The 72,089-nt window shown below is 39.4% G+C and overlaps 4 protein-coding genes and 1 non-coding gene across 5 annotated transcripts; 2 read left to right on the top strand and 3 right to left on the bottom strand.

The window, feature by feature from the left end:
* Nucleotides 1-32,517: 32,517 nt before the first annotated feature.
* LOC114386074 lies at nt 32,518-38,844 on the bottom strand (the record flags this gene model as incomplete). The annotated part of the gene is made up of 6 exons (XM_028346081.1): nt 32,518-32,553; nt 32,747-34,006; nt 34,328-34,384; nt 34,538-35,782; nt 38,083-38,089; nt 38,267-38,844. Coding segments are annotated over 6 exons (3,183 nt in total), but the record flags the coding sequence as incomplete, so codon positions are not given.
* On the bottom strand, nt 38,028-38,099 carry TRNAD-GUC. Its single transcript has one exon. It is a non-coding gene; the product is annotated as a tRNA-Asp (tRNA).
* A 15,372-nt stretch (nt 38,845-54,216) lies between the features above and the next one.
* LOC114387710 lies at nt 54,217-55,850 on the top strand. Its single transcript, XM_028347917.1, has 2 exons — nt 54,217-54,863; nt 55,667-55,850. Exons 1-2 carry the CDS (start codon nt 54,300-54,302, stop codon nt 55,712-55,714), a joined length of 612 nt encoding a protein of 203 aa, XP_028203718.1. The 5' UTR covers nt 54,217-54,299; the 3' UTR covers nt 55,715-55,850.
* An 833-nt stretch (nt 55,851-56,683) lies between these two features.
* Nucleotides 56,684-58,445, bottom strand: LOC114387722 (bidirectional sugar transporter SWEET2-like). Its single transcript, XM_028347928.1, has 5 exons — nt 58,245-58,445; nt 57,916-58,129; nt 57,476-57,634; nt 57,245-57,364; nt 56,684-57,126 (listed from the first exon to the last, which is right to left on the bottom strand). The coding sequence occupies exons 1-5, from the start codon at nt 58,253-58,255 to the stop codon at nt 57,013-57,015; spliced, it is 618 nt and encodes a 205-aa protein (XP_028203729.1). The 5' UTR covers nt 58,256-58,445; the 3' UTR covers nt 56,684-57,012.
* A 7,767-nt stretch (nt 58,446-66,212) lies between these two features.
* LOC114386073 lies at nt 66,213-67,708 on the top strand. Its single transcript, XM_028346080.1, has 2 exons — nt 66,213-67,440; nt 67,527-67,708. The coding sequence occupies exons 1-2, from the start codon at nt 66,213-66,215 to the stop codon at nt 67,706-67,708; spliced, it is 1,410 nt and encodes a 469-aa protein (XP_028201881.1).
* The last annotated feature ends 4,381 nt before the right edge of the window (nt 67,709-72,089 follow it).

Below are 72,089 nucleotides of genomic sequence, written 5' to 3'. Positions count from 1 at the left end.
CATCTCTATGAAATGTTGTTGAGTATTGGCGATCAAAATTGCCATTCCTTGGGTTATGGGGTTGAACCAAGCTCATGCTTTTACGAAAAGGTTCATCAAGTCAAGTTGATGTATGGAAGTAACCATCTTGCAAAATTGGGGCCAAAGATGGATTGAGTTACATCGTTGCTTCGTCTACTGCCAAACACATTTAGGACTGTTGATGTCCGTGTTACTTCCAGTTTCACCTTGACAAAGATGTCATGGACCATGTTGAAAATCTAAATGGATTCAACCCCATATCCTGCGTAAAAATTCGCCATACTTCAACTGTGCATCATTCGCATACATCCACGCTTTTCATTGGTTGCATTACTCATTGCATTCTTTCCTTGAAAAAAAATGAACTTAATCATTGTTATCAAAAAGAAAAAAACACGCTTTACGATGGCCTTACAGAACTCATGCTAGAGCTAGAGTAATGGGTGAAGCAGAGGAGGTGCAAGAGAAGATGAAGACCGACATGGAGGCCAGGAAAGAGCAAATGACCACAATGATGGAGGCCATGATGAGCTTGAAGAAAATAATGGAAGCCAATGTGGTTGCAATTGTTGCTACCAGCGTTGTTGCTAAGGTGAACCCGATGCCCCCATCTGGCCTCAACCAAATGAATCATCCAACCTCAACTATGGTAGGCAAAGATTTGGGAAGTACGAGCGGCCTCTATTATGTGCAAATTCAAAACAAGCACGCCTTCCCGCCATATGGCTTGCCTCCCAACTATACACCACCCATTGTGGCATACACTCCCAAGAAGGATGTCAATAACTCCGCTCCCATACTCATTGAAAGTCAACAACCTCAATCTGATCATGCACATGTCTCTCAACCCATGGGGGAGACACATGAAATGCCCCACCACAATCTAGCCGACTTCGAGCCTTGCCTCGGATATGCCACTGAAGGGCAGGCAGTTGGTGATACTGCCCTGCAAAACACATTGGAGGGCCCTCAGTATCACCCACAACCACACCCATTGCATTACACAGCGGGTGAAAACCCTCATGCTATGGCAGAAATGGGAAAGTTGGATCATCTAGAGGAAAGGCTCAGGGCCATTGAAGGAGGCGAAGATTATGCCTTTGCTAACCTAGAAGAGTTTTTCCTAGTACCCAATATCATCACCCCTCCCAAGTTCAAGGTGCCGGACTTTGACAAGTACAAGGAGACTACTTGCCCCAAAAACCATCCAAAGATGTATTGTCGGAAGATGGGGGCATACACAAAAGATGGGAAACTGCTGATACATTTCTTCCAAGAAAGTCTTGCTGGGATAGCTGTCACCTGGTATACTAACTTGGAACCTTCTCGAGTCTATTCTTGGAAGGACCTAATGGTTGCCTTTGTTAGGCAGTATCAGTACAATTCTGATATGGCTCCGGATAGGATGCAACTACAAAGCATATGCAAGAGGGGGCATGGATCTTTCAAAGAATACACCCAAAGGTAGAGGGATCTGGCAGCCCAAGTGGTTCCCTCAATAATGAAAAGGGAGATGATAACTATGATAGTAGACACATTACCAGTGGTCTACTATGAGAAGATGGTGAGCTACACACCTTCAAGCTTTATGGATTTGATCTTCACCGGCGAAAGGATCAAAGCGGGCCTAAAAAGAGGTAGATTTGACCATCCTGCTTTGATGAATGCAAAAACTGGGGCAAATGAAGAGGGTGAGAATGAAGGAGAAACCCATGCTGTGACTACCAGTCCTATACGACCAAGTTTCCCACTAACCCAACAATGTCATTACTCATCCAATAACAACCCTTCTCCTTACCCACCACCCAGTTATCCACAAAGGCCATCCCTAAATCAACCACAAAACCCTCCTACCACACAACCAATGCTAAACACCACCTTTAGCACGAACCAAAACACCAACCAAGGAAGGAATTTTGCAGCAAAAAGCCTATAGAATTCACCCCAATTCTGGTGTCCTATGCTAACTTGCTCCCTTATCTACTTGATACTGTAATGGTAGCCATAATCCCTGCTAGGTTTCCTCAACCTCCATTTTTCCGAGGATACGACTCGAATGTAACATGTGCATATCATGGAGGAGTTCTGAGACATTCCATTGAGCATTGTATGACCCTGAAGCATAAGGTGCAAGGTTTAATTGATGTGGGCTGGTTGAAATTTGAGGAGAATCACTTGTTGAATCCTAACATTGACAAGCGACACCACACATGGGGCAATTTTGAAAGCTGTTGTTAGATGTCTCTAATGACTCATCTGGATTTTCAAGTTTATGCCATTATTGTAAACCACAGTTACAATGCTAAATAAAATGGATAAATTTGACATCTTTGTCCCTCATCCTCTCGTAATTACGTCTTTGCTTCCACTGGAATATGGGTGCAAGCCGTTGGTTTGTTTGCTCAAGCGACCTGCGCTCCTGAGTGTTGACTTCCAAGACTGTTTAATCAGAGATTACTCGTGCTACACATTTGGTGAGGGTGCCGTAAACAACGAGTAAAGCAGAAAAGTCCAGAAAAGAAAAAGAAAAAAGCATTTGATTGACTGTGTCTTCAATATAGACATTCATGTGACCTCATTTTATCATTCCGGAAAGTTTGTCTTTTTAGAGAGAAGTGAGTTATCAAGAATGAGTCATTTTACTTAACCCGTCAACTGAAAAGAAATCCTTCAACTATTTCTCGTCCTTGAAAAATTCTTTTTGCGAGAATCAAACCACCTCTTTCATTCTTCCTTGCTACAAGGTTGTGAAAACAAGACAACGATGGTTACCTCAGAGCCCTACACTGGGGCAATGAAAGGCACCATGCATAAACATCAAGCGAACCTAGGGGCAGATTAGAAGTTCTCACCCAATAGGTTCCCTGCTACAAGGTCATGACGAAAGACAATGATTGGTACCTCAAAGCCTTACATTGGGGCAATGAGAGGCACCGTGCATGAGCCTCAAGCGAACTTAGGGGCAAATCAAAAGTTCTCACCCATCTATGTTTTTTTTTTAAAAAAGGGGGGAGACAAACCCTGGAATTTCAATGGATTGATTAAACATCAAAACGACTCCATTGCCGTCACTCCAAAATGGTCAAGTGACTAAATCAAACAGAACATACACTCCGAGGGAGTTCCCAGAGAGATTTGCAACAGATACGATAAGGTTGCATGAATTATCACCTCTTTCAAAAGGACAATCAATCTGTGTTTTCCAAAAAAATTAAATCAAAATCAAAATCACAAAATAAGGAAAGAATGTCATGAACATTGTACAACTTTCTATTGCATTGCATTGTTTCATATGAAGTTCGCATTTACCAAATTTCACGACAAAGGTTGCATGCATCTGCATCCTTAAAAATCATGTTAACTGCATAGATTTCCTACATCTAATGTCTAATCTTTTGAATTTGGGATGATCGGCCCTCTCAATGAGTCAATCTCTTGCTTTCCCATGAGGGTGGACCCTTGGGTACTAGTACCCTCACCTTCAGAGGGCTGCACGCCCTCGCCTTCGAAGGGCTGCTCGCCCTCGCCTTCGGAGGACTACACGTCCTTGCCATCAGAGGGCTGCACGCCCTCACCTTCAGAAGACTATACGTCCTCGCCTTCAGAGGACTACACATCCTTGCCATCAGAGGACTACAAGTCCTCACCATTAGAGGGCTACACGCTCTTGCCTTCAGAGGCTACACGTCCTCACCTTCATAGGGCTACACGCCCTCACCTTTAGAGGACTAGACTTCCTCGCCTTCAGAGGGCTGCACGCCCTCGCCTTCAGAGGACTAGACGTCCTCTCCTTCAGAGGACTAGACGTCCTCGCCTTCAGAGGGTTGCATGCCCTCGCCTTCATAGGGCTACACGGCCTCACCTTCAGAGGGCTACACGCCCTCGCCTTCAGAGGACTACATGTCCTCGCCATCAGAGGACTAGACGTCCTCGCCTTTAGAGGACTAGACGTCCTCGCCTTCAGAGGGCTGCATGTCCTCACCTTCGGAGGGCTACATGCCCTCACCTTCAGAGGACTACGCGTCCTCACCTTTAGAGGGCTACACGCCCTCGCCTTCAGAGGACTACACGTCCTCACCATAAGAGGACTACACGTCCTCGCCAACAGAGGCCTGCACGCCCTCACCTTCAGAGGACTACACGTCCTCACCTTCAGAGGACTACATGTCCTCACCTTCAGAGGACTACACGTCCTCGACTTTAGAGGACTACACGTCCTCACCTTCAAAGGACTACATGTCTTCACCTTCAGAGGGCCACACGCCCTCGCCTTCAGAGGACTGCACGTCCTCACCTTCAGAAAGCTACATGCCCTCACTTTTAGAGGACTACACGTCCTTACCTTCAGAGGGCTACATGCCCTCAACTTTAGAGGACTACACGCCCTCGCCTTCAAAGGACTACACGTCCTCACCTTTAGAGGGCTACATGCCCTCACCTTCAGAGGACTACACATCCTCATCTTCAGAGGGCTACATGCCCTCACCTATAGAGGACTACATGTCCTCACCTTCAGAGGGCTACACGCCCTCGCCTTTAGAGGACTAGACGTCCTCACCTTCAGAGGGCTACACGCCCTTGCCTTCAGAGGACTAGACGTCCTCACCTTTAGAGGGCTACACGCCCTCGCCTTCAGTGGACTACACGTTCTCACCTTAAGAGGACTACACGTCCTCACCTTTAGAGGACTATGCGCCCTCCCCTTCAGAGGACTACATGTCCTCGTCTTTAGAGGGCTACGCGTCCCCACTTTCAGTGGGCTCCACGTTCGCGTCTTAAGAGAATTTAAGGTCCTCTGCCCTTAAATGCTTAACCGAGACTTGCGCTCCCAATTAAGGGGCCAGTAGTTTCCTTTTATTAGTTCATGGGCCACCCACTGATATTGGAGGGCGACCAACTGTGCAAGCACAACTAGAGAGGGAGGCTATCACACAGCTACTATGCATACCGGGGCAAGATTTCACCTGTGCCACTGCAAAGAGACGAGTGCGGATCATGCGTACCAACATGACCACTCTTACACATATATAGATGACGTTGCTACTTAGCAACATTCTGCCCAGCGACCGCAATGCCGATCTCCCCCTGCGGAAGTATCAGTTGGTCTGTGCCGTTCCGACATAGGTAAGTATGCATGTGGCTAAACTGATTTCTGATGCCATCCACTATTTGCAAGGATCGTGCCCACAAGACACCCAGTGGACCCGGAGAAGTCCAACAGGGCCCTAGGGTTTCCAGCTCTGGTTACGGGCCTCTGTCAGTCCTACAGGGTGCCCGTTCCCCCCAGCAAGGTCACGCCATCATGACATAGGTAAGTATGCACATCTCTCAATTGATTTCTGATGTCATCTATTGTTTGTAGGGATCGTGCCTGCAAGACACCCAGCGGACCCGGAGAAGTCCAATAGGGTCCTGGGGTTTCCAGCTCTGATTACGAGCCTCTGTCAGTTTTACGGAGTGCCTGTCACCCCCAGCAAGGTCATCAAGCCCCCTATTAACTGGGCTTTCATCAAGAAGTACTGCGCCCCCAGGCAGGCGCAGGGCGAGACACCACAACAGCCTGGGGATGGCCGGCAACGAGCCATAAACGCACCGCCACCACCTCTAGAGCCCCTAAGCTCATCTACAAAAGCTGGAATGTTGCCTATGACCCGTGGTCGACCAGCAGGCGACCAAGTCCAAAGCCAAAGCAAAAGTACTAGGTCCGTGACCGACAAGTCATCACGCGTCCAGCTCAAGACGTTAAAGAAGCGCTACTAGGAGGCAACCTAGTACCTTTTAAATCTCTACTTGTTATTTGATCACCTTTGTTTCTCAAGTCATAGTAGGACACACCTAGTTGCTCATGATCCTAGGAATTTAAATAAAACAAGCACAAGCTCGGAAGGTAGTCATACCTCACAATATATATATATATATATGTGTGTGTGTGTGTGTGTGTGTGTGTGTGTGTGTGTGTGTGTGTGTGTGTGTGTGTGTGTGTGTGTGTTTAGGTAGCAAGATACCTTGGATATGCATGTATATAGCAAAAATACCTCACAATATATATATGTATGTTTAGGTAGTAAGGTACCTTGGATATGCATGTATATAGCAAAACTACCTCAAAAAATATATATGTATGTTTAGGTAGCAAGATACCTTGGATATGCAAGTATATAGCAAAAATACCTCACAAAATATATATATGTATGTTTGGGTAGCAAGATACCTCGGATATGCACGTATATAGCAAAAACACCTCACAAAAATATACACATGTTTAGGTAGCAAAATACCTCATGAAAAGAAAAAAAAGAGAAAAAAAAAGAAAAAATAAGTTGTCTAGCTGAAAGCCAACATGCTTTTGAAAAAAAACAACTTCCAGCTTTTCTTTGAAAAAGATTCACTGATCATAACCAGTTTTTTTTTAAAAAAAATGTGTATACACCTGAAGGGTGAATGCTGTGAAAATTTTCCCGAACACCCAAAATGGACTCGGATGAATGCATGAATTGATAAAAGAACTTGTTTTGGAAACATTGGGTTGACTTAAATAGGGAAAATGAATCCTGAGCCCTAGTGTCACATGACCATAAAAACTTGATGCTTGAGTGTCCACATGGGTGCATGCATGACCAGTTTTGCATAAAATTTCCTAATCATCATTGTTGCATGTGTATCATGGAAATAATGTGGGACATCCCCTTTATCCCTGAACCGCTGGCCAAACCCTGACATATATCATGTCCAGCCGTTCTACAAGCCTTGAGCCAAAATCCCAACTTACCATAAACCTTGACCCAGGGTGAGAATGTCAATCCTTGCCCTTGGAAGAAAACAAAAAAAGAAAATTCCTAATCAATGAGTGGGAGAAAGCGAAAAAGAAAGAAAATTCTCCATCAAAAGAGTGGGGGAAAGCAAAAAAAAAGAAAGAAAATTCCCAATCAAAGAGTGGGAGAAAGCAAAAAAGAAAGAATGTTCCCGATCAAGGATCGGAAGAAAAAGAAATATGCAGAAAGGTCTTTGGACCAAACAATATCTGAACAATACAGAATTGTCACCAAGTAAATGAGAAAAGAAAGGAAACCACGACCTAAAGTGGTCCTTTCCCTTTGATTGCCAACCAAAATCCTGTGCGTCGGCGACTTGTTCACCTCACACTAAACAAAAACAGAAAAGGAAAAGGCCAAGAAGACTCAAAGCCAAAATTCCCACAAAGAAACAAACCGTTCCCAAGAAAAAGTCCTATTGATCCATGATCACGCATGTAATCTTTGATTTGATAGGAAATGATTTGCGAAATCAAGTCATGACATATCTATGGTTCGGAATTAGGATAAAACACTTACTTGTGTGAGATTGATACACTTTGAGTGATTTTCTTCTATTTTTGTTGAACCCAGTGTTTCCTCTAAATGGTCGTTTAGAAACGAAATGCTAACATCCAAAATCTCATTTATGGTTATGAGAAAATTTCATTAGCATACTTTCCTTCCCCGATAGGCACATCGTTTTTCATCCAAAAAAACATATGTTGCTCTGATCAGTTGGAAGTTTTGTCTCTTTACTAAAGCATGTTCTCATTTTAGTGAAGAAAACACCGAGACTATTTTAGTCTCACAGCTATCAAGAACTACGTAGGTCTGAGTTCCTCATCGCAATTGAGGATACGTAGGAGCAAGAGCCTTGCTTTTGTCGGCCACCCCACAATCTCTGTCATATTGACCCTGAAGTCAGGTGACATGTGGAGATACCCAAGTGGTTATCCGTATAAACTTTCGTTCTGCTATCTGTAAGACTCAAACACCTGATAGCACGAAGAGACAAATTATGGTCATCTGCACCTTTGTTATCCAGAGGCGGCAGGCTCGATGACATGCAGGTGAACCTTATGGTCCCGCACATTTTGTCAACCAGAGGCAAGGGAGCCCGTTGACATGCAGAAACAAATTATGGTCATCTGCACTTTTGTCATCCAGAGGCGGCAGGCCCGATGACATGCGGGGGAATCATTTGGTCTTGCATTTTTATTCACCTTTTGTCATTCAGAGGCGGCGGGCCCGATGACATGCGTCTCGGAAGCGTCTCGGCTTGGATTTTCTTCACGGAAACAATTTTTCTCACTAATTTTAAGTGATTCTCAGATACCAGGAGGGTTGAACATTGTTGTTCTGCCCTCCTTCCCCTATTTATAGGGGAAAATAGGGAGGTGGTTGCCACCCAGCTCACCCAGGCAAGCTCAGCTCGCCTAGGCGAGCTAGATTGCTTCCACCAGAAGGCACCGCCTTCTGTTGGAAGATCTTGGAAGGCCCAAGTGGGTCTGATTGCTATTGTACCCTCCTGTTTACTAAATACACCCCCTCTACCCTTTTTGCTGATTCTTTTTCCGTAACGTTATGGAACTTTACGAATTACGTAACGAAACTTGTTTTCTTTCCGTAATGTCACGAAACCTTACGGATTACGCAATCATCCCTTCTTTGGCTTCCAGAATGTTACGGAACTTTACGGATTGCCTAATGATGGGTGTCAAGTACCTCAAAGTGGTCAAGCGAGGGTCGCATCCCAACAAACAGATGGTCCCCGGATGAAATTAGGGTATGACAGTTGCCCCTTTTTACTTGTCTTTTATTGGAGATAAAAGGGAAGTAAAGATAAGACACTAATTTTGTTCGAGCAAAACACCATTCAGCCGGTCAATCTCCCCGCCAGCGGTACCTGCAAAAAATTTGAGAATGAGCAGCACCGAACGACCAACATCATCCTGATACTGTCGAATTCGTTCCTCTTGGTTGACACAAGGCGCAAAATGACCATCATTTGTCTCTGCGTGCCATCGGACACAATCGCGCTTGGATGGAAAGGCGCAGAATGACCATAATTTGTCTCTGCGCGCCATCAGACACAATCGCCTCTGGATGGCAAAAAGGTGTGCGGAATGACCATAATTTGTCTCCACCCACCACTCTACTCACTGCCCCTGAATGACAAAGGGCGCAGAATGACCATAATTTGTCTGCGCGTTTATCACTCGACTCGCTGCTCCTGAATGACAAAGGGCGCAGAATGACCATAATTTGTCTCTGCGCGTTTATCACTCGACTGGATGCTCCTGAATGACAAAGGGCGCAAAATGACCATAATTTGTCTCTACGCGTTTATCACTCGACTCGCTGCTCCTAAATGACATAGGGTGCAGAATGACCATAATTTGTCTCTGCGCGTTTATCAGGCATCGTGTCTTATAGATAGCAAAAGCGTGTGGATGACCATAATTTGTCTCCGCATGTCATAGGGCACGATCGCCTCTGGATGACAAAAGGGCGCAGAATGACCATAATTTGTCTCTGCGTGCCATCGGACACGATCGAGCTTGGATGGAAAGGCGCATAATGATCATAATTTGTCTCTGCACGCTATCGGACACAATCGCCTTTGGATGGCAAAAAGGTGTGCGGAATGACCATAATTTGTCTCTGCATGTCATCGGGCTCGCCGCCTCTGGATGACAAAAGGGCGCAGAATGACCATAATTTGTCTATGCGTGCCATCAGACACGATCGAGCCTGGATGGAAAGGCCCAGAATGACCATAATTTATCTCTGCGCGCCATCGGACACAATTGCCTCTGGATGGCGAAAAGGTGTGCAAAATGACCATAATTTGTCTCCGCATGTCATTGGGCTTGCCGCCTCTGGATGACAAAAGGGCGCAGAAAGACCATAATTTGTCTCTGCGTGCCATCGGTCACGATTGTGTCTGAATGGCGAAAAGGTGTGCGGAATGACCATAATTTGTGTCCGCATGTCACATGACCTCAGGGTCAGTATGACAGAGATTATGGGGTGGTCGACAAAAGCGAGGCTCTTGCTCCTACATATCCTCAATGAGGAACTTAGACCTACGTAGTTCTGGATAACTTTGAGACTAAAATAGTCTCGGTGTTTTCTTCACTAAAATGCGAACATACTTTAGTAAAGAGACAAAACTTCCAACTGATCAGAGCAACATATGCTTTTTGGATGAAAAACAATGTGTCTACCGGGGAAGGAGAATATGCTGATGAAATTTTCTCATAACCATAAATGAGATTTTGGACGTTAGCATTTCGCTTCTAAATGACCATTTAGAAGAGACACTGGGTTCAACAAAAATAGAAGAAAATCACTCAAAGTGTATCAATCTCACACAGGTAAGTGTTTCAACCTAATTTCGAACCATAGATATGTCATGACTTGATTTTGCTAATCATTTCCTATCAAATCAAAGATTACATGCGTGATCATGGATCAATAGGACTTTTTCTTGGGAATGGTTTGTTTTTTTTTTTTTGTGGGAAATTTGGCTTTGAGTGTTCTTGGCCTTTTCCTTTTCTGTTTTTGTTTAGTGTGAGGTGAACAAGTCACCGGCGCATAGGATTTTGGTTGGCAATCAAAGGGAGAGGACACTTTAGGTCGTGGTTTCCTTTCTTTTCTTGTTTACTTGGTGACAATTTTGTATTGTTCAGATATTGTCTGGTCCAAAGACCTTTATGCATATCTCTTCTGTTTTTTTCCGATCTTTGATAAAAAATTTTCTTTCTTTTTGCTTTCTCTCAATCTTTGATTGGGAATTTTCTCTTTTTGCTTTCTTCGAATTCTTTTGATAAGGAATTTTCTCCTTTTCTCTCTTTTTTTTTTTGTTTTCTTCCGAGGGCAAGGATTGACATTCTCACCCTGGGTCAAGGTTTATGGTAAGTTGGGATTTTGGCTCAAGGCTTGTAGAACGGCTGGACATGATATATGTCAAGGTTTGGCCAGCGGTTCGGGGATAAAGGGGATGTCCCACATTATTTCCATGATACAATGCAATAATGATGATTTGGAAATTTTATGCAAAACTAGTCATGCATGCACCTATGCGGACACTCAAGTGTCGAAATTTTTTTGTCATCTGACGCTAGGGCTCATGATTCATTTTCTCTATTTTAGCCAACCCAGTGTTTCCAACATATGTTCCTTTATCAATTTGTGCATTCATCCGAGTCCATTTTTGGGCGTTCGGGAAAACTTTCACAGCATTCACCCTTCAGGTGTATAAACATTTTTTCAAAAACTAGTTATGATCAGTGAATTTCAAAGAAAAGTTGGAAGTTATCTCCTTTCACAAGCATGTTGTTTTTTAGCTATACAACTTTTTTTTATTATTATTTTCTTTCTTTTTTTTCTTCTTTTTCTTTTCTTGCTTGCTCACCCTTTTTTTCCTTTTCTTTTTTCCTTTCCTTTTTAAGTTATTATTATTTATTCATTTTCTCTCCCTTTTTTCTTTTTCTCTCTAAAAAGATCGTGCGGACGGGGGCGCACACTACCTACTAAGGTCTAACCACAAGGTAAACGAAAAGAATGCATGAATTGGTAAGTCGCAAAAATGGTGATGAAATAACTGAGAGCCATAACGCAAAAAATTTCTAACAGAAACGAAAAGTAATAATAGTAATGTTAGTAACCATATAGACAATAACAGAAAACAATAATGTCAATAGCAATATAGACAATAACAGAAAACAGTAATGTCAATAACAAAAGTACAGTGAGCTCGGTCACGTGGCTCCACTTCCTCCCAAGAAACCAAGCAAGTCCATCATTTCTTCATCCATACAGGCCTCCTCTGCGGCACCAGGGGATCCCGCGAGCTCCTCCCCTGCTTGGGCCTCGGACCAATCTCCGGGCCATGCGACCTCAGCCCCAAACTACTCTGGAGTAGGGCATGCAAAAGGAGCGAAACCCTGCCCCTGCTGACTGAGGCTGAACCGGTAGAGACACTCATGTATTTGCACCTGCCCCCGGTGGTTGGCCGCCTGCTGGCGAACCAAGTGCTTTAGATAACGCTCCATGCCAAGTGATCCAGCGGGATCGGCCTGATGAGGTGGTGGCGGTGCGTCTGCGGCCTGAGGTGCATCACCCTGCGCCTGCCTAGGCATGCAATACTTCTCGATGAAGGCCTGAGTGATCGAGGATCGGATCACCTTACTAGGGGTGACGGGAACCCCGAACGACTGGCAGAGGCCCGTGATCAATGCTGGAAATCCCAGGGCCCTGTTAGACTTATCCGGGTCTAGAGGGTGCCTGGTGGATGACATACCTGCAAACAAATAGATGGCGTCAGCAATCACCTGGGCCACGTGGACGCTCATCCGTGTCAGGATGGCATACACCAACTGACACTTCGGTAGAGGGAGATCGGAGTTATGATCGCTAGGCAAGACATTGCTGAGCAACAATGTCATCCACATCTGGGTCAAGGTGGTCATGCTGGTGCGCATGATCCGCACCCGCCTCCCTGCAGCGGTCTGGGCGAAATCCTGCCCCGGTGTGCATAACAACTGGGCAATGGCCTCCTCGTCGAACCCATTGGCCCTGTTCCTCCTCTGGATGAACTCGCACTACTTGCCTTCCTCCAACACTAGCGGGTCACCCAGGAACTGGCTGAGGGCATCTACGTCAAAGGGAATCCACTGACCCCCCACCCATGAACGCATGTCTCGTATGCGTATGCATATGCATGAGCATTTTCAAATGAAATAATCCTTTAGTGAAAGCTGATCAGGTTCAGTTTTAATTAAGCGCTTGGGGCATCCCACGGACTGAGCGAAAAGGCTCAGGTTATCAAAAACTGCACATGGTTTAAAGCACAAAGCGAGGACTGAAGCCTCAATCTCATGTTTTCTTCTTTTAAAAGACTGTGACGCAAAATTACAGCGGGCAGGAATCCCTGGGGGAAACCAAGAAGGACATACACAAAAATAAAAGAACATGCAGCGACTTCCTCAATTGCCCCAGATCCTAAGCGTAGTATCGCTTGACAACATCGGAGTTCACGGGTGAAGGTAGCTCCTCGCCATCCATGTTGGTGAGCACCAGGGCTCCTCCGGAGAAAGCCCTTTTTACAACGAAAGGCCCTTCGTAGTCCGGGGCCCCTTCCCTCAATTATCTTTAACAGTGTGGGACACCTTTTTCAGCACAAGGTCCCCCTCATGGAACTTGCGCGAGCGCACCTTCTTGTCGAACGCGTTCTTCACCCTTTGTTGATACAGGTGCCCATGGCTTATGGCCGTCAAACGCTTACCTTCAATAAGGTTGAGTTGGTCGTAGCGTGTTTGAGCCCACTCTGATTCTTCTAGGCTCGATTTCGCTAGTATCCTCTGGGAAGGGACCTCTACCTCAAACGGGAGTACCGCTTCCATCCCATAAACCAAGGAGTATGGTGTTGCCCCAGTAGAAGTTCGTTCCGAGGTTCGGTACCCATGCAGGGCAAAAGGCAACATCTCATGCCAATCTTTGTACGACACTGTCATCTTCTGAATAATTTTCTTAATATTCTTATTGGCTGCTTCCATGGCTCCGTTCATCTTTGGTCGGTAGGGCGTGGAATTGTGATGTTGGATTTTAAACTCCTCGCACATTTCCCCCATCATCTTGTTATTCAGATTGGTGTCATTGTCAGTAATGATCTTCCTAGGGAGTCCATACCGACAAATTAGCTCCCTCTTTATGAATCTGACCACCACACTCCTCGTGACATTGGTGTAGGAAGCCGCTTCGACCCATTTGGTGAAATAATCTATCGCCACGAGAATAAAGCAATGACCATTCAAAGCCTTGGGTTCGATGGCCCCTATGACATCTATCCCCCACATGGAAAAAGGCCAAGGGGTGGACATGACATTCAGAGGATGTGGCAGAACATTGACATTGTCCGCGAACGCTTGACATTTATGGCATTTCCTTACATGGGTGCAGCAATCGCTTTCCATGGTGAGCCAGTAATAACCTGCTCTAAGGATCTTCCTGGCCATAGCATGCCCATTGGCGTGTGTTCCAAACGAACCCTCGTGGACTTCCTCGATCATGTGGTTTGTCTCTTTGGCATCCACGCATCGCAGGAGGGTCATGTCATGGTTTCTCTTGTATAGTATGCTTCCGCTCATGAAGAAACCGGTCGCCAATCTCCTCAATGTCCTTTTGTCGTTGTCGGAAGCCTCCGGTGGGTACTCTTTGCTTTCAATGTATCGATTGATATCGAAATACCAAGGCTTACCGTCCCATTCCTCTTCCACCTGACAACAATGCGCGGGTCTGCCATGACACTAGAACTCAATGTACGGTAGGTCCCCGTGCGGTGTTAGCTGGAACATGGATGCCAAAGTGGCGAGCGCATCCGCCATCTGATTTTCCTCTCGGGGAACATGATGGAAGGAGATCTCATCTAAGGAACCAGCCAATTCCTTGATATAGGCTTGGTAGGGTATCAACTTGGGGTCTCTAGTTTCCCATTCCCCTCTCAACTGGTGGATCACCAGTGCTGAGTCCCCATACACCTTGAGTAACTTGACATTGGAGTCAATTGCCGCCTGGACGACCAGGGCACACGCTTCATACTCAGCCATATTGTTGGTGCAGTCAAACCCCAGCCTGGCTGTGAAAGGTATACATTGATTGTCCGGAGAAACCAATACTGCTCCAACGCCATGGCCTATAATGTTTGACGCTCCATCAAACCATACGATCCACTAGTCCCGGTCCTCGTCTAGCTTTTCCTCAAACAAGGCCATGATGTCCTTATCCGGGAATTCGAGATGCAATGGTTGATAGTCGTTGAGAGGCTGTTGAGCCAAATAATTTGCCAAGGCGCTTCCTTTTATCGCCTTTTGCGTGACGTAGACTATGTCGAACTCGGATAGCAAAACCTGCCATCGGGCGATCCGCCCTGTGAGAGCAGGCTTTTCAAAGATGTACTTAACCAGGTCCATCTTGGATATCAATCAGCATGTATTGTCTTAGACGATGGGACGCCTAGACTAAAGCACAACACGTTCTTTCAAGCAGGGAGTAGTTCATTTCACAGGCCGTGAACTTCTTACTCAAGTAGAAGACAACGCGCTCTCTCTTCCTGGACTCGTCATGTTGCCCCAGCATAAATCCCATCGACTCGTCCAAAATTGTCATATACAAGATGAGAGGCCTTCTCGGTACCGGTGGCATATGCACAAGAGGGTTTATGAGACACTTTTTGATCCTTCCAAATGCCTCTTGACAATTCTCGTTCCAGCGGACGGATTGGTTTTTGCGTAAGAGTTTGAACAACGACTCACAGATAGCGGTGAGCTGTGATATGAATCTGGCAATATAATTCAAATGTCCCAGGAAACCTCGGACCTGCCTCAATACGGGGTTCTGGCATCTCAAGGATGGCTTTCACCTTTTCGGGGTCCACCTCTATCTCTTTCTGACTTACGATGAAACCTAGCAACTTCCCTGACTTGACCCCGAAAGTACACTTAGCGGGATTTAACCTCAATTGATATTTCCTAAGCCTTTCGAACAACTTCCTCATGTTGACAAGGTGTTCCTCCTCGGTCTTAGACTTGGCAATTATGTCGTCCACATAGACCTCGATTTCTCGGTGCATCATATCGTGGAATAAAGCCACCATAGCCCGTTGATAAGTTGCCCCGGCGAGTCCAAAGGACATCACCTTATAACAGAACATCCCCCACAGGGTGACGAAGGTAGTTTTTTCCATATCGTCCGGCGCCATCTTTATCTGATTGTAACCGGAGAACCCATCCATGAAGGAAAACAAAGCGAAATTGGCCGTATTATCCATGAGGATATCGATGTTCGGTAGAGGAAAATTGTCTTTGGGACTGGCTCGATTCAGGTCCCGATAATCCACACATATTCGCACCTTCCCCTCCTTCTTAGGGACTGGTACAATGTTGGCAACCCATTCTGGGTACCGAGCGACAGCCAAAAAACCAGCGTCAAATTGTTTCTTTACCTCATCTTTTATTTTCAAGGATGTCTTGGGCTTCATCCTCCTCAATTTTTGTTTTACCAAGGAACACTCAGGATTTAGAGGTAATCTATGCTATACGATGTCAGAACTCAAACCGGGCATATCTTGGTACGACCAAGCAAAGATGTCTTGGTAGTCTTTTAGCAGGGCTATTAATTCTTCACGGATGGGTGCGATCATACCCATGCCTATCTTTACTTCCTTTTTCCCACTGTCGGTTCCTAAGTCCACTAGTTCTGTCTCTTCTTGATGAGGCCCCATCTCTTGGTCCTCATGGACAACTATCTTCTCTAACTCCGGGGGAAGTCCCACATCTTCGTCCTCTTCACCCTCCTTCTGATCTGTTTCTTGCTTGAAATCGATGGTCGGGTCCTAGGTATTAGTACCTTCGAGGGACTCGTCGTCAGATTTGGCGTTTTAAACGTAAAGAAATAAACATGCAAATGAATGAGAATGGGTATAAACGTAGGAACAGATGAAGAAAGATCTTTATATTATAAATTTAGGAACAAAAGACATAATGCCTTAACAAAAGGAAACTCTAAAGCCTAGGCCCAACCGTAGAGTTTAAAAGCCACAAAGGGTTACATTATGCTTGTCGCGTAAATGTCCGAGCGCTCCTCCACTCGCCAATTTCCTAGTCGGAAACCTGGAGGGCATGGTCGTACCATATCCGACCCACTCGGAGAATCATCTTCGCATATCGCAATGACTTGGCCTTCGTGTCCTAGACCTGCACTTATAAAGCTCCTACTGATGTGGCAGGGTGGGCCCCCTTTGACTTTTCGTCCTAATTGCGAGCCTTGGCTTTCGCTCTTCCTTCCCGCAACACTTTTTCTTATGTCTGCCTGTGTGGGTTTATAGCCTAACCCAAACTTCCCACGGTTTCCTCTGGTGCTTATCAGGCTGGTTCTGCCGCCGTTGTTCTTGCCTAAACCCATTCTAGGCTCGTAACCATTCCCCAACATCACCTGGGCCACCATCATTGCCGTATCGGACAGGCAAGGCTTCCCAGAGAAGGAATCTATGGAGGCAATGCTTACTACCTCAAAAGATTGGAAGGCTGTTTCTAATGACTCCTCCGCGGCCTCCACATATGGTATAGAGGACGGGCAACTTACCAAGATGTCTTCCTCCCCCGACACAATAACCAAATGCCCCTCTACTATGAACTTTAGTTTTTGGTGGAGTGTAGAGGGAACGACTCCCACCGAGTGGATCCACGGGCGTCCCAAAAGACAGCTGTAAGCTGGGTTAATATCCATTATTTGAAAGGTAACCTGATAGGTATGGGGGCCTATCTGTACAGGGAGGTCGATCTCTCCCTTAACCTCTCGGCGGGTGCCGTTGAAGGCACGGACCACCATGGAACTTGGCTTTAGATGGGAAGCGTTAAACGGTAATTTCTCCAACGTGATTTTGGGCATTACGTTTAAACTGGAACCGTTATCGATGAGCACCTTGGCCACGACGTGGTCCATGCATTTGACTGATACATGCAAAGCCCTGTTATGCCCTCTCCCCTCGGCAGGAATTTCTTCTTAAGCGAAGGCGAGATAGTTGTTGGCGGTGATGTTATTGATGAGTCCTCCAAAGCCTTCTACAGAGATATCTTGGGCCACATGAGCTTCGTTCAAGACCTTTACTAGGAAGGCCCGATGAGGCTTAGAGCTCATGAGCAGTTCCAAAAGAGAGACCCTGGCCGGGGTTTTGTTGAGCTGCTCAATGACCTTGAACTCGCTTTGCTGAATAATGTAGAGGAACTCGCCTGCCTCCTCTAGCGATACTTCTTTCTTGCCACAACCATCCTTTTTCTCCAGAAGACCTTTCACTGGAATATCCTTGCTCGAAGTGGGGATCATTTTGTCATTCTGTCCTTCCATTATTTTTGCCTTCCCTTTATCGTTTGCGGGTTGTGTCGGCAGGTCAGGGGGTGCAAACACGTGACCACTGCGGGTCACGTCGCTTAGCCCCGTGATATTGATCACTTTGGCTGACAACAAGCTGATGTCAATGGCCTCTTCCTTCCTTTTGCTTGGAGGCGCATACCTCAACGGAATTGCGTGGCTGTTTCGGTACAGAAACGGAACAGGTTTAACTACCGAGGGGTGTCGGGGCGTTTGGGGAGCTGCATCTCTGGTGAAATATACCACCAAAGGCTTAGACCTTCCAAAACTTCTCTCATCTACGGACTGCATACATATATGCTGCTCTTCACTCCCCTCAAAGCCGACTTCCAGCCGGCCTCAATCTATCATTTGTTGCAAAAGGTCCTCCACTACTAAACATGTTTCCATGTTATGTAGCTCGCCGGGATGCAACAAACAGGAATCCTCTTCATGCCCACCGTGGGGAATTACGCCCCCCTTTTGTAGGGCCTCGTAGATAAACCTCCTAGGGGTCATCACGTTCTTCAAAGGCTTGGACCTGCACGACCTACCCGACTCGACGACATTAACTGCTCCCCCTCAATGATTGGCGAGCGGGTTCGTTTTCACGTTGGGCTGGTCCTCTTGAAACATCAGCCATCTGGCGTCTATCAAATGTTGGACCTTGTATTTAAGGGCCAGGCATTTTTCGGTGGAGTGGCCCAGGGTTTTCCCATGGTATGCGCAAGTTGCGTCAGAGTTATACCACTTTGGGAAAGGAGGTTGGTAGATATTCCCGGGAGATATCACAGCCATCTGGTTGGCGATGAGGGATGGCAAGAGGTCTTCGTAAGTCATTGGGATCGGGGTGAATTCTGGAATTGGCCTCGGGGGAAAATTCCTCATCGCGTTGGAACCGGCGCCAAAGGGGGCATTGCCGGCCGGGCGAGTTGTGGTTGGAGCCAGAGCTTGGGGGGCCTCCCTCTGGATGGGGGCTGGCGCTCTAGGCTGTACGGGTGCTAAATTGGAAAAGTTTCCGGCGCTAGGTGAGAAGCTCGGGTGATGTTGCGCGTACTGATGGGTACCATGAGAGGTCTGCGGTGGCTTGACCCATGTGGGCACCGAAGTGACGGCATGGGTATCTCCTTCCTTCCTTTTTGCCCCAGTTGCTTCGATCCTCTTAGCATTGGTACTTGTGGAGGAGACGTAATCGAACTTCCCTCTCTTCAAACCTACTTCGGATTCTCTCCCCGACGAATACCAAGTCCGCAAAACTAGAAGGCATGTAGCCTACCAACTTCTCATAGTAAAACACTGGCAAGGTGTCTACCATCATGGTAATCATCTCCCTTTCGACCATGGGAGGGGCCACTTGTGCTGCCAGGTCTCTCCACCGCTGAGCGTACTCTTTAAAGGTCTCACTTTCCTTCTTAACCATGTTCTGCAGCTGAGTGCGATCGGGAGCCATATCGGAATTGTACTGATATTGCCTAAGGAAGGCAGTAATCAGATCCTTCCAAGTACGGATGCAGGAAGCTTCTAGATTAGTGTACCAAATGACCGCGACTCCAGCCAAGCTATCTTGGAAAAAGTGCATTAACAACTTTTCATCCCTAGAATGCGCCCCCATCTTGCGACAATACATCTTGAGATGATTCTTAGGACAAGTTGTCCCTTTGTACTTGTCGAAATCAGGTACCTTGAATTTTGGGGGGATGACGACGTCCGGTACCAAACAAAGATCTGCCATGTCCGCTAACGGATAGTCGCCAAAGCCTTCAATAGCTCTCAATCTCTCCTTGATGAGATTGAGTTTCCTTCTTTCTTCCGCCGCTGGGGGTGGTCCTTTTGTGGACAAGAATATTGGTTGTGCTGAGGTTGTGCTGAGGCAATGTGTTGGGCGCCGGCCCCTTGACGGGGACCGGGGGGTAGAAATCGACGTCCCCTTGGGCATACTCTCGATGATCCTCGTGAACCTCGTCGAGCTGTCGAGGATGCTCCCCTTCAAGGATGGGGGAAGGGACATGACCCGCGTCATCACGCATGACTAGTGGCATGTAATTAGGTGGTAATCCGTAAGGGTAAGCCACCCGGTTGTATCCCAAATGGGGGTTGCTGATGTGCCCCAGTGTGCTCTTTTCTCGTCTTACCGCATTTGGGAGAGGATGGTGCGTGGTAGCTGGGAGAGTTGGGTCTACTTTGGCAGCCGAACTAACAGCGGCAGCGGTGACCATGTTATTCTCCATGAGTTGTCTCATTCCTAACATGGCCTCCATCATGGAAGCCATTTGCTCTTTCAAAGCCGACATGCCGGCTTTCATCCGTTCCTGTGTCTCCTCTTGGTCACCCATCGTCCTAGATTTGGATCTGGTGCGATAGGGATTCCTTGGGGCGCGTTTAGTTATGGCATTTTTTCCTAAAAAAACCAAACGTGAGGAGTAGGTAAAGAAAAATGAATGCATGCTAAAGATAAAATGCGAGAGTGACTTGATTCGCACTGATTTTTGGAGTAAAAACGTGGGATAAACTCATTTCATTCAGAAAGTTATAACTAGTCAAGATCTGAGCGACAATACAAACTTCCTAGCGGTTTCTAATTATATGGGCCATTAAGTCTATCATATGCTGACAATAGCTGAGAAGTCCGTGGATCTCCTCGGGGGCGGAGTAGGTGTCCGCCATTGCTTTGGCCTTGGCTAGCAATCGGGGGAGTTCTTGACTCCCGTTCAAAGTAAGAGCAAATCGGTCCATCCATATTGTTGCCTCTTGATGTAATGAGTCGATCACCTTTCCTCTGGCCTCCTTTTCCGCGAACACTCGGGCATACTTGTCCGCCACTTTATGCTCGTAGGCCGTGGCTAGACTTAGCTCTTCTTGGTACTTGCTAACGATGGCTAACATGTTGGTCTCTGTCTCGCATAAACGCTGAGACAAGCTTCTTTTGGACCTTGAGCAAGCAGCTAACTCCTCTTTGAAGACCATGCTATGTGCTCGTGATTGGTCTTTCTCTTCCCTTCGAAGCTTGAGCTCACTGTTGCTACCCCATAAAGCTCCACGAAATTTGTCACGGCCATGCTCTTCCTTGCGAGCCCTCTTGGTTTCTTGTTCAAGGGCCCTTGCGGTAGCTGCATTTTCTTCTCGTAACCCGGCACACTCTTTCCGAACGTCTGTAGCGACCAACTTCAATTTTTCTTTGGCAAGTCTTGCTTTTCCTAGTTCTTTTTTTTAGAGCTCAGACTTCTTCATCCTCTTCCGGAGCTTCGAAGCTTTCTTCATCGATAATCTTTAACTTGGAGAGCCAATCTAACCCTCGTGTACGAACTTTCAGCCATTCATGATAACCACCAATGATGTCATTACGAATGCCCCTAAGTTCTTTATCTTTCCTTAACGGGCTTTCCCATGCCTTATGGACTGTTTGTATAATCTTGAAACTTTGCGCACCGAAATCTCTCACAAGGAAAAGAGAGAGGCTCTCTTCCGTCAGTGCTCCCCTCATGAGGTACCCTAACTGTCTTATAGCAAGTGCAGGATTGTAGTTAATACAACCCCTCATCCCTATCAACGGAATGTTTGGGTACTCCCCACATAAGAAAAGGACTCCCTCCCTTCCATCGAGGAAACCAGCTGATTGTTCTACCTCCTATCCCAGCCAAGAGTTGGTCCCAATCTACTCTTCTCTTTTCGACACACGAGCGATGGCTTCGGAGCGGACATGGATGCCTTATGTCTTGCTGGAACAGGTGCGAAACCAACCATACACAAAGAGCGGGCAAGCAACAGATGATCCGTGCGCTACTCTTGTCGCACCTTCGGTCAAATGCATCAAATAAGTTCGCCAAGACAGCTACCACCGGGCTTTCTTTGCTATGGTGATATGCAAGGAAAGCGTCCATTGCGGCTAGGTCCACCAAACCATCCACGTTTGGAAAGAGGACAACCCCAAAGATTAGCAATGCTAATACGTCCATAAACGGGACCCACTTCTTTTAATTCGCCATATCCCTTGCCTTGCCTTCTAAGTACTTCCGTGGTAGGCCCACTACGCTGTTTCGAGTTTGCTTTACATGATCCAACTCTCTTGCCGAATCCCTGACCATAACTGCAATCTTGCTCAAGGAGGGAAGAAACCCGGAGAAAAGATACGGTTTCCTTCCCGCAAGAGGACATCCTAGAATCTCCTCAAATTCTTCAACAATCGATACTAATTGGAAGTCTCTAAATGTGAAGCATCTCAAAGGCTGATCATAGTATTGGGTGAGTGATACAACGACTTTCGTGGATATCTCTGCTATGGCCAAATCTAAAATCTTTCTGTACGCCTTGTGGAAGGCTTGCATTTGGAGAGGTCCCATCAACCGCCCCAACTCCTTAATGTTGGTGATATATAGGCCCTTAATCTTGACTTGATAAAACCTTTTTCCAGTTTGATTTGTTCCCATGTTTTACTAAAGTGAAACAAAAACCCAATGCAAATCAAAACTCCGACATCTATCATGGGTGGAATGGATGAATGCATGAAGAAATGCATATGACATAGATGCAATTTATGAATACGGGAGCCCGGGAAATTGTCTCCTTCTTAGATACAACGTCTTGGGGTAACACGGTGCCCGACGTATGTATTTAAGAAGGTGACACGGACCTTCCGTTGGTTTGCCAAAGAGAGGGGATCAAGACGAAACCCGTGCATGATAAGGCACAACATGGGAATGTACATAGTACGACACTATCCATAAACAAGTATAATCAAAGGGGTACATAACATTTGACTACATGCATGGTAGTGTGGAAACTGGCACGCAACGTGTTTGCTTCGTGCCCCTATTTTAGGGACCTACATGGGAAGGAGCTAAAAGGGCTTTTAGTGATAATTCCCAAGGTGGTCATATATCTCTTGATGGTCTCTAGAGGTATCATCCCCTTCGAAGAACATATTGCAGCAGTAGGGACTACTAGCAACAATATGTTATCAAAGAGAAAAACTCTAGATGAGGGTTCACTGTAATCAAGCAAGTCGGAGACCTAGCATGATCATAGATTCACCTCCACTCCTTATGTTCCCACGAACCCGGGTATAGGGCCCTTTTTCAACTCACCGTGTGTGCAAATAGTGTTGGTGTTTGTGTGCATCAAATGAATAAATATTTACCTCATGCATACATTTTGAAACACACTAAAAGCATCAAAAGGGTTTATATACACAAGAACATAAGAAAAAAAGACAAAGAAAAGGAACAAAAGGGAAGTCATAGTAAAGAAAGCACACTGATTGATTGGCCTAATTCTCTAACAATGGTCCCCAGTGGAGTCGCCAACTGTCGCAACCTACCCTTTGGCGGGAAGGTGACGCGAGACTCACGGGTGCATCTTCCAAGGAAGGAAAATGCCCAGAGTCGCCACCAACGTTTATTCGAGGAAAACGTCGGAAAAACTGGAAAAAAGACGTGGTCTACGAATTTCAAGTGATAGGTTCGGGAGTTGTATTTATGCACGGGGAAGGTATTAGCACCCCACGCGTCCGTCACAAGGGACAACAACCTTTAATCAAGTGTGTGAATATAACTTCAATTTGTGTTATCTTCCCTTTTTTACTCTTTTTATGTCTTTTTATGCCTTTTATTTTTTATCTTTTTATGGTCGACAAGGGGTGTTTCCCATGCTCCTACGTATTCCTCAATTGTGGTAAGGAAATCAGACCTACGTAGTTCTTTGAGAACTAAACGTTGGTTAAATTATTTTTATCCTTTTTTGCAAGATGTATTTTGATTGAATGAAAGGTTATTTAAGGCGTTGGACCATTAAACAATCTTTCGATTCTTTTGAAAGGAGAGAAAACATTAAGGCGTTGGACCATTAATGATCTCTTGTTTTTTTTTAAAGAGGTGACAAAGCTACGTGTTGATTTTAGGCTTTTAGAAATCCACGTTTAACCAATAAAAACGGAAAAGACCATTTCAAGGCGTTGGACCTTAAAAATGGCTTTTTTAGGTGATGACAAAGGCTTGATTTATGAATTGATTTTAGCCTTAGTTTCACTTTGGTTATTAGTCAATTCGATTAAGAAAGAAAAATCCCAAAGAAAAATGTCCGATTGATTTTTTTTTTATTTTTATTAAAAGATATTTTTTTATTATTATATTATTATTTTGCCTCTTTTTGGTTTTAAATGTGGTTACGACATGACAGAATGGTCGGATTTCATTTTAACAGAAATTAAAAGATATTACAATTCAAATGAACGGTGGAAATTTTTTTTTTTTTTTGATTAGGCGAGAAAGTGTCTTAAATAAATGACTAAAGCACGTCAAAAGGGGGTATGGAAAGTAAATGAAATAAAAATAAAAGCATGCGAAATAAATGGGGACCACTAAGGGTACAAAGAATGAATTGAAAAGTTCGATTTCGGGAACTTACCGGTTGAAGACCGAAGAAAGACGAAGAACGATGAAGAACGGTGGAAAACCTTCGCGAAATCGCCCACAGAAACGTCTCGGAAGCGTTACGGAAGCGCCTCGGCTTGGATTTTCTTCACGGCAACAATTTTTCTCACTAATTTTAAGTGATTCTCAGATACCAGGAGGGTTGAACATTTTTGTTCTGCCCTCCTTCCCCTATTTATAGGGGAAAAAGGGAGGTGGTTAATGTAAGCTCCATTGGAGCTTGTAGGCCTAGGATCTTCTTCATCAATGGATTCCTTTGCTTCTTGGAAGATGAATGGCAGCGGAATGGAGAAAGGAAGAGAGAGAAGAGACACCACTTCAAGGAGAAGATGAGTCTAGAAGAAGCTCACCACCATAGGAGGCCATGGATAAGAGCTTGGAGGAAGAAGGAGATGAATGAAGGGAGAGGAAGAGAAGAGCGCGAAATTTTGTGCCCTAAATGAGCTTTGAAATCTGAAGTTTAATATTCAAATGATCAAAGTTAAAAAAAATGCACACACATGACCTCTATTTATAGCTTAAGTGTCACACAAAATTGGAGGGAAATTTGAATTTGAAATTGAATTTGTGGACCCAAAATTTCACTAATTATGATTAGTGAATTTTAGTTATGGTTCAACCCACTAATCCAAGATCAATTCCAAGATTCTCCACTAAGTGTGCTTAGGTGTCATGAGCCATGTAAAGCATGAAGGACATGCACAAAGTGTGACTATATGATGTGGCAATGGGGTGTAGTAAGCAAATGCTCACCTCCCCCTCTAAAATTTAATTGGATTGGGCTTCTACCAATTCAATTAAATTTATTTCTCAACACACATCAAATATTCACTTAGTGCATGTGAAATTACAAAACTACCCTTAATACAAAAACTAGTCTAGGTGCCCTAAAATACAAGGGCTGAAAAATCCTATATTTCTAGGGTACCCTACCTACATTATGGAGTCCTAAATACAAGGCCCAAAAATAATGAAACCTTAATCTAATATTTACAAAGACAAGTGGGCTCGTACTTAGCCCATGGGCCCGAAATCTACCCTAAGGCTCATAAGAATCCTAGGGCCTTCTCTTGCATCTCTGACCCAATCTACTTGGAGTTTTCTATCCAATGCCCTTGCTGGGTAGGATTGCATCAGTGGTTGCCACCCAGCTCGCCCAGGCGAGTTAGATTGCTTCCACCAGAAGGCACCGCCTTCTGTTGGAAGATCCTGGAAGGCCCAAGTGGGTCTGATTGCTATTTGTACCCCCTATTTACTAAATACACCCCCTCTACCCTTTTTTGCTGATTCTTTTTCCGTAACGTTACAGAACTTTACGAATTACGTAACAATACTTGTTTTCTTTCCGTAATGTCACGAAACCTTACAGATTACGCAATCATCCCTTCTTTGGCTTCCGGAATGTTACAGAACTTTACGAAATCCCTAACGATGGGTGTCAAGTACCTCAAAGTGGTCAAGCGAGGGTCGCATCCCAACAAACAGATGGCCCCCAGACGAAATTAGGGTATGACACGGGGGAACCACATGGTCCCACACTTTTTTCATCTTTTGACATCCAGAGGCGACGGGCCCGATGACATGCTGGGGAACCATTTGGTCCTACACTTTTTTCACCTTTTGTCATCCAGAGGCGGTGGGCCCGATGACATGCGGGGGAACCATATGGTCCCACACTTTTTTCACCTTTTTTCATCCAGAGGCGGCGAGCCCAATGACACGCGGGGGAACCATATGGTCTCGCACTTTTTTCACCTTTTTCATCCAGAGGCGGCGGGCTCGATGACAAGCGGGGGAATCATATGGTCCCACACTTTTTTTTTTCACCTTTTGTCATCTAGAGACGGCGGGTCCAATGACATGCGGAGGAACCATATGGTCCCGCACCTTTTTTTCACTATCCAGAGACAATCAAGTCCGATAGCACGCGGAGACAAATTATGGTCATCTGCACCTTCTTTCTTTTCACTATCCAGAGACAATCAAGTCCAATAGCACACGGAGACAAATTATGGTCATCCGCACGCTTTTGCTATCTGTAAGATTCGACACCTGATAGCACGCAAAGACTAATGTCGTCTTCTGCACCTTTTGTCATCCAGGGACAACGAGTCAGGTGGTGGGCGGAGATACCTTATGGTCATCCGCGCCTTTCGTCGACCGAGCGAAACGAATTCGGCAGTATCAGGATGATGTTGGTCGTTCGGTGCTGATCATTTTCAAAATTTTTGCAGGTTTTTCACCCTCATCGTTCAGAAACATTCAAGTCCAGCGACGCGCAGAATTATTCTTTGCTGGGCAGAGGCGATTGGGTGCAATGGCAAAGGGAAGTTCCGCTGGCGGGGATATTGACCGACCGAATGATGTTCCGCTCGAATGAAATTAGTGTCTTATCTTTACTTCCCTTTTATCTCCAATAAAAGAGAAGTAAAGAGGGGCAACTGTCATACCCTAGTTTCGTCCGGGGACCATCTGTTTGGTGGGATGCGACCTTTGCTTGACCGCTTCGAGGTACTTGACACCCATCGTTAGGCAATCTGTGAAGTTCCGCGACATGTCGGGAGTCGAAAGGAAGCATTATTGCGCAATCCATAAAGTTCCGTAACATTCCAGAAGTCAAAGGGGGAATGGTTGCGTAGTCTGTAAAGTTTCGTGACATTACGGAAAGAAAACAAGTATCGTTACGTAATTCGTAAAGTTCCGTAACATTACGGAAAAAGAATCAGCAAAAAAAAAAAGCAAAAGGGGATTACATTTAGTAAAAGGGGTGTGTAAATAAAAAGAAGTGCATTTAGCGAAGGGGAGGGGGTGAACTTATCAAGATCCTCCACGTTTTGCTGGAAAATGGTTTCCGGAGCTTCCGAGGCTTTCGTAATGCTTCTGTAAAATTCCTAAAACTTTGATTAAGCCTAATTTCACTTAATATTGGTGAAATAGAAGAGGAAAAAGAGGGAAATCAAGTCCTATATGCTTGCTTAAAGCTTCTGTAATGCTTTCGTAAAATTCCCAAAACCCTAAATAAACATATTTCACTTAATATGGGTGAGATGGAAGAGAAAAAAGAAGAAAGTCAAGTCCTATATGCTTCCGTAAAGCTTCCGTAACTTTTCCGTAAAATTACGAAAAAAGGGGGTGAACTTATCAAAAGGGGTGCAAATAGCAATTTTCAAATTTTCGAATCTGGACCCTTCCAGAATATTTTCGAAACAGGGTTGATTCCTCCTTGAGCTCGCGTGGGCGAGCTAGGCGGCAACCTCCTCCCCCTTTTTCCTATAAATAGGTGAAAGGGGGTTGTTCCAAATATCCATAATCCCTCTGGCTATGCATTTCAGTTGTTTTTGGTGAAAAAAATTGTTTCCGTGAAGAAAATCCCAGTCGAGGTGCTTTCGTAACGCTTCCGAGACGTTTCCGTGAGCGAATCCGTGAAGGTTTTCCGTCGTTCTTCACCGTTCTTCATCTGTTGTTCGTTCTTCAACGGGAAAGTTTTCGAATTTGAGACTTTCAATTCATTTTTTGTTTTTTAAGCTTTCATCTTCATTTCGTTCATTTTTGGTTTTCTTTTCTTCCGTTTTTAACGAGCTTTAACCGATCGTTTAAGCTGTCTTCTCGCCTAATAAATGATAAAATGAATTTCAACCGATCATTTGCGTTGTAATCTCATTTAATCGCTGTTAAAATAAAATCTAACCGATCGTTCACACTGTAACCTCAGTTAAACCAGAAAAAGCAAAATAATAATAAAATAATCAAAATATCTTGAATAATAATAATAAAATAATCAAAATATCTTTGAATATAATAATAAAAAAAATCAATCGGACGTTTTTCTTTGGAAGTTTTATTGGATCAATTGATTAATAACCAAAGTGAAACTAAGGCTAAAATAAACTCACAAATCAAGCTTTGTCCGCAAAAATCACCTAAAAGTCGTTTTAAGGTCCAACGCCTTAAACGGTCCTCTTTGCTTTTATCGGTTAACATGGACCGTTCAAAAGCATGAAATTAACATGTAACCTTACCGCTTTTGCAAGAACTACGTAGGTTTGATTTCCTCATCGCAATTGAGGATACGTAGGAGCAAAAGCCCTGCTTTTGTCGACCACCCCAAGAGATTGCTAATGGTCCAACACCTTAACGTTTCTCTCCTTTCAAAAACAAGAGATCGTTAATGGTCCAACACCTTAACATTTCTCTCCTTTCAAAATCAAAAGATCTTTTAATGGTCCAATGCCTTAAACGACTTTTGTTTGGTCAAAATATATCTTGCAAAAAAGATAAAAACAACTTAACCAACGTTCAGTTCTCAAAGAACTACGTAGGTCTGATTTCCTTATCACAATTGAGGAATACGTAGGAGCAACGGAAACACCCTTGTCGACCACAAAAAGATAAAAAATATAAAAAGCATAAAAACACAAAAAGACGTAGAAAAGGGAAAACATCTTGAAGTCATATTTGCACACTTGATTAAAGGTTGCCGTCCTTTGTGACGGACGCGTGGGGTGCTAATACCTTCCCCGTGCGTAAATACAACTCCCGAACCTTTCACACTTAAAGTTCGTAGACCACACCTTTTTTGGTTTTTCCGACGTTTTCCTCGAATAAACGTTGGTGGTGACTTCATGCGTTCTCCTCCCTTGGAAGACGCACCCGCGAGTCCTGCGTTGCCCTCCCGCCGAAGGGTAGGTTGCGACAAGCGGTTTTAGCCTTCGATGAACCAAAGCCCATACGAGTTACTACTCAGTCTAAAACATGAAGGAACAATAGAAGAGGCACTATGACCAGGAGTAGGACCAAATACAGGGACCTATGACCTGGAGTAAGACCAAATAGTCAGTGGATACCCTCCAACAAATGGAAGCAGACATACTTAGCAAGGCCCAAGTGGAAAAGGACGAAGGCCCAAGTGGAGAAGGATGAAAGGCCAAAGTGGAGAAGGATGAAGGCCTAGAGGTAGAGGCACTACCAAGAATATTAATTTTTGCTAAAGGTCCAGATTAATTTGAAGGCCGATGCCAAATATGTTCTATTTTTTATTTATAACTCTTTTTATTGTAATTTTGGCCCAAACTGTTTAGAAGGCCCATGTCTATTTCTATTTTTTTGTTCAGATACACTATATGTGTTGTTTTCATTTTTCAATAGAGGAACTTTTGCATTTGATAAAATTTGATGAAAGTTTCTCTCTGGGTTCCTTGTTGAACCAATCTTGGACTTATCAAGGTAATCCTTGTGGCGTCTACCCTGACTTATCTTCCTCTCCGAAAGTGGCATCATCCAAAACTCTGTAGCCTGTATCAAGCGATCCGCTCCTAGTAAGGATCATATAATCTAGTATCAAAGCTTTGGCTCTTGATATAGGTTCTATCCTATCTAATTCTTTTCCTTTATAATCTGTTCAGGTTCGTGTTTTATTCTTGTTCTGTTATTGGCCTCAGATATCTTAAGAAGGGGGGGGGGTTGAATTAAGATATTCCAAACTACTTCCCCAATTATTTAGATCTATTTCACTTTTTATTCAAGTTATAAATTCCCTTAATAAAGAACTTCTTAAATATTGATTCAAATAAAACAATTTGAATATGAATATAAAGCAATAATAAACAAAGGAGATTAAGGGAAGAGAAAGTGCAAACTCAGATTTATACTGGTTCGGCCAAACCCTTGTGCTTACGTCCAGTCCCCAAGCAACCCGCTTGAGAGTTCCACTATCTTGTAAATTCCTTTTACAAGTTCTAAACACACAAGGACAATCCTTCCTTTGTGTTTAGAATTCCTTTACAACAAGAGACCCACGATCTCTTAATCCCTTAGAGAATGAGGAGAAGAAGAAGAATGAATCTCTCTAGAAAGAGATAGATTTTACAGATTGAGCACTCAAATAATTCCTTAATGAATTGCAATTGAATTGGCCAAGGAATTCTTAAGAGGATAAAATGATTTTTGCTCTTTGAGAGGATAAACACTTGTTGTTGTGAAAAACTCTAAGCAAATTCGTGTTACAAGTCACATATATATAGACCATTGGTGGTCATGAATAAAACCTTTGAAAAGTTGTGACTCTTAGAAATATTTTCTGAAAATCCTGTCTGGTAATCGATTACAGAAATTGTGTAATCGATTACAGCTTTTAAAATTTGAATTAAAACGTTTATTAACTACTGGTAATCGATTACCAAAATTGTGTAATCGATTACACAGTCTAAAATTTCGAATTCAAATTTTAGTAGCTGTTATAAAACATATTTGGCCACTGGTAATCGATTACATCCTCTGGTAATCGATTACCAGAGAGTAAATCCTTTGAAAAACACTTTTTTTTAATTTAAATTACTTGGCCAAACCTTTTGCTAATTTAATTAGGAATTCCCTTCCTAATATACTAGTGATCATCTTGATGTTGTGACTTGTAATCTTGAAGTATTGTCTTGAATTTAATCTTGAAAAGCCCATTTGCATCAATTGCATCATATCATCAAGATCATCATCAAAACACCAAAGGCAATTGCATCTACAATCTCCCCCTTTTTGATGATGACAATACAATACCTGAAATCAAGATTCAAGCAAGCAACAAACAATTGTATATAGATAAAATGTGCGTTTACTCCCCCTATATTTCAGAATTTATGATCACTTGATTTCTAAGTTTGTTAAGCTTTTTCTACAACCTTTTCTCCCCCTTTGGCAACATCAAAAAGCCAAAGAACTCGGGAATCAACACAGATATAACAATGGAGTAGAGAGATATAACAATGGAGTATAAGGCATAACCATCCAAACTCACAAACAAGAAATAACCAAACCAGAATCCAAATAACTTAAAAACGTCAACAACCACATAATGTCAAAGCAGAAAAGGCTGAAATCCAAATACCACAAGATAAATAAATAAAGTACTTAACATAATAATTTAAACTCTAAGAAACTAAATAGCCAAAATACAGGGCTTATAAAAGACATATAATCAGAAACTAAAGTCTAAGAAGGCGGAGGTGGTGGTGGAAGATCGAAACTCTGACGAATGTATCCGACATCCTCTTCAAGTTGTGTGAGGCGAATGTCCATACTGGCAAAGCGTGTATCTAACGAGTTGAAGCGGTCACCAACATAAGAACGAAGACCCCATAATTTGGAGAGGACTTCATTCATGAGTGCGGAATCTTCGCGCGGAGGAGGAGGTGAAGGAGTACGTTCATCTTGAGGAGGGAGTGCATCTTTCTTCAGCCATTGACCATTCCGATCTTTACGGTACCCAAAGGAAGTCACTGCACTAGCACCAATTGCAAAGGAACGCTTGACTTGAAAAAAGGGTTCATCATCAAGCGGTATTTGGAAATGACGCAAAAACAGAGTAATCAAATGTGGATAAGGAAGAGGTGCATTGGCCCGTAATGCCTTATGCATTCGGTACCGAACCAAATGGGCCCAGTTGATCTGATGACCGGTAAGAAATGCCCACATAAGAATCAAATCCTCCTCAAAGGCCTGTGCTAAATTGGAAGACCGAGGAAGCAAAATTCTAACAATTATATAGTGCATGATGCGATTATCAAATGTTAATGACCCGACCAACAATCTACCGGTCATTTCAGCCTGATCATTGCGCCTTGACTTGGTAAATTAGTTAATGAAAAGAACAATGACTGATTAATGACCATAGGAATACCATGCACCTCAGAGATAATAATGCCATCCTGAATTTTTAAATTGCAGTAGAAGACCTTTACAAGTTCAGGATAATATGGCAATTTTAATGACATGAAATCAACAAGGCCAGAATTTTGAAACACTTGATAGCAATCAAATGTTTCATCATTAAAGAATTCTACGTCTAGGTACTTAGGGTCTAAGATGATTCTAGAAGAAAACTGAGAAAGGTACCGTAGACGCTGATCATCGGATGAAAACAATGTTGATGATCTTGGAGATGACAAAGAAGGATGAATAGGTGCTGTGGGTGCTCCGGATGGGCCGTGGCGGCGATGGGCAGCAGCAGCGGTGGAGGATGATCCCTTTCTCTTCTTCGATGGCTCTGCCATTTGATGAAGTTTTTGTGGATTTTGATCGATGGAAGTGAAAGAGGAGTGAAAAAGAGGAAGATTGGGCTTTACGGGACGTGATTTGGTGAAGAATTGAGTGAGATTCTAAGATTTGAAGTTTTAGGTATGGAGGAAACGTGGAGGAGGCTTTGGCTGTGCAACAGCTCTGATTTCGTGAGTATTTATAGAAGAGGACGAATTGTAATCGATTACAGGACCAATAAGCCTACTGGTAATCGATTACAGGATGTTGTAATCGATTACAGGCTGCCTGTTCATGTGTAATCGATTACACTGGATGGTAATCGATTACCAGAGCCTATCCTAGGCTAATTCCTTAAGAACATATCTATGTTTATGCTAAAACACATCCAATATGATTAATTATCACTACTAATGCACTTAATTCAATCATTCAATCATTTCATACACAAGAAATCATAAATTCTATTATAATAACAAGAATTCAAACAAGATCAATCAAAATAATCTATAAACAATCAATCATAAGAGTAAGTTAATCAATCAATCCTTATTTTTCTAAATCTCTAACATCTAAGAGGCCTAATTCTCTTCTAATAGAGAAGAATACTTCCTTGGGGAGAGGTTTTGTGAAAATATCAGCAAGTTGATTCTTAGTATCAACAAACTCTAATACACAATCTCCCTTTAGGACATGATCTCTAAGAAAGTGGTGTCTAATCTCTATATGTTTAGTTCTAGAGTGTTGAACTGGGTTTTTGAATAGATTTATGGCACTAGTATTATCACACTTAATAGGTATGCGATCAAGAATGATGCCATAGTCAGATAATTGTTGCTTCATCCATAAAATCTGTGCACAACAACTACCAGCAGAGATATACTCCGCTTCAGCAGTAGATAAAGCAACACTGTTTTGTTTCTTACTATGCCATGAGACAAGAGCCAATCCAATGAATTGACAAGTTCCACTTGTGCTTTTTCTATCAGTTTTAGATCCGGCAAAATCAGAATCAGAATATCCTATTAAGTTACATGTTGAATTCTTAGGATACCATAATCCTAAATTGATTGTTCCTAATAGATATCTCATGATTCTCTTTACTGCACTTAAATGTGATTGTTTGGGGTTGGATTGAAACCTAGCACACATGCATACACTAAACATAATATCAGGTCTACTAGCAGATAAATAAAGAAGAGATCCGATCATACCTCGATATTGTTTTATGTCTATAGACTGACCAGATTCATCTTTATCTAAGTAACAACTAGTGCTCATTGGTGTAGACATGTATTTTGCACTATCCATCCCAAATATTTTGATCAATTCCTTGCAGTACTTGGATTGATTGATGAATATACCTTCTTGAGTTTGCTTGATTTGTAATCCCAGAAAGTACTTTAGTTCTCCCATCATTGACATTTCAAATTCACTTTGCATATCAAGGGAAAACTCCTTGCACAATGAATCATTAGTGGATCCAAAAATTATATCATCAACATATATTTGAACCAACAAAATATCATTATGCTTTCTCTTTATGAACAATGTGGTATCCACTTTACCTCTAGAGAATTCTTTTTCTAGAAGAAAATTGCTTAAGCGTTCATACCACGCCCTAGGGGCTTGTTTCAAACCATAAAGAGCCTTTTGTAATTTATAAACATGGTTTGGTTTATCAAGAATTTCAAAACCAGGGGGTTGTTCAACATATACCTCTTCTTGAATTAAACCATTTAGAAAGGCACTCTTAACATCCATTTGATAAAGTTTAAAATCCATTATGGATGCATATGCCAAAAGCATTCTAATGGCTTCTAATCTTGCAACAGGAGCATATGTTTCTTCTTAGTCTATTCCTTCTTCTTGATTATACCCTTTTGCTACTAACCTGGCTTTATTTCTAATAATTATACCATGTTCATCTAATTTATTTCTAAAAACCCATTTTGTTCCTATGACAGGATAATTTTCAGGTTTTTCTACTAATTTCCACACATTTTTTCTTTCAAATTGGTTCAGTTCTTCTTGCATGGCAATGATCCAGTTATCATCTATTATGGCTTCTTTTATATTTTTAGGTTCAATCATAGATACAAAAGCCATATTATTGCATAAATCTTTAAGAGAATGTCTAGTTGTTACCCCTTTTGAGATATCACCAATAATGTTGTCGAGGGGATGATCTCTTGAAGCTTTCCATTCTCTTGGAAGTTCATCATTGGATTTGACTTCTTCTGGAGGATCTTCATTGTTTCCTTTATCATTTCCTTTGGAATCTTGTTCATGAATATTCATATGTTCTAAAGAATCTGCAATATCATCTAGCATATTCTTTCTTGACAAGATAGCATTAGATTCATCAAAGGTAACATGAATGGATTCCTCGATATTCATAGTTCTTTTATTATATATCCTATATGCTTTGCTTTGTAATGAATATCCAAGAAAAATACCTTCATCAGATTTTGCATCAAATTTTCCTAGATTATCTTTTCCATTATTGAGCACAAAGCATTTGCAACCAAAAACATGTAGATGAGAAATATTAGGTTTTCTACCATTAAATAACTCATATGGGGTTTTCTTTAAAATAGGTCTTATTAAGGCCCTATTCATGATGTAACATGCAGTATTGACCGCTTCAGCCCAAAAATACTTTGGAAGAGAAGTATCATTTAATAAAGTTCTAGCAATTTCTTCCAATGACCTATTTTTCCTCTCAACAACTCCATTTTGTTGAGGGGTTCTAGGTGCAGAAAAATTGTGTTCAATACCATGTTCATCACAGAATAATTCAAAATCTTTGTTTTCAAATTCACCCCCATGATCACTTCTAATGGATGCAATCTTAAGATTTTTCTTGTTTTGTATGACTTTAGCTAGTTTTCTAAATGCTTGGAATGAATCACTTTTATGTGTAATAAATAATGTCCAAGTATATCTAGAGAAATCATCAACTATAACTAGAGCATAGTAATTTCCTCCAAAACTCATGGTTCTAGATGGACCAAATAAATCCATATGCAATAATTGTAAGGGTTGAGTGGTTGAAACAACATTTTTAGGTTTGAATGAGACTCTTGTTTGTTTGCCCTTTTGACATGCATCACATAGTTTATCTTTTTCAAATTTCAATTTAGGCAAACCAACTACTAAATCTTTTGAAATTAATTTATTTAAGTGATCCATGTTTATGTGAGCAATTCTTTTATGCCATAACCATGGATCATCATGTTTGCTAAGAAAGCAATGATTGTTTTCTAGTTTTATGCTTAAGTCTATCATGTAAACATTATTGACTCTATGTCCTACATGCTTTATATTAATGTCATGCTTATGTTCTATAAGACATTTCTGAGAATCAAATGATACTAGATAGCCTTTGTCGCATAATTGACTAACACTAAGCAGGCTGTGCTTAAGGCCTTCAACAAGTAGAACATTTTCAATGGAGTTTGAAGAATTTGTACCTATTTTACCCACTCCAAGGATTCTACCTTTGTTGTTGTCACCATATGTTACATGCCCGCTTTTCTTTGGAGAGATGTGTGTAAAATTTGATGCATCTCCAGTCATATGTTTCGAGCATCCGCTATCTATGTACCACTTCTTTCTCAAAGATACCTACATAATCAAGTTTTTGACTTAGGTACCCAAACTTTATTGGGTCCTTGCATGTTAGTATAAACTGAGGATTCTTTTGGAACCCATATCATTTTAATGTTACTGTAATTTTTCTTGAAGTAGCAAGTTGATATGCCATGTCCTCTTCTTTCACAGTAAAAACAAGTGATAGAATTAGAATTACATTTTTGTGTGGAAGTGGAAAAGTTTTTATGAAACTTTTGATGTTTTTTCAGATTTATACCCTAGTCCATTTTTATTAGACACATATCTTTGTTTACTTAATATAACATCTAAATTATTTTTACTATATGAAAATTTTGCAAGTGAATTTTTCAACTCTTTAATTTCTTTTACATATTTATCACAACAACTACAAGAATATGATATTTTCTTGTCAGAAATAGTGGAGATATTAACTTGTTCATTTGTTTTAGAAATTGAGACTTCATTTCTAAGAAGATCTAATTCTTTGTTTAATTTCGAAATTTCATTTTCTAAATTTTGAAATTTTCTTTGAAGATGAAACTAATTTTGCAAGTTTAATTGACTCTTTATGCAGATCAGCAAATGCATCTTGCAATTCATCAAAAGAAATAGATAAGTTATTTGAAGATGTTACCTCTTCATCACTTTCGTAACTTTTAGCCATAAGGCAGAGATTTATCTCTTCATTTTCTGAATCTTCAGAAGATTCCATATCATTTTCATCCCATGTGATGTATGCTTTCTTCAGTTTCTTTTCACTATGATTTTTCTTTTCAGATTTTTCCATCTTTTTCTTGAAGATGGGACAATCAACCCTCAGATGTCCAGGTTGATTGCATTCAAAGCATTTTAGAGTAGAGGATGAAGTTTCTGTCCTTCTCTTTGATTTAAAATTGGGTCGCCTCTGATTTCCTCTTACTTTAAGAAACTTGTTGAATCTTCTTACAAAAAGACTCAGATCATCATCATCATCTGGATCATTATCCTGATCACTTTCTTCTTGAATTGAGGATGATGCTTTAAGAGTGATGTGCCATCATTTTCTTCTATTTTCTAAACCCTTTTTGCATCATTTTAATTATTGATTGGTCTTAATTGTCAATTAATTAGGCAGTTTTATTATTTGGGCTCATTTAGCTAATTTGATGTTTTTATTATTTGGGCTCATTTAGCTAATTTGATGTTTTTAATCTAATTTCAGGAATTAATGAAACATTGGGCTTAATCCGGATTTTGGTTGTGGACTTGAAGAGGGCAAATAAAGCAGCGCTTACCTTAGTTAATTTCTAATTAGGAAATTTCACAATTTTATTTTATGTTGTTCAGTGTTTATTTCGTTTTGGGCCAGAGTATTGTAATAGGGCCCAGTGACTTTGAGTGACTCTTTTTAAATAGATGCCTTGGGATTCGTGCAGGGCATTCTATTCTGCTATGCTTTTTTCATTATTCAGAGCTTTGGTTTTAGGTTTTCACGTTTTTCTGTGCCCTTGTTACAGTTTTCGTTCTTAATGCAAATTTCCGTTTTCTGCTTCTAATTACGAGTTCATTCTTGCTTCTTCTTCTACTTTCATTTACGTTTCTGTTCATTTACGTTTCTGTTCATTTACGTTCTTGTTCATTTACGTTTCTGCTTCATGTTTCATTTGCGTTTTCTGTTCGAATCTATGGAAGGCTAGATTTTCTGGTGTTGTTTCCTTTTGAGGACGAAGCCCAACTCTTTTTGAGGTTTCGTTTGTAATGTGGTTTCCTGGCAGTTTTCCCTTCACCAGTTATCCCAATTTTGTGAATATTAATCAGTGCACGCTTCGTGTTCGATTAATTGCCTTTGAGCCTAACTTGCGTTCATGCTTAATGGACGAAGGGCTAACTGGTGTATGTGGTGCCTAATCACGTATTGAAAACCCTAAGTTGATTTTCGCTTAGTAAATTGAAATAGGGTTGGATTAAGTGGTTGACTGTTAGGGACGAATTCTCCATAACCCAGGATAAGAGAGTGGCTTCTGAATCAGAGGAAACAACCCGTTTTTAATATTAGTAGTTTCGTATTCCATTTTTTTTTGTTCTGCTCTTTAATTACCAAACAACCAACCCCCCCCTCCCATCGTTACTGTTACTGCAAGTATATTATGAACATTTGGCTTGTCACTGCTCGTTGGGAAACGACCTAGGATCACTTCCTAGTTACTGCATTTTCATGTTTATTTGATTCGGGTACGGCCTCGATCAAATTTGGCGCCGTTGCCGGGGATCGAACCCGGGTCACCCGCGTGACAGGCGGGAATACTTACCACTATACTACAACGACCCGAATCATCATCATCTGGATCATTATCCTGATCACTTTCTTCTTGAATTGAGGATGATGCTTTAAGAGAAATTCCTTTCTTTTTCTTGTCATTTTCTTCATGTTGGTGTAATCTCAATAGTTCCATCTCGTGTTCCTGCAACTTTCCAAATAAAGTGGAAAGGGACATATTAGACAAATCTCTTGACTCAGTAATGGCCGTTACTTTGGGTTGCCATTCTTTACTTAAACATCTTAACACCTTGTTTATGAGATCCTCATTTTGAAATTCTTTGCCTAAGGCTGCTAGATGATTTACTATATGTGTAAATCTCTTTTGCATGCTTTGAATATTTTCATTTGCATTCATTCTAAATAATTCATACTCATGAGTTAGTGCATTTATCCTAGATCTTTTAACATCTGTAGTTCCTTCATGTGTTAATCGAAGAGTGTCCCACATTTCCTTAGCACTCTTACAATTTGAAACCCTGAAGTATTCATCCATTCCCAGGGCAGATGTTATTATGTTTTTGGCTTTTAAGTTGTATTGTACTCGTTTTCTATCGTCTTCAGACCATCTATCTCTAGGTTTTTCTATAGTTATGCTTTCACTTGATGAACTACCATCTATTGTAACTCTTTCTACTGTGGTGGGTATATAAGGCCCTATTTCTATGGCTTCCCAAATATTTAGATCTATTGCCTCAATAAAAATTTGCATTTGGGTTTTCCAGTAGTGGTAACCCTCTCCATTAAAGATTGGAGGTCTATTGATAGAATTCCCTTCTGGAAATAAGGAATTTGCTGAGGCCATCTTTTTCTTGAAGCTTCTAAACTTTATACAAGAATGAAGCTCTGATACCACTTGTTAGACAAGTGGCCTCAGATATCTTAAGAAGGGGGGGGTTGAATTAAGATATTCCAAACTACTTCCCCAATTATTTAGATCTATTTCACTTTTTATTCAAGTTATAAATTCCCTTAATAAAGAACTTCTTAAATTTTGATTCAAATAAAACAATTTGAATATGAATATAAAGCAATAATAAACAAAGGAGATTAAGGGAAGAGAAAGTGCAAACTCAGATTTATACTGGTTCAGCCACACCCTTGTGCTTACGTCCAGTCCCCAAGCAACCCGCTTGAGAGTTCCACTATCTTGTAAATTCCTTTTACAAGTTCTAAACACACAAGGACAATCCTTCCTTTGTGTTCAGAATTCCTTTACAACAAGAGACCCACGGTCTCTTAATCCCTTAGAGAATGAGGAGAAGAAGAAGAATGAATCTCTCTAGAAAGAGATAGATTTCACAGATTGAGCACTCAAATAATTCCTTAATGAATTGCAATTGAATTGGCCAAGGAATTCTTAAGAGGATAAAATTATTTTTGCTCTTTGAGAGGATAAACACTTGTTGTTCTGAAAAACTCTAAGCAAATTCGTGTTATAAGTCACATATATATAGACCATTGGTGGTCATGAATAAAACCTTTGAAAAGTTGTGACTCTTAGAAATACTTTCTGAAAATCCTGTCTGGTAATCGATTATTGAAATTGTGTAATCGATTACAGCTTTTAAAATTTGAATTAAAATGTTTATTAACTGCTGGTAATCGATTACCAAAATTGTGTAATCGATTACACAGTCTAAAATTTTGAATTCAAATTTTAGTAGTTGTTATAAAACATATTTGGCCACTGGTAATCGATTACATCCTCTGGTAATCGATTACCAGAGAGTAAATCCTTTGAAAAACACTTTTTTTTAATTTAAATTACTTGGCCAAACCTTTTGCTAATTCAATTAGGAATTCCCTTCCTAATATACTAGTGATCATCTTGATGTTGTGACTTGTAATCTTGAAGTATTGTCTTGAATTTAATCTTGAAAAGCCCATTTGCATCAATTGCTTCATATCATCAAGATCATCATCAAAACACCAAAGGCAATTGCATCTACACTTATAGTTTTGAGCGTTTTGATATATAGTGGGCTTCAAACAGACAACCGTAGCAAAAGTTATGACCAATTGAAGTTTACATGTCATGTTCATTAATTCTGTTCTCTTCTTCTTTGTGATTAAGTAGCTTCCTTGTTTCTTCTATTTGTTATCCAAATCAAATCTAATCTATTATCCAAATCAAATTTAATATGTTATCCAATCAAATCTAATTTGTTATCCAAATCAAATCTAGTCTGTTATCCAAATCAAATCTAATATGTTATCCAAATCAAATCTAATATGTTATCCAAATCAAATCTGTTACTCAGTCTGTGATAATTAAACTTTCTTTCCTGTTATATTACCTTGTGTGTCTAATTTGATTCATCTAGGAACTTAAGAGAGAGTGAGTGGTAAAAGGCAAGAGTGAAAACATCACACAAAAGCCTATATTGAGAGCATCAAACACGAGTGAACTATCATCAAAGCCTATATTGAGAGCATCACACAAAAGCCTATATTGAGAGCATCACACAAAAGCCTATATTGAATTTTACTCCCTCAATTATGTTATGAAACCTTTTTTTTAAATTACTATAGAAGATTTTCTTCTTTGTTTATTATGGCAGGAGCTGGTGATGGTGGTGGTGATTATCATCAATTGGACAGATCTCAGTGTTTGTTATTGGACGTAATGACCACATATGCAACAATTGATTAACCGTAACAATGAAGAGCTCTATGGACAAATAGAAGGTCTAGAGAACCAACTGAATCAGAATACTGGAAGGCATTATGGTGGTAACAGAGTGGGCAATGTTGGACCCAGGCAACACAGAATGGAGGGGTAGAACATAATTGAGGGAGTAAAACTCAATATACCTCTTTTCAAGGGCATGAGTCATCCAGATGCCTACCTTGAATGGGAGATGAAAATTGAGCATGTATTCTCTTGCAATGATTATATTGAAGAGCGGAAGGTGAAGTTAGCAGCAGTTGAATTCTCAAACTATGCCCTTGTTTGGTGGAATAAAAATCAAAGAGAGATGATGAGAGAGGAGGGTGGTAGATAGATACATGGACTGAGATGTGAAAGAGGTATGTCCCAACTAGATATAGCAGAACCATGCGACAAACTCCAGAGGCTGTCCCAGGGAAGTTTGATTGTGGAGGAGTACTACAAGGAGATGGAGATGGCACTAGTGTGGGCCAACATTGAAGAGGAAACTGAGGACACAATGGCTCATTTTCTAAGTGGCCTAAATCCTGACATTAGAGATGTTGAATTACAGGAGTATGTGGAATTGGATGACTTGCTACATAAAGCAGTCCGGGATGAACAACAGCTGAAGAGGAAAATTGCAGCGAGAAGGAACTCATCCAATAATTTCAACCAAAACTAGAACAACAGATTCAAGAAGGAGGGAGGAAACTCGTCCAGTCCACATGGAAAGTCAGCAGTGTCCAGTGCTGAAACCAAGCATAATTCTGCCAGCGAGAAGGAACTCATCCAACAATTTCAACCAGAACTAGACCAAAAGATTCAAGAAGGAGGGAGGCAGCTCGTCCAGTCCACATGGAAAGTCAATAGTGTCCAGTGCTGAAACCAAGCATAATTCTGCCTCATTATCCAACACCGGTACCAGAAACATAAAATGCTTCAAATGCTTAGGTGGAGGACATATTGCTTTTGATTGTCCAACCAGGAGGACCATGATCATGAAGGCAGATGGAGAAATCACCAATGAATCTGAAATCAATGGAGAAGAAGAGGTGGAAGAAGAGCTTGAGGAGGAAGCTAGGCAGGGTGATGTTCTAATGGTGAAAAGGCTCTTGGGATGTCAAATGAAGCCACTGGACGACACCCAAAGAAAAAATATTTTCAACACCAGGTGCACAATTAATGGTAAGCTTTTCTCTTTAATTGTTGATGAAGGAAGTTGTACCAATGTTGCAAGTTCCAGGTTAGTGTCCAAACTCAATTTGGATACTAAGCCCCATCCTAGGCCATACAGACTTCAGTGGCTTAGTGAAGATGAAGAGGTAAAAGTGATTCAGGAGGTTGAGGTGTGTTTCACCATTGGAAGATACAATGATAGGATGCTATGTGATGTGGTTCCAATGGAGGCGACTCATATACTGTTGGGAAGACCATGGCAGTATGACACCAAAGTAGTGCATGATGGTTTCACCAACAAGATTTCTTTCCAGCATCATGACCAGAAAATTATTCTTAAACCTCTATCCCCTAGAGAAGTGTGTGATGACCAAATCAGAATGAGAGAAAACAGAGAACAAGAGACATAAAAGAGTGAGGCACCAGAGAGGAATAGGAAAAAGAAGAGTGATACACATGAGAGAAAGAGCGATACACATGAGAGAAAATTTAATTGTTTAGCAAAGGCGAGTGAAGTAAGGAAAGTGTTACTTGCTCATGAGTCACTCTATTTACTGTATTGCAAAGATAGTAAAATTTCTACTGATAATTCTAATGAGTTAACTATTTTTGTTTCTCCTAGTGTTGAACTCTTATTGCAGGAATTTAAGGATGTCTTTCCCAAGGAGATTCCTCATGGACTGCCAGCCTCAAGAGGCATAGAACATCAAATTGACCTCCTTCCACGAGCTTCATTGCCTAATAGGCCAGCTTACAAAAGCAATCCCTAAGAGACCGAAGAGATTAAGAAGCAAGTGCAAGACCTCATACAGAAGGGGTGGGTGCAAGAAAGCTTGAGTCTGTGTGTCGTCCCAGTTATTCTAGTGCCAAAGAAAGACAGAACTTGGAGGATGTGCACAGATTGCAAGGCCATCAACAACATCACGGTAAAGTATAGACATCCCATTCCTAGGCTAGACGATGTGTTGGATGAATTGCATGGAGCTTGTGTTTTCTCTAAAATTGACTTGAAAATTGGGTACCATCAAATTAGGATTAGAGAGGGGGATGAATGGAAAACAACTTTCAAAACTAAGTATGGGTTGTATGAATGGCTAGTTATGCCCTTTGGGCTGACCAATGCCCCTAGCACTTTCATGAGATTAATGAACCATGTGTTAAGGGAATTTCTAGGAAAATTTTTTGTCGTTTATTTTGATGATATCTTGATTTACAACAAATTCCATGATGAACATCTTGTGCATCTGAGACAAGTTTTAGAGGCCCTTAGGCATGAGAGCTTGTATGCTAACATGGATAAATGTGTGTTCTGTATGGACCATGTAGTTTTCCTTGGTTTTGTTGTTAGCTCACAGGGAGTATAGATTGATCAAGAAAAGGTAAAAGCCATTCAAGAATGGCCAACCCCCAAAACTGTTGGTGAGGTAAGAAGCTTTCATGGTTTGGCAAGTTTCTATAGGAGATTTGTTAGGGATTTTAGTATTGTGGCAGCACCTCTTACTGAGATTCCCAAGAAAAATGTAGCATTTAAATGGGGGAAAAACAAGAACATGCATTCACTGCACTTAAGGAAAAATTGATGCATGCATCAATTCTTGCATTACCTAATTTTGACAAATCCTTTGGAATTAAGTGTGATGCGTCTGGGGTTGGGATAAGGGTTGTTTTAATGCAAGAGGGACATCCCATTGCCTACTTTAGTGAAAAACTGAATGGGTTTGTCCTTAATTATTCAACATATGACAAGGAGTTGTATGTGTTGGTAAGGGCATTAAAAAATTGGCAACATTATCTTCTACCCAAACAATTTGTCATATATAGTGACCATGAATCCTTGAAGCATCTTAAGGGTCAAGGAAAATTGAGCAAGAGACATGCTAGGTGGGTGGAGTTTCTTGAACAATTCCAATATGCCATCAAGTAGAAGAAAGGTAAGTCTAATGTCGTTGCTAATGCACTTTCAAGAAGGTTCTAAAAAGTGGCACATTTCATACCTTGCAAGAAGAATAATGATGCGAACCATGTTACTGATTTATTTTTCAAGGAAGTGGTGTGTCTCCATGGACTGCCAAGAAGCATTGTTTCATACCGAGACACCAAGTTCCTTAGTCACTTTTGGAGAACATTGTGGGCTAAGGTTGGGACAAAGCTGCTCTTTTCCACCACATGTCATCCTCAAATCGATGGCCAAACTGAGGTAGTAAACCAAACTTTGTCTTCTCTTCTTAGAGCTGTGATTAAAAAGAATATAAAGAGTTGGGAAGAATGTCTGCCTCATGTTGAATTTGCATACACTAGGGCTATACATAACACTACACAACACTCTCCATTTGAAGTAGTGTATGGTTTTAATCCCTTGACTCCTCTTGATTTGTTACCATTACATAACATTTCTAGTTTTAAGCATAAGGATGCACAGGCTAAAGTTGAGTATGTGAAAAGATTGCATGAGCAGGTGAAGGCTCAAATTGCAAAGAAGAATGAAAGCTATGCCAAGCAAGCCAACAAGAACAGAAAGCGAGTGGTACTTGAACCAGGTGATTGGGTTTGGGTACACATGAGGAAGGAGAAGTTCCCTAAAAAAGGAAGTCCAAACTTCAACCTAGAGGAGATGGACCTTTCCAAGTACTCGAGAGGATCAATGACAATGCTTACAAGATTGATATTCTAGGTGAGTATGGAGTAAGTTCTTCATTTAATGTTGCTAACTTGACTCCATTTGTTGCAGGTGATGATCCTGGACATTTAAGGGCAAATGCTTTCCAAGAAGGAGGGAATGATGAGAATCCTAAAACTGGCCAAATACAGGGACCTATGACCAGGAGTAGGACCAAACAGTCAGTGGATACCTTCAACAAATTATAGCAGGCATACTTAACAAGGCCCAAGTGGAGAAGGACGCAGGCCTAAGTGGAGAAGGACGAAAGGCCCAAGTGGAGAAGGATGAAGGCCCAGAGGCAGAGGCACTACCAAGAATATTAATTTTTGCTAAAGGCTCATATTAATTTGAAGGCCCATGCCAAATATGTTTTATTTTTTATTTATAATTTTTTTCGTTGTAATTTTGGCCCAAACTGTTTAGAAGGCCCATGTCTATTTCTATTTTTTGTTCAGATACACTATATGTATTGTTTTCGTTTTTCAATAGAGGAAATTTTGCATTTGATAAAATTTGGTGAGAGTTTCTCTTTAGGTTCCTTGTTGAACCAATCTCGAACTTAACAAGATAATCCTTGCGGTGTCTACCCTGACTTATCTTCCTCTCGGAAGTGGCGTCATCCAAAACTCTATAGCTTGTATCAAGCGATCCGCTCCTAGTAAGGATCACATCAAGGTCCGTTGAGAGGAACAAAATGAGAGTGTTTGAAAGGCATATTTATGAATGAGCTGAAAGAGGTGGTGTGGGCAAAACTGAAGTTGCATCCAATAAACTCCCTCCTTGAACTGATGGACTATGCGCAATGGATAGATGAGAAAAATTTACTAATGGAAAAATGTAATGTTGGAGGAAACAGAGGTGGTCTAACTAGAAGTTACAATTCCTCAAGAATTGTGACATGGGATCCCGGAAACAAAGACACCACGACAAAAACAAGAGAGACAAGTTCGAGCTCAGAATCAAATATTGTGAAGTCCATTGGGGCATACAGAGGTAGGCCTTTTAGGAGGCTTTCAGATGCTGAGTTCCAGGAGAGGGCAAAAAAAGAACTTCATTATTGTTGTGATGGGAAATTTGGCCTTGGTCATACATGCACCAATAAACAATTCCAAGTCCTTATTTTGGGAGAAGGACAAGATGGAAAAGATGAGAAAAAGAGGGGGCAAGACATTAGAAACAACGACAGAGTATTCAGCTGTCCCTGTATAGCATGTTAGGATTGACTTCAAAAAAATCCATCAGACTTTGGGGCAATATTTCCAAAAATAGAGTCATTGTATTGGTGGATTGCAATGCCTCTCATAATTTCATTTCTACTACTGTAGTGAAACAACATCAAATACCAATCACACCTACTAAACCATATACTGTGGAAGTAGGGGATGGATGAAAAATCAGGTGTTAAGAAGTGTGCAAGAATTTCAAATTGTAGATCCAAGGAACGAAAATTTAGCAAGACTTATTTGTCTTTGAAATGATGGGAGTGGATGTAGTATTAGGGATGGAATGGTTGGCATCTCTGGGGGAGATAAGGGAAAATTTCAAAGAGTTAACTCTAAAGATACCTACAACAGAATGATCATTCACATTAAAAGGAGAACCTACAATGGTTAGATCTGCTGTTTTGCTAAGATCCATTGTCAAGGTCCTGCGGAATGAAGGAGAGGGATTCCTATTGTGCTGTTAGGGTCTACAAGTTGTACTGGAAGCAAAACTGATACCTGCATGGATGGAAGGTATTCTTGAGGAATATAAGGAGATCTTTCAGGACCCTAGTGGTCTCCCTCCTTCAAGGAGACAAGACCATATCATTGAGTTGAAAAATAGAGCTGAAATCGCCAATATAAGGCCTTATAGGTACCCTCGTTACCAGAAAAATGAAATTGAAAAGCTAGTTGATGACATGCTGAATTTAGAGATTATTAGGCCCAATTTCAGCCCTTATGCAAGCCCTATTATATTAGTGAAAAAGAAAGATGGAGTGTAACACCCCATTTTTCGTAAAATAAATTAAAAATGTTTTTATTTAAAAGTAAATAAAGTTTTAGGAAAATAATGAGGTTTTGTAATTAAATAAATAAGGAGAATAACTTTATTAATTAAAATAATGGTCTGAAGGTAAATAAAATAAATATATATTCTTAGAAAATAAAAAAGGATGTTTTATTTATTCATTTGATAAAGAGTAGAGTTCCTTTTTATAAAATAAAGAAAAATAGAGTAAATAATAGCCTGAGAGTACCCTCACTATAAATAGAGATGTATTAGTTCAGTTTTACATTTATGATACGTCTCTACGTTCTCTCTTCCTCTCAAATTCATTTTTCCTTCCTCCTCTCCCCAAACCCTCTCTTTTTCCCGCATTCACGTAAACCTGTCTCAATAAAACTACGATCTCGGACTCGTCAACCGTTGGATCGTTATGAAATTTTAACACCAGGTTCGAAACCGTGAAATGGAGGCTATAATCCCTTTGGAATTCGCAAAATAATATCTTTGGTGAGAGAAATGTCCCTCGCACGGAGACAATGAACTGGAGGCTCCAATCCCTTCTCCTTCTCTCAAATGCTTGGAAACCCTAACAGAGCAACCAGAGGAAAAACTTGAGGAATATTAGGGAATCACTAGAGATGCCGCTATCACTACTGGACTACACACGTGAACCGGACTACACATGTGTAGGGATCCTTAGAGGATCAAATTAGGATTTATTTTAGGATGTTTATTGTATTGTGATTCTTGCTTTATGATAATAATAACGAGATTGTTGTGTTTGGTGGGGCAATTGATGCCTTGATGCAAATTGGTTGATAAAATTGAGTGTTCTTGGTGTTTTCATGTTTTTGACCTATGATTTTGATTCCTTTGATTTTGATATGATTATGTGAAATTATTTGAGGGGTTTAATCATATGAACATAACATATTAATATTATTATTGTGTGACATGTATATAATGCATGAGGCGTGATAACATATTGTCTTGGGATTATGGAAGTATGATGAACTATGTGCAAGTGACAAGTTAAGTATGCGTTAAATTGTGAGATCACACATGTGTATTGAGATGTTGTGTGCATTGAGTTGTAAGCTATGTACCGTACAATCACACGACTGTACGACCCTTTAAGGGCGACGAGTTAATGCGTGACGAGTATTGTGATGAGATTTGAGGCGCAATGAGTTAAAATTATTTTGAGAACAATTGAGAAGTCATGTGTTTTGTACAGTTCATAGATATAATCTGTGTGCCAAAATGTTTTTTGGGTTAGACCTGAATCAGGAGGAAGAGGCCCTAACGAACTCTTCGGAGTGCAGGCCTTGGGGTAAATGCATTCAGCTTGAATGTTCCTTGAAACCTATGTTGATCCCATATGGTTGGTGCATTCTCGCAAAACAGAGTGACCCTGACTGGTTTCCCTATGATTTTACCTAGCGAGAGTGACTTGACTTACTAGTGTGTGGTCTATCTTGTCATGTATTCCTGGGCGCCCAACAAGGTTTTTCTCTAACATGGTACCACATTGCATACAGGATTAAGTCTTAGTATATTTGTTGCATAGCGCTTGTGTATTGATCACTATTGATTGGTTGAGTGATATTGTGTTTTGATCCTTTAATACGTGAATGCGATGCGAAAATGTGTGAGACGTGTAGTGTTGAGATGTGATGTCACACGATAAGTGGTGGAATGACGTGAGTTGTGTTTAAGTAAGTTGTATTTAATTTATATGATATGCATATCTATGTTAGTTAGGAATGTGGTAACTCACTCCTTGTGTGTTGTTAGTATTTGGATCCTGTGATGATCTCGAACTTTGTGTTCGTGGGAGCATATGGTTAGGTAGATGGCTATGGAGAACCTTATGCTAGAGGATGCTGGAACACAATGTTCTAATAGGATGTGATATTGGGACATGTGTTTCTGTATTATTTGCATAATATTGTGAACATGTTACTTTATGTTATTTCGCTGCTTACCTTGTTTCCTTTTGTAAACTTGGATGACCTTATTTTGAGTCGAAGATGTTTTTAATAAATTTTATTTGATAACAGTGAAGTGAATGTGACCCTTTTAACCATGTGGATTTGTTTACGTGATTTGAATATAATTGATGTAATTAAATTCCATATTTTTATATGTTTTTCATATTCATATGTAGTCGGGATAGAGGGTGTCACATGGAGGATGAAGATTTTGTGTGAATTATAGGGCTCTAAATAAAATAATGGTCCCCCAATAAATTTCCTATACCTATTATCAATGAACTCCGGGATGAATTAGGGGGTGCAGTAATCTTTACTAAACTGGATCTTAAATTTAGTTATCATCAAATAAGAATGAAGGAAGAAGATATCCCAAAAACTTCCTTTAGAACCCATGAGGGCCATTATGAGTTTGTATTAATGCCTTTTGGTCTTACGAATGCCCTTTCCACATTCCAAGCATTAATCTGCGACCCCACCTAAGGAAGTTTTCCTTCGTATTTTTTGATGATATCCTCATCTATAGCAGAAGTAAAGAGGATCATAGAACTCATGTGAGAGTTGTCCCATCCTTGTTGGATGAGAATAAGTTGCTGGTCAACAAGAAAAAGTGCAATTTTGGGCAGAGTTAATTAGAGTATTTGGGGCACATAATTTCAGGGGAAGGTGTAGCTACAGATCCCCAAAAATTAGAGGTCATGCGAAGCTGGCCTACTCTTAGCGATGTGAAATCCTTAAGGGGATTTTTGGGTCTCATGGGGTATTACAGAAGTTTTGTTCAAAATTATGGTAGGATTGCGAGGCCTTTGTATAACTTTCTAAAGAATGATGGTTTTAAATAGAATGAGGAGGATGAGGAAGCTACTAGAAAATTGAAGAATGCAATGGCAGAAATTCATGTTCTCACTGTACCTGATTTTACTCAACCCTTCATTGTGGAGACTAACGTGTCTAATATAGGATAAGGGATGGTGTTAATGTAGCAGGGAAAACCATTGGCTTTTCTAAGCCAAACTCTCTCCGATAAGGCTAAAAAAAGTCAGTTTATGAGAGAGAACTCATGGCTATTGTGTTGGGAGTACAAAAATGGAGACACTACTTAATGGGTTGCAAATTCACTATATTAACAGATAAAAAAAGTCTGAAGTTTTTAACGGATTAGAGATTACTTGGAGAAGATAAGTTTAAATGGACTTCAAAGCTAATGGGGTTTGATTTTGATATAGCGTACAAGCTAGGATGTGAGAACAAGGCAGTTGATGCACTGTCTAAAAGAATGACATATTCAGCCATTTCTATGATCATATTTTCTGATAAGGAAGAGTGGGAGTCTAAAGTTTTGGCTGACCCAAAATCAAAGAAAATTATGTAGGATTTATTGGTAAATGGATTTGCACATCCAAGATACTTCTTATAGGATAAAAAATTATGGTATAAAGGCAAGTTAGTAATTTCTAAAACATCTACCAAGGTGCAAACATTATGACAGAGTATCACAACTCTATTGTAGGGGGTCATTCAGGGTTTTTCAAAACATTTAAAAGGATAGCAACCTTAGTTTATTGGGAGGGTATGAGACAAGACATATTACGGTTTGTGGCTGCATGTGAAACTTGCCAACAGATTAAATACTAGGCCTTATCCCTGGTTGGTTTGTTGCAACCTCTTCCTATCCCTACATAGGTTTGGTTTGATATATCTATGGATTTCATAGAGGGACTACCGGGAGCACAAGGGAAGAACACAATTTTGGATGTGGTAGACAGATTGACTTAAGTATGCTCATTTTATCCCCATTAGTCACCCCTTCACTGCAAATGACATACCTGATCTATTTGTTCGGGAGGTTGTGAAATTACATGGGTTTCCAAACACCATCATTTTTTATCTGGATAAAAATTTTTTGAGTCAATTTTGGAGGGAATTATTCAAATCTGCTGGAATTAAATTGAAATTTAGTTCAACATATAACCCTCAAACGGATGGGCAAATTGAGGTGGTCAATAGAGGAGTAAAAACATACTTAAGGTGTGTTACTAGAGAAAATAATGTAGCTCCATGTGGAGCTTGTAGGCCTTGAATGTTCTTCATCAATGGAGTCCTTTGCTTCTTGAAGATCAATGGGAGCAAAATGGAGATGGAAGAAAGATGATTGGAGATGCCACTTCAAGGAGAAGATGAGTCAAGAACAAGCTTACCACCATAGGAAGCCATGGATAAGAGTTTGAAGGTAGGAGAAGATGAGTGGAGGGAGAGGGAGAGAAGGAGCACAAAATTTTGTGTCTCAAATGAGGTCTGAACTATGAAGTGTAATTCTCAAATGATCATAGTTGAAAAAATGCACACACATGGCCTTTATTTATAGCTTAAGTGTCACACAAAATTGGAGGGAAATTTGAATTTCTATTCAAATTTCACTTGAATTTGTGGAACCAAATTTTGGAGCCAAAATTTTACTGATTATGATTAGTGAATTTTAGCTATGGTTCAACCCACTAATCCAAGATCAAGTCCAAGATTCTCCACTAAGTGTGCTTAGGTGTCATGAGACATGTAAAGCATGAAGGACATGCACAAAGTGTGACTATATGATGTGGCAATGGGGTGTAGCAAGCAAATGCTCACCTCCCCCTCTAAAATTTAATTGGATTGGGCTTCTCCCAATTCAATTAAATTTATTTTCCAACACACACATCAAATATTCACTTAATGCATGTGAAATTATAAAACTACCGCTAATACAAAAACTAGTCTAGGTGCCCTAAAATACAAGGGTTGAAAATTTCTACATTTCTAAGGTACCCTACCTACATTATGGAGCCCTAAATACAAGGCCCAAAAATAATGAAATCCTAATATAATATGTACAAAGATAAGTGGGCTCATACTGAGCCCATGGGCGCAAAATCTACCTTAAGGCCTATGAGAAACCTATGGCCTTCTCCTACTTCTCTGGCCCAATCTTCTTGGAGTCTTCTATCCAATGTCCTTGGGGGGTAGGATTTCATCAGAAAAACTGAAGCACTGGCCTTCCTACTTAAGTTGGGCCAAATTTCGGTTAATTCTAACTATAATAGTTCCTTTAAGCTCATTCTTTTCAGGGTTCTCTATGGCAGAGACACACCTTAATTGCTTAAAGGCACCACTGTTCCTTCAACAGTAGAGGATGTCAACAGGCTGACACAAGATAGGGACTCCTTGTTAGACCAACTACGAACTAATTTGCTTAAGGCTTAGGACTAGATGCGAGTCTATGCCAATAAGCACTATAGGGATGTTAACTTGGCTGTGGATGATTATGTTTACCTGAAATTACAACCAAATCAATTGAAATCTTTGGCTAAGAAGTTGAATGAGAAATTAAGCCCTTGATTTTATGGACCATATAAGATTTCTAAGGTCATTGGTAAAGTTGCTTACTAGCTCAACCTACCACTTGAGAGTAAAGTTCATCCAGTATTTCATGTGTCTCTATTAAAGAAAGCCATTGCTCCTACGGTGAAACCCCAACCCTTGCCTCCTATGCAGATTGATGAGTTGGAACGAAGGGTAGAGCCTCTAGCTGTAAAGGCTGCTAGAAACCACCCTGCAGGCACAACTGAAGTGCTCATCCAATGGAAAGACTTACCTGACTTTGAAGCCACATGGGAATCGATTGATGTTATGAAGCAACAATTATCTGCAATTCATCTTGAGGACAAGGTGGCTCTCTTGGGGGGGAATATTGTTAGGCTACTGGTTAAGCAAGTGTATGAAGGAAGGACACATGGCAAGTATAAGAGGAAGTCAGAGCAACAACCAAAGTAGCCAAAACCAAGGTTAGGTAGTTGACTAAGATCAGTTATAATTTAGTAATTAACCTTATAACTGCTTAAGTCAATTAAAGACAGTTAGTTAGTTGTTAGCTATAAGTAAAGACTGACTACCCGAAATTACTGATTTGGGAGTAATCAAGGTGGTTGGTTAGGGAGGCTAGGCTCCAATCTCTAGATGTACTTTTGTACCACAAGAGTAATAAAATGAGAGATTTGGATGGTACCATCACATCTCTTACCAAAAATGTGTATTATAAGATGATTTTCTTAATGAAATTTTTAGTTTAGGTAAATATAGTAAGAAAATCACATTAGAAGAGAGTGACAGAGACTAGGCCACAATGAAAGCAAACAACCACACTAGGAATTCTTAACCCATGACCCATGTGACAACATATATAAAGATGCCTGTAGTAGGTCACTGTTATTTTCACTCCCTCTTTATACTCAGGCACTTCCCTTCTCATTTTTTTATACCTAAACTATCCCACTAAATGCACTATCCTCATCTCTCTCATTTCTTTCTTTTGGAAAAAAGAAAAAAAACACTCATTCACACCTCCAGCAACACATTTGATTTTAGCTTTAAAATTTGCCATGAAGCCACATGGTAGACCTTAAATTGTATTCTTTCAGTTGTTCTCCTGCATATTTCCAAGTTCCAATGCCCGTCCACATTGAGTCAGTCATCAATATTTCGAAGACAAAATCCAAGACTATTGATCCAATATTTCGAAGACAATATTTCGATTTATGCAAGAATTTCTCAACTTCAGTTAGTGTAACATGAATTAGTCACTTAATAAGAATCATTTGTTCTAATTGGGATAGACGAAGATAGTGTTTAGTGGGGGTCACTAGGTATAAAAATGAGAACGGGAGTGTCTTAGTGTAAAAGGGGAGAGGAAATTGCAACTGCCCTGTAGTATAATGTTCAATTTTCTTAAATGAATGGGCCGAAATCTCTAAAGAAATGTCACAAATGAAAATCCAAGTGGGCAAATTTCAACAACATTGATGCTTAATCCTAAACCATGTACTAAGGCTTAATTAGGTGCAAAGGCCTGAAATCACGCAAAGAATGAGTGAAGGAGATTTTTTCACCCCTCTTTTTTCTATTTATATTCTCCTTCTGCATTCTTGTAAATTTTTTCTAAAATTATTATTTTTCTGGAACTTGAAGTTTAAAATAATTGAAGGCGTAAATTATATGTTATCTACATCAGTTTGTGTTTCATTCTGTATTATATCCCATCTACCAAAGTGTATAATCTCTTTTAGCATCATTTTGATTCTAATTATATCACACTATAGCATTGGAATAATATGAATTTATTTACTCTTATTTCATAGTTTTGGATTATTTGCACTAAACGTCACCTTAGTTTAACCAAAGTTTTTAACAAATTTTTCAGTTAGGAATCAATCACTCTGATATTCATCATCCTTTAAGATCACTCATATCAGAGTAACCTCCTTCCACTCACTATTTTTCTTCTTCCTTGGTTTTTACAACCATAATTTTACTTTCCATGGCCTGTATCAGACTATTCACACATAGCTTCTACTTCTCAAAGTTTTAACTGTGTTTTCCATCACTTGATGGCGACCACAGAATTCATGTGAGAAGCTTTTATTAATCTTTGAACGGTGAGCCACCTTTCAATTCAATCGGTAACAATATTAAGTATACCCCACAGTTAATTGGGGCCCAAATTTCAACAATTCTACCAGCGGTGGACCTCATATGAAACTTGCCAAGCCAACATGGCAAGTGGCAACATGACCATGCATATTTTTAACTTTTATTATCCCACATTAATTACCAAATACATTCCATCAAAACAAACTACGCTCCTACCTTACCATTCTGAGCTCACTTGGTCACACTCAAAATAGAAAAGAAGAAATAAACTCATGGAAACTTTGTGGGATTTGGAAGACAAATTGAAGGTTTCAACACTAGGTGCTATTCTTCTACTTGCATGTGCAAGCTTTGCTCTTCTTCTGTGGCTTTGCATTGCTATTATACTTAGAAGGAAGGCCATTAACAATAATAAGATTGTGCACCAAGAGGGTGCTATAGATGATGAGAATGAAAATGTTACCTCAATTACTAATACTATTACCACTATTACTACTACTACTACCCCTACAGAATGGTCAGAGCCAAGTTGTGTGGGGTGGATTTCAGTGAAGAGGGTTCTAATGGGGTCAATGCTGTGGAGCAAGGCAAGCAAATTGGAGGAGAACATTGCATGGCAGAGAGAGAGGGGATCCCCTCTGCTTGGCCTACAAAGGCAGGGTCCTGATAGTGGGTGGCAAAGCCATAACTCGGAATCACCGGTGTGGCAAAGACCAATACTGAGGGGGGAGAAGTGTGAGTTGCCAAGGTTTAGTGGCCTCATTCTCTATGATGAGAAAGGAAAACTTCTTCGTGATTCAGAGGATGAAACTCACTTCATGGAAACTTCACCACAGGTAATTACTTGTCACCTTGGTACTCATCGTATAGGATGATGAAATTCATACTTGTAGATAGGATGGCTCTTCTCATAGACTCCATTAATTTTGAGACTAACATGAAGAAATTGGAAAACAATGACACCAGAGCTATTTTGTTGTCAACCCAGCAAGAAGCAAAATGCTTGCATGATATTTATGTGTACTTTTTTTAACCACTGTAATCAGAGTATTTGGCTCTTCCAGGGAATCCCGAGATATCCATACAAACTACGGATGTAATCCTCGATTTGAATCTTAGTCACACTTAAAGCTCTTTACCCCTTCCTAAAGATATTTACTAAATTGAGTCCAAGTCCTCTGTAACAAATTCAGCTGCGTGTTAGTCTATCCATTGGGTTAATTCTGTCCATTTAAGTCTAGGCATAGTAGAGATCAATATGTAATATCAAACTTTAATAAAAATGAAAACGCCCCTGATACAACTCTTTTCATAGCTGCATGTTACATCTGATGAACTTAGCCTCAATTTGAATAATGTCAGATTAGACCTATATAACTGCAGGAATGTTGCAATACAACATGCCTATCTTACAATAGTATCTTTTGAAGCACAGTGCACATTTCACATGAATGCATAAATATACGTGCACAAAAGACAAATGCTTGAATTTTCTTCCACAATCTTAAGTTCTTGTCACTCTCTAGGATGCAACAGTAGTTGCCCAAAGATATTGAATCACAAGAATGTTGTGGTTTAAGTTTCTAGCTACATTTTGGCTACATTTCTTTATTTCTAACTTTGATTCTGTTTTGTGCAGGAAATAGGAAATGTTACAGTGAGGACTACTCTAAAAGATTTACTTTAGTATGCATGTTACTGGGTTAGTTTCTCTTTTAAGCTGTATCAGACAGACAAGGAGATTTCACAGTAATGATATGGTGTGATCAGTTCAAATATACAATTATCATTTCATAAAATTGCAGTTTTCCCTAGAAGTCAAACAATGCCTTTTCCATTTCAATGGCAATATTTTCCAAAGTGGATGACACCCTTCTCTTTTTCTATTATTGTTAAATGAGGCAATTGGCAGCTGAAGCAGCAAAAGCAAACAATGAAAAGAAAATAAAGTTTATGGGGATCTGGAAAATATGGAAACACAAAATGGTATATAGTGACTAACATGTTGTCAAGTAGTTCTTTTGTTAATTTAATACTTGATTTACCGGGAAATCCTATTTTTATGAAGATGACAAATTTTAACAATATTCTTTAATGGTGCTTCGCTTCAGTCACCTAATGGTCCTAATCTTACTTTTAACAATATTTTAACTGCATAGTTCATGCTCACATGCAATTTGGCTATACATTTGTACATTAGCATTGCATTAAGATATAATTCTAGAATAATGTTCCGGCAACCAGTGATTTCCTATTAGACCAAGTACTGAACCCCAACCCGCAAATACAGAATGGGGAAAATTAGCTAAATGGGATATCTGGGGTAGGTTAATAGAGGAATAGATAGCTCAGCCAATCAAAAATTCAGAAGCATGTAAACTGAGAAGAAGTGACAGCACTCAAACTTGATTAGAGTCTAAAAGTGGAAAGGAAAGTCATTTTTAACTTATCTCAAATATGGATAAAATTAAGATTATGGTCGATGATCTTCAGAAAATTGATGGATAGAGGGAAAGATAAAAGAATTTTCACTTCACTGGTACAGAAGAGATTGAATACCTGACTTAAGAAGCTTGTTAGAGTTTTCAACTTTTCATTGGTACTATTTTTCGCTTTAAGATATATCAAGGTCGAAATTAACATCATCCTCTAATTGCAAATTTCATCCTTTCATTTCATGAAAAATATCCATTCTTACATAGTAATAATATAAAGCTGATAAAAGACAATTCCAGACATGGAGTTAAAATACTGTAATAAGGTTTCAATTCAAACATTTACATGAATTGAATGGAAAAATTTCATAATCAAAACCATACAATTCACTCATTCGACTCATGGAAAATAATTCATACACGAAAAATGCCCGCTTACTAATTTCAGAGAACCACCTCACACTGATGTGATTCAGTCCATAAATCTTGATCACATATTGTGTATTTGGTTATACCTTCACTTTGCCATCATTCAGCAGCACAGCACAGATCATTCATACGACACTATCAAGGGTTCTCTGCACTCTTCACTGGTTGAACCTTTGTAATAAAAATATAATACCAATTGTATCATTCCTAAAACAGTTCCTATCCCATTCGGTACCTACAAAATCAAACACAGACATAATAGCATTATTACATATAAAAGCCAACAAAATAAAGATTTGAAACTAAATGAGTATTTTAACAAGAAATAAGAAATAAATTGAAAGGACTCTCACATAAATGAAGGCATCATCACTGAGGAATCCATAAAGAAAGAAGGAGATGCTCATCAGGAAGGTGGAAATTGAAAGATAAAACGGCATAAACTCAACACTTTTTGTCTGAATCACCAATTTCTGAGAAGTTACATAAACAAAATATGTAAACAAATTCAGCAATATATGATTCAATGGACAAAAGATGCAGAAACTGTTAAATGATGGATATCTAGGAAATAACTAGCATACAATTATAAACAATGGAGAGGCAAACGTTGAAATGAGAGAAGCACAACTCAAGAATCTGACAAACATCCCGCGCATTGTACTGTCATCAACTTGCAAGCTCCCAACAAGTATGATCACAAATATGCCCAAAACTGTTAGCAGTAATCCAACCATTCTCACCTATCAAATGGCAGTTTATCGTACACAAGTTAAAAATGAACCAATTTATTTTATGCCGTAATCATAATTCATAAGCTTCCAATAGTATATCAAAAGAGAGAATTGCTAGTAAGACACTTTCTCTAACACTTTTTTTAACATGCTTTCTACTGTTAGTTGAAATTTATTAGAAATCACAAAATTTTTGTAGTCTCACTCCTCATTTAATGATTCTCTCTCGTAACTTTATGGTTTCCTATAGATTTCAACCAATAGTGAAGTGTTAGAAAGATTAACCTAACCTTTCTTGCTTTCTCAGCATACATCAAGAAGAGGATGTACACAAGCTGAAAGGCTGCTCCAATTGAATTAACAGTTGTCACCAAGAGATTATCAGGTGATATAAGAGGTGTGCCATACCACAAGCAGATCAAGCAGTTCAAGAGAGAATAAATATAAGGCAACCCGGAGAACATTTTTGTTGACCCATTTTTGATAATTCTCCTAAATATCGGTCTAGAAATCAAAACAGAACAAAAATCAATATAATGAAATTATGAAAGAAATAGGATAAACAACAAATTCTTCCGAACTAAATTATTGTTAAAAAAAACACTTAAAAGAAACTTACATGGGGGACATTGATAAGTGTCAAATTTCAGTTGTTTTTGGGATTAAATTGTTAGCACTTATCATTTGAATGTAGAAGAAGAAGAAGAAATTGGATTTTAAGTGAGACTGAAAAGTAATCTTAGAATTTGAACCGAATGATTTTACTCTTTACGTTACGTTGCTAGGAATAGAGCATAACGTTTTAATTGCAAAAAGCACAAGACTATAATTGTAATGTTGGGATATTTATTGTATATGCGAGGGATGGATATTTAATAAATGTTCTTAGGTTCCAAGTGAGAGGAATCGACTTGGGATAATTAAGTGTGCATCAGTAATGTTAAAAAATGATTTATACATGTTAATCTTATTAAGATACTAAGGGTATGTACGATGACATCCAGTCCTATATTTTCTTGAATTAATTTAAATCGTTTCCACTATTTCCGTATTTCTGACGCTCTGAATTCCATTATTTTTGTATTTCCATTATTTTCATAAATTCGTTATTTTTATTATTCTTTTACTTTAAATTATCTTTAATTAGTTAAATCAAAACCAAATAACATTCAATTGAATTTGTACATAATTATTAAACTGATAATCTTTATCCTAATGATATACTTTCAAAAAGTCCTAACCGACACAAACAACCCAAAAGCAAAGATGTTCCATGCAAATCAAGAAGTATATATTGTGATCAAAACAAATATGGATCTAAATTGTAATATCCAGATTACAGTATTTGTAAATGTGGGTTCTTTTGTTCATAAATTAAAATCCCAAAAAATTAATTTTTATTTTTATTTTTTTGGTTTTAAATCTTTGCAACGAGAATTAAATACCACCCCAGAGAGAGGGGGAATAACAGTAACTCCAGCCGCATCCTTGCCAACTTCACAGATAGAGTAAGCACTAAACAGAGACATCACTGTTGAATCAACAAACCAACTTTAACAGAAACAAACTAAATATAGTACATATAATTTTATAGTACAAACAAACCAAATTTCTATCTGTTTTTTGTCTAGTCAAAATCAAAATCACCCACGTTTGCTAAAATCTAAGGATTGGGTTGATCAGTTCTCGAGACAAGACACTGTGGCATGCTTTATGCCTTCACGTCTTCTTATTCCTAGTCATAATAATAATTGACCGTAGCAGGCAGTGGCACTTGACAGAACGACTCCACAAAGAAAACGCTCTTTACGTCATTTACTGTACCTAATTTCATTTGCTTGCTTACGTGGATCTTAATGCTTCCAGAATTATTTTTATGCAATGAAGTACGAACTTATGGATATATGTTTCCACCTCGATTAGATAAAGGTATATATGATGCGAATATTCTATGTATTCTGGAAGAGATTGGGAAAGATATTTTCTTACATCATTAAAGCATAGTTTTAAAAATTGAACTGATATCAAACAACAAATAATCCAATTTTTATGATACTAGACGGTGTAAGGACCAAATAGAAGTTCTCTCTGTGAGAAGTCACCATAGTTTTCTTATTCTATCCCAATTGATTCTTTCCTTTCGGGTCTGATCTTTTCTTTTCTTTGCTGGTCTTGTGAGTTTAAAATCCTATTTTTTATTTCCATTTTTGTCTGTTCACTACCATGGCTGAAACAGAACCAGTTCTTGATGAGCTCATCCTAGATGATGTTCTAGAAGTTGAAATACTTGCAGAAGTTATGGATGACAAAACGGTTTGGGCTAGGCGGGCCAGACCCCTATCAATTTGGTGACGCAGGATGGAGATTTTGGCCCACAAGCCCACCCCGCCTAACCTGCCAGCTTGTTGGGCCAAAGGCTAGACGGAGGGGTTGATGTGCCAGCCCACAATATTAATTTTTTTATAAATAATAATTATATTAATATATGAGACTACTAAAAAAAAGGATAGGAATGATCTTTTAGTTTGGTTTATGTTTAATTACTTTGTATTGTATAAGATTTTAAGACTAGTTTTAGAGTTTATGATTTTGTGTTATGATTTAGTTACTTGGTAGACTTATTATTATTAGTTATTATTGAAGACTATTAGTATTTTGTGTGATTTAAGATTTTAAGACTAGTTTGTTATGTTAAATACTTTGTATTGTCAATTATTTTTTAAGATTTTTTGTTTTTTGAAAGGATGAGCCAGCTCGTCAACCATCAGCCCACCTTCATGCAGGGTGGGCTAGCATGTCCAACCCATAAAGTCTGAGCGGGCTAGCCTGCCCCACCTTGTTTTTGGTAGGCTAGTGGTGGGGTGGGTCAAAATGAGCTAGACCAGCCCGTTTTGCCATCCCTAGCGGAAGCTATCTCGAATGAAGGTTTTGGTCATGCTTTATGCTTAGTAGTGTGTTTTCTGGCAGATAGACCAATGCAGACACATATCATGAAAGAGAAGATGTCTATCATTTGGAGCCCACTCCAAGGAGTCTCTATTGACAAAATAAACACATACACCTTCCTTTTTCAATTCTACCACCACGTTGACATCCATAAAGTCCAAAGGGGAGGACCATGGATGATGGAAACTTGCTTGAGAAGCTTCTATGGAGGCTAGATCTTTGAGCTTCAATGAGATCCTTCAATGGTGATTTTCCACCATGGAGATGTAGGGAATGATAAAGGAGAAGAGGTTAGAGGAGGCTCCATCCACTAGGGAATAAGCCATGGAAGGAGAAGCTTCGCCACCAAAAGAGTGTCTTGGATAAAAAGCTTAGAAAGGAAGCTTCAATGGAGAAAAAGAATGAGAGGGGGGGGGGGGCGCACAAAATTGAATGAGAAAAGAGGGGAAGAATTTGATGCAATCCCACCCCCCAAGGGCATTGGATAGAAGACTCCAAGAAGATTGAGTCAGAGATGCAAGAGAAGGCCCTAGGGTTCTCATGAGCCTTAGGGTAGATTTTGGGCCCATGGATTAAGTATGAACCCACTTGTCTTTGTACATATTAGATTAAAGTTTCATTATTTTTGGGTCTTGTATTTAAGGCTCCATAATGTAGGTAGGATACCCTAGAAATGTAGGATTTTTCAGCCTTTGTATTTTAGGGCACCTAGACTAGTTTTTTGTATTAGTGGTAGTTTTATAATTTCACATGCATTAAGTGAATATTTGATGTGTGTGCTGGAAAATAAATTTAATTGAATTCGTAGAAGCCCAATCCAATTAAATTTTAGAGGGGGAGGTGAGCATTTGCTTGTCACACCCCATTGCCACATCATATAGTCACACTTTGTGCATGTCCTTCATGCTTTACATGCCTCATCACACCTAAGCACACTTAGTGGAGAATCTTGGACTTGATCTTGCATTAGTGGGCTGAACCATAGCTAAAATTCACTAATCATAATTACTCAAATTTTGGCTCCACAAATTCAATTTCAAATTCAAGTGAAATTCAATTTTCCCTCTAATTTTGTGTGACACTTAGGCTATAAATAGAGGCCATGTGTGTTCATTTTTTCAACTTTGAGCATTTGAGAATTGCACTTCAAAGTTCAGATCTCAACTTAGTCCAATAGCTCAATTACAAAAAAAAATCCTCAATTTTGGTGGCTACTCTTTGGTGTTTCACTCAATTTGGAGTGCTTCTTAGTCCAATAGCTCTTAAGGTGGTTGGCCCCTTGCTTCTTGTCTCAAATTCTTCAAGGGATGGCACCAATCTTCCTTTCCAATTTCCTATATGGTAACTCCCAGACAAGGAAACAAAGAGACAAGCAATAACCAAAGACAAAAAAAAATGAAATGAAAGCTAAACTAATAGAGTTTTAACAAGACAATTTTTCAAGGATTATTCAACAATTAAAGCAATGAAAAGCACATAAAAGCAAGTTAAGACTCAAAGAGAAACCTAGAATGGCTCTAGAGTGGAGTAAAAAAAAACTATAAAAAAAGACTCAAGAAACCTTTAGTTTTGGAACTTGTTTTCACACTACTTTTCAATTGAAATTTTAGAACTAAGATTGTTCTAAAATAGACACTAATTACAAAATAAATTTTGAGCCAAAACAACAAGCACACTTCCCTTTCACTTCTTTTTTTTCCTGGACACTGATTTTTCTGCCAACTTGTGTGACTTTTATTATTTTTTCCTTTTATCCAAATCACTTGGTTCATTTTTTCTAATTTTTTTACAGATGTCTAGAAAATGCAGTAAAAATTGAAGTTCAAAATTCGTAGTGACTAATTCCCAGTAATATTTTCGAGCTGCCAGCACCGGCGATTTCAAGCTTCGAATTTGTTAAACATGGTATATTGATTGCCTTAGGCTTACTTTAAACTTTTCTATGTATGTTAAACTCACTAGGCTTGTTTACCACAATTTTAGGAGTTCAATATACACTTAGGATCAAAATTTCAGCCAGAAATTCAATCACCAAAACTCAAATTCACAATAGACACAATCATAAGGAAACCTAAAAGTTCAAGAAAAGGTTCACAATCAAAGACTCTCTAAGAATTATACATGAACATGTTAAGGACTAATTAACATGCAAGATTTGACTCAAATCAAATAATAGGCAAAAAAAAATTTCATACACTCATGAAAAAATGAGTTAGACAAAGAAGCAAGAAAAATAAAATTCAGCATAACATAAGGAATCTTATATGACAAGTTTCATGACTAGACATGACTTCTATGACAAAACTACAATAGGTGAACACGTCACTCTAGATTTTTGAGGTTTTCTTATACTTTAATGTTTTTGTAAGAATTTTATGGTTTAAGTTTCAGCCACAAAAAAATAGCAAGACAAAACTCAAAGGAACCTAAAGTTAACACAATTCATGGTTCAAGAACAAGAACAAGAAATTTGAACCATAGGAAATCAAATCTAACTTTTATAACAAGTTTAATCGGTGGAAATTCTAAAGAATCATGTTAAAAACATTCAACACAAGACATGTGACTTATGGACCTTCCTCCATTCAGACAACAAGAATTCTAGCAATCTACACCTACACCTGCACAACCCATGCATAATAGCAGTTCTGGACCTTCCTTGGAGGAGCTGATGAAGCTAATGGCCACCAACAATATTTAGTTTTAATAGAATGTGAGAGCCACCATCCAAGACATGTAGATTCAGATTGGACAATTAGCTACAATTGTCAACCAGTTGCAACAACAAGGTTCTAGCAATATTCCCGCACAACCAATTATCAATCCAAAAGGGAATGCGAGTGCTATTACCCTGAGGAGTGGCAGAGAGCTTCCAAAGCCAATAGATGCTGGTCTGAAAACAAATTCTGCACCAAAATAGATTATTCTACCTTTTCCTTCTACTGCAAAGAAAGTGGAGCTTGATTCTAATCTTTTTGAGACCTTCAGGAGGGTGGAAGTCAACATTCCCATCTTGGATGCCATCAAATAGATTCCAAAATATGCAAAGTCCTTGAAGGATTTGTGCACCCTTAAAAGGAAGCTGAAGGGAAATGAGCAAGTCAAGATAGGAAGAAATGTTTCTGTACTTATACAGAGCAAAAAAATTTCTGCCATTCCACCATTCACCTTGCCACGGAAGTGCAAAGATCCTTGCACTTTTACTGTCCCTTGTACCATTGGAGATTGCACTTTTACAGATGCCATGCTTGACCTTGGAGCCTCACTTAATGTAATGCCAACATTAGTTTACCACATCAGTTTACAGATCGCTACATCTTGGTGATTTAAAACCCACTGGTGTTGTCATCCATTATGATTCCACTTGAAGTCATTGAAGACGTGCTGTTGCGAGTTAAGGATCTAATTTTTCCAGCAGATTTTTACATTTTGGATATGGAGAATGAGTATTCTAGCCATGGGTCCACATTGATCCTAGGGAGACCATTGTTGATGACTGCTAGGACCAAAATTGATGTGCATGAAGGAACTCTTTCCATGGAGTTTGGTGATAATGTTGTGCATTTCAACATTTTTGAGGCCATGAGACATCTTGTAGAGGAGCTGTAATGACCCGCCTTGTCGCGACAATATCACTATTCTAAACTACATAAATTTCAATGTTTTTTAAATGAAAACTCCGTTAATTTGCTTATGAAAATGAGAGTAAATTTTTCACGATATACGTTCACCAAACTGTTAGAGATAATGGGAGCAACACGAAGACCTAGTCTTGAAGCTTGAAGAAGTCTTGTCTTCTACATGCCCAACTCTCTTGAGTGACATTTGTATTGATTGTTGTATTATGTGTTGCATCTTAGTCTCTATCATTTCACATGTGCATCCTATATCATCATGTAGGAGTAAGAAGAAAAGTTTCTAAAGTTAGAAAATTTCTTATGAAGTTAAAAATCTCTATTTTAATTGATTGCAAGCTGATCATAAATTGATTACACAAGTGTTTGTATCATGCAAAGAAGTATCTCGTATTCGTTTAATTGATTACAAGCTTATCGTAATTTATTACACAATTATTTTTGAGGCAATGATTGATTCTTTCAGGAGTCTCTACTATTATCAATTACGAGGTGATATGATCGATTACTTCTCTTTTAAAAGTATTTCAGAAGTGATTAAGAACACTTTAATTGATTACATCAAGAATCTAATCGATTTCATTGTTCTTGATAGCTTTGCAGTTTTTGGGAAGAATACTTTATTCAATTGAAATGATAATATAATTGATCACATTGTATATTTAATTGATTAAAGATGGTTATAACTGTTTTCTCTATAAATAGCCACCTTGTGTTCTCACTTCTAATAAGTTCTAACAACTTTTGAATGAGCTAGAATTACGAGCTGATAATAATGATACAAAAAAAGAGAAGAAAAAGTGCTTAGAAATATTGTGAATCATAACTTCTAATATTTGATTATGAAGATCAGATTATGAAAAACAAGTTGTGCATTTCTCTTGAGTTCAAGAAGACACTCATTCATTCAAGCAAGGTTCTTGCGTATGATTGATCAAGTTGTGTCTATCTTTGACTCTATTTTTTGTGTACATTGTTAGTATATGCATGAATATTTGAAGGCATGCTATAATAGGTTTTTCTAGTTTGGGCTAAGGGTAGATTTCTCTTAGGATTTTATTCACAAAGGACCCTAGGGTTGGGTACCTTAGTCTCTTTTACTGGGGTTAGAATTGAGATTGCTTGTAATAATTCTATATGCTTAGTGAAAATCTAATTTAGGTTGGATTAGATAACTGGATTAACTTCACTGGAGATAAAGAGTGAACCAGTATAAAAATTGATGTACCTCTTCTCTTGATCTTATCTTTCTTTCTCATTCTGGTCTTGATCATTTATTGAAGGTTAACGAAAATATCTTTTTGAAAGAAAGAAATTTAACAAAGGATTTTATGTAAAGGGTGATTGATTAAATATTGGTTTATCAAAGTTTGTGATATGATCCGCGCAAAAGATGTTTCTTTTAACTTTGGTTTTAAAAGTCTATTTTGTTTTTAGAAACCAATTCACCCTACTTGGTTTGTGATTTCCATCATCTTTTTTCAATTGGCATTAGAACTACATCTTGTAAGTTACTCAACATCACAGTTTTTCAAAATAATGGGCTCAAAACAAATCACTTCCAAAGAGGGTGCATCTTTAAATCGACCTCCTTTGTTTGAGGGACAACATTTTTGTTTTTGGAAAAAGAGTATGGAAATCTTTATTCAGTCAATTGATCCCAGTGCATGGAATGTAATTGTTAAAGGTCCTTTTATACCAACTAAACAAGTAAATGATGAATTGGTACCTAAGGAATGGGATGAGATGAAAGATTATGAGAAAAGAAAAGTGCAAGATGATAAAAAAGCTAAAAACATTTTAACTTATGGTTTATCTTTTGATGAATTCATTCGTATTGCAAGGTGAAAAAGTGCAAAGGAAATATGGAAAATGCTTGAAGTCAATATGAAGGCACAACGGATGTAAGAAGAGCAAGAAAGCATACTCATGTATCCGAATATGAATCTTTCCGAATGAAGAATGGAGAAACCATTTTAGAACTTCAAAGAAGAATCACCCATATTATGAATCACCTTCTTGGTCTTGGAAAAAAGTTTGAAGATGATGAGTTGAACATCAAAATCCTCAACTATCTTACAAGAACTTGGGAACCAAAGATCATAGTGATCAAGGAATCCAATAACTTGGCATCAATGTCGATGGAAGCTCTCTTCGGAAAATTTCTTGTGTGTGGACATAAGTTGATTCAACAATCTCATGCAGAAGAAACAGAAAAGAAAAGAAAAGGAATTGCACTCAAAGCTAACTCTTCAAAGGAAGATTACAAAGAAAGTTCCAGTGATGACGAAGATGTAGAGAATTTCAGCTTAATGGTAAAGAAGTTTGAAAAATTTCTCAAAAGGTCCAAAGACAGAAAAATCTTTAAACCTTCAAAGAAGATAGAAAACAACAACAACACCTTCACGTGCTTCAAATGTGGAAAGCAAGGTCATATCAAATCTGAATGCCCTATCTACCTTAAAAAACAAATTGCTGAAAAGAAAGGAAAGAAGAACAAAAAACAAAAAAAGGCCTACATAGCTTGGGAAGATTATCCATCCACATCCTCTGATTCTTCTAGTGATGAAGAAGTTGCAAATGTATGCTTGATGGAAGATTCAATGGATGACTCATCAACCATTGAAGAAACTGAGGTAAATTCTAAATTTGAAGAAGTTTTGGAAGCATTTAATGAAATGCATGAAGAAGCTCAAAGGCTTCCTGTTTTAAACAAAAAGCAGAAAAGCAATCTAAAACTGCATATCACTAAATTGGCTTCAACACAAAGTGAACTGGATAAATTGAGGCAAGAAAATGAAAAACTTGTTTCAAGCCATAAAGCCGTTGGTTGTGTTTGTACCTCTACTTCTCTCAATATGGATGAGTACAAGTCTTTGCAAACTGAGTTTGAAGATTTCAAAAAGGATCACTATGTAAAACGTATAAAGTTGAAAATGGAGCTTTCCTATCTTAAAGATCTTTTTAGAAAATTGAACAAAGGAAAGAGTGATCTTAATCACTTGCTCACTATGCAAAAGCATACTACTGATAAGACTGGTTTGGGGTATAACAAGCAAACTACCTTTTATAAGAAAACTAAGTTTGCATCCTCCAAAAGGGTGAACCCAAACAAGGTCTCCAAAAAGAAGAACATAGTGCATTCTAAGCCGAATGTAAAGACCTATCATTATTGCATGAAAAGAGGACATACATCTTATAAATGCTATGTTAGCAGATTTGACGTTCCTAGAGGCAAATATGTCTGGATTCCTAAAGATTTAATTGTGGACCCAACCTAAATTGGGTACCACCTATTTCTAATTGATTTTGTCTTGTAGGTGTGCTAAAAGCAAAGATCTCAGTATGGTACTTGGATAATGGTTTATCTAGGCACATGATGGGTGACAAGTCCAAACTTACTGACTTTGTGTCAAAAGAAGGAGCATATGTCGCTTTTGGAGACAACAAGAAGGGAAAATTATGGGAGAAGGAAACATTGAAAATCAGTACAAAGACATAAATAAAGGATGTTCTATATGTTGATGGACTAAAGCACAACCTCTTGAGCATTAGTCAACTATGTGAAAAGGGCTTCAAAATTGAATTCAACAAGAATTGTTGTCTTATTAGTGAAGCTATATGCGGCAAGGTTGTCCACATTGGTAAAAGGATAGCTAATATCTATATGTTTAACATTGAACATGCATCATTTCATAAACTTAGTTGTTTGGTAAGTAAGATTGATGATTCTTCGTTATGGCATTGTAGGGCTGCACATATAAACATGCATCATTTCAATAATCCAGTTAGAAAATGTTTAACAAGTGGCCTCAATAACTTAAGAGGGTGGGGTGAATTAAGTTTTAAAGAATTTTATATGAAGGATTCGTACCTATTTGATGCAATCCTACCCCGCAAGGGCATTGGGTAGAACACTCCAAGTAGATTGGGCTAGAGATCCAAGGGAAGGCCCTAGGGTTCTGATGCAATCCTACCCCGCAAGGGCATTGGATAGAAGACCCCAAGTAGAATGGGCCAAAGATGCAAGAGAAGGCTCTAGGGTTCTTATGAGCCTTAGGGTAGATTTCGGGCCCATGGGCTAAGTACGAGCCCACTTATCTTTGTAAATATTATATTAAGGTTTCATTATTTTTGGGCCTTGTATTTAAGGCTCCATAATGTAGGTAGGGTACCCTAGAAATATAGGATTTTTCAGCCCTTTTATTTTAGGGCACCTAGACTAGTTTTTCTATTAGGGGTAGTTTTGTAATTTCACATGCACTAAGTGGATATTTGATGTGTGTGGTTGGAAATAAATTTAATTGAATTGGTAGAAGCCCAATCCAATTAAATTTTAGAGGGGGAGGTGAACATTTGCTTACTACACCCCATTGCCACATCATATAGTCACACTTTGTGCATGTCCTTCATGCTTTTCATGCCTCATGACACCTAAGCACACTTAGTGGAGAATCTTGGAATTGATCTTGGATTAGTGGGCTGAACCATAAATAAAATTCACTAATCATAATTAGTGAAATTTTGGCTCCAAAGTTTGGCTCCACAAATTCAATTTCAAATTCAAGTGAAATTTGAATTTCCCTCCAATTCTGTGTGACACTTAGGCTATAAATAGAGGTCATGTGTGTGCATTTTTTTCAACTTTGATCATTTGAATATTAAACTTCAGATTTCAAAGCTCATTTGGAGCACAAAATTTCGTGCTCTTCTCTCCCTCTCCCTTCATTCATCTCCTTCTTCCTCCAAGCTCTTATCCATGGCCTCCTATGGTGGTGAGCTTCTTCTAGACTCATCTTCTCCTTGAAGTGGCGTCTCCTCTCTCTATTCCTTCTCCATTCCGCTGCCATTCATTTTCCAAGGAGCAAAGGAATCCATTGATGAAGAAGATCCTAGGCCTACAAGCTCCAATGGAGCTTGCATCATGTGGTATCAAGAGCATCTTCATCTAGGTGATGTTCTTTTGCTTCCTCTATCTTTTTGTTGGGTGAATTCTCTTTAATTCCTTGTTTTTCATCTTATTCTCCATGTATATCCTCCATTGTCTTGTGGTTTGGTGCTGTTTTGAGTAGATTCAAAAAAAATAAACCGATTAAATCTTAGATCTACACTTGTTCTTGCATTTCTATGGTTCAAATTTTGCAGATCTACTCTTGAATCTTGTTTTTGTGTTGATTTTAGGTTCTATCATTTTTCATTCATAATATTCTTGTTCTGAACCTTAGATCTAAATTTTCTTCCAAAATATTGATTAGAAAAAAAAAACACAAAAATCTAAGTGTAAATCACTTAATCCATGTTGTCTTAGAGTTATGTTTAGTCATAGTAATTGTCACATTATGTTCTAAGTTTGTGTTGAATTTTTATTTTGTTGATTGAATTCTAGATACATTTGTTCATGTATTCTTGTCATTCTTAGCCTATCTTTTGAATTTTGAGTCTAATTCATGCATGTTATTTAGTTCATAACATGTTCTAAATCAATTCCTAGAAGTAGTCTTGTTGTTGAACTCTTTTTTTTTTTTTTTTTCTAAGTTTCCTACATGATGCCTATGATGAAGTTGAGTTGTGGTGCTGAGTTGTGGCTGGATTTGTGAATCAAAATAAGTCTTAAGCTCTCTTTAATTGTGTTATTCAAGATAATTGAGCATAAGCAAACACAAATTGTAACTATCCAAGCCTTAAGCAACATAAACACTACTCTTGATTTCTAGGCTGAAATCGCTGGTGCTGGCAGCTTGAACATTCGAACTTGTATAAATTACTGGGAATTGGTCACTACGTTTTTTGAGCTGAAACGTTTACTGAATTTTCTAGACATCTGGAACAAAATTATAAAAAAAGAACCAAGCGATTTGGATTAAAGGAAAAAATAAGAAAAATCTCACAAGTTGGCAGAAAAATCAGTGTCCAGGAAAAAAAAAAGTGAAAGGAAAGTGTGCTTGTTGTTTTGGCTCAAAATTTGTTCTATAATTGGTGCCTATTTTATACCAATCCTAGTTCTGAAATTTCAATTGAAAATTATTGTGAAAACAAGTGCCAAAACTAGAGGTTTCTTGAGTCTTTTTTTAGAGTTTTTCTACTCTACTTTAGAGCCATTCTAGGTTTCTCTTTGAGTCCTAGCTTGCTTTTTTTTGTGCTTTTCATTGCTTTAATTGTTGAATAATCCTTGGAAATTTGTCTTGTTAAAACTCTATTGGTTTAGCTTTCATTTCATTTTTTTGGTCTTTGGTTATTGCTTGTCTTTTTGTTTCCTTGCTTGTGAGTTGCCATATAGGGAATTGGAAAGGAGGATTGGTGCCATATCTTGAAGAATTTGAGTCAAGAAGCAAGGGGCCAACCACCTTAAGAGCTATTGGACTAAGAAGCACTCCAAATTGAGTGAAACACTAAAGAGAGAATAGCCACCACAATTGAGGACTTTTTTCTTTGTAATTTTGTAATTGGCAATTTGCTTTGCTTTCAAATTTTGTAACAAAAAGACCTTTCATTGGAAGAAAGTTGGGAGCCTCCGCTAGGTCACCCTACTTCCATTTGTGTGTAATAATTTTAGGCAATTTTACCTTAGGATAGTGAGTGTTTTGTTGGGAACCTTAAATGAGGTCATCCAAACACTCTTAGGATCCGCCTAGTTTGCATTTCTTGCACTTTAATTTCTTGCTTATTTTCATAGCTTATTTCCTTTACCCTCCATTGTCAAACCGCCTAGATAGCTTGCCTTTTACCAATTAGTTTTTTCCTTATCTTTCACACATCTTTTAGTGTTTATTTTGGCTAATTTCAACCATAGTTTATTTTACCTTTTGTTTTCAAACCCCCAACTAGAAAGAACCATAACTTAGGAACCAACATGAGTCTTCATTCTTCATCTAGTGTTAATGGTGAGGGTTCTACTCCTAAGGACCCCTTGTATAAGATATTAGATGAGTTGAGATCCCTTAAGTTGTGGAAAGAAAAACAAGAGAGAAAAGAAAAAGGTAAAAAAAGAGTGGAAGAAATAAGTCAAGATGAAAGAGAGAAAATAAGAGAGGAAGAAAGAAGAAAAATAATGAAAGAAATGAAAAGAGAAAAACATGCCTCCTATAGTAGTCATAACTCTTGCAAGAGTCTAAGTGAAGAACTTCGTGACTATTATGAAGGAAGGCATAGGTCAAATCTTAGACCTCACTCCCATAGGAGTGTAAATGAAAGAAAGCCTCAAGAGGTTCACATTAAACTCCCATACTTCCATGGGAAAGACAACGAAGAGGCTTACTTAGATTGGGAAATAAGGGTAGAGCAAAAACTTAAAAGAAAGCCTACTTTAAATTCTTATGGCTATCATTCTTATCCAAAGACAGACCAAGGTCTAGGCATCTTAGGGGCAGAACCTTCTAAGCCCAATGATGATAAGGGGAAGACAATATAAAAGCAACCCTCTAAGGCTAGTATGCAAGAAAAGACTAGCTCCATAAAGTGCTTTAAATGTCTTGGAAGAGGACACATTACTTCTCAATGCTCCACCAAGAAAACCATGATTATGAGGAGCCAAGACATTTATAGTAGCCAAGATGAGGCTACTACTTCACCTTCCTCTAGTGAAAGTGAAGAAGCAAAAGGGGAAGAATCTAGTGAAGAAATCTACTCCCAAGAAGAACGAAAACCTTTAATGGTTAAGGAGGAGTGTAAGGAGGTAAGTGTCTCCTCCAAAAGGTTAGCTACGAAGGAAAGACATTTTGAAATAAAGACAAATATTAAAGAAATTTCCCCTCTTAAACAACCTCCACATTTTCTCCTTTGTAAAAAGACACTTGTTCGCATTGCCACACCTCTTAGGCTTGAGTTTATTCCTCAAGTAAAGGAGTTGTTGGATGAGGGTTTGGTTCGCAAGAGCTTAAATCCTT

This window comes from Glycine soja, chromosome 15 (genome assembly GCF_004193775.1).
Source record: "Glycine soja cultivar W05 chromosome 15, ASM419377v2, whole genome shotgun sequence".
NCBI lineage: Eukaryota > Viridiplantae > Streptophyta > Magnoliopsida > Fabales > Fabaceae > Glycine > Glycine soja.
Note: the sequence above shows the minus strand (reverse complement) of the source record. Positions and strands in the feature narration are given on the sequence as shown.

Bases quoted from the DNA above. Each gene is read 5' to 3' on its own strand.
- LOC114387710 (XM_028347917.1), top strand. From the start codon at position 54,300: ATGGAAACTTTGTGGGATTTGGAAGACAAATTGAAGGTTTCAACACTA. The intron at 54,864-55,666 runs GTAATTACTTGT...TGTTTTGTGCAG, and splicing joins TCATGGAAACTTCACCACAG to GAAATAGGAAATGTTACAGT.
- LOC114387722 (XM_028347928.1), bottom strand. The intron at 57,635-57,915 runs GTTAGGTTAATC...GCCATTTGATAG, and splicing joins ATGCTGAGAAAGCAAGAAAG to GTGAGAATGGTTGGATTACT. The intron at 57,127-57,244 runs GTGAGAGTCCTT...TTGATTTTGTAG, and splicing joins GTGATGATGCCTTCATTTAT to GTACCGAATGGGATAGGAAC.
- LOC114386073 (XM_028346080.1), top strand. From the start codon at position 66,213: ATGAATCACCTTCTTGGTCTTGGAAAAAAGTTTGAAGATGATGAGTTG. The intron at 67,441-67,526 runs GCAAATATGTCT...TTTGTCTTGTAG, and splicing joins CAGATTTGACGTTCCTAGAG to GTGTGCTAAAAGCAAAGATC.